This window comes from Chamaea fasciata, unplaced genomic scaffold (genome assembly GCF_029207755.1).
Source record: "Chamaea fasciata isolate MVZ Bird 193981 ecotype frontalis unplaced genomic scaffold, bChaFas1.0.hap1 SCAF_682, whole genome shotgun sequence".
NCBI lineage: Eukaryota > Metazoa > Chordata > Aves > Passeriformes > Sylviidae > Chamaea > Chamaea fasciata.
This window is the reverse complement of record NW_027094767.1, coordinates 1-56,124: the sequence shown is the minus strand read 5'-3', so window position 1 is coordinate 56,124 and position 56,124 is coordinate 1. Positions and strand designations below refer to the sequence as shown.

The window sequence follows — 56,124 nt, the reverse complement described above, 5'->3', positions numbered from 1 at the left end:
GTGTGGGGCTGGGGGACAGGTGTGGGGCAGAGCTCTGCCCCATAGATCCACGAAAATCCCAAAAAACGGGGAAAAAAATGGGAATTTTTGGTCGTTTTTTAGTCAATTTTGGGGGTTTTTGCCCCAAATTTGGGGTTTCTGTGGGGTTGGGGGACAGGTGTGGGGCTGGGACAGGTGTGGGGGCAGAGCTCTGCCCCATAGATCCACGAAAATCCCAAAAAACGGGGAAAAAATGGGAATTTTTGGTCATTTTTTTGGTCAATTTTGGGTTTTTTTTGCCCCCAAATTTGGGGTTTCTGTGGGGCAGGGACAGGTGTGGGGCAGGGACAGGTGTGGGGCGGTTTCTGCCCCCATAGATCCCCGAAAATCCCAAAAAACGGGGAAAAAATGGGAATTTTTGTTCATTTTTGAGCCAATTTTGAGCCGATTTTTGGGGGTTTTTTGCCCCAAATTTGGGGTTTCTGTGGGGCTGGGGACAGGTGTGGGGCTGGGGGACAGGTGTGGGGGCAGAGCTCTGCCCCATAGATCCACGAAAATCCCAAAAAACGGTGAAAAAATGGGAATTTTTGGTCGTTTTTTAGTCAATTTTGGGGGTTTTTGCCCCCAAATTTGGGGTTTCTGTGGGGTTGGGGGACAGGTGTGGGGCTGGGGGGCAGGTGTGGGGCTGGGACAGGTGTGGGGCTGGGACAGGTGTGGGGCAGAGCTCTGCCCCATAGATCCACGAAAATCCCAAAAAACGGGGAAAAAATGGGAATTTTTGGTCATTTTTTGGTGAATTTTGGGTTTTTTTGCCCCAAATTTGGGGTTTCTGTGGGGCAGGGACAGGTGTGGGGCAGGGACAGGTGTGGGGCTGGGACAGGTGTGGGGCTGGGGGGACAGGTGTGGGGCTGGGGCTGGTGTGGGGCAGAGCTCTGCCCCATAGATTCCCAAAAAACGGGAAAAAATGGGAATTTTGGTCGTTTTTTGGTCAATTTTGGGTTTTTTTGCCCCAAATTTGGGGTTTCTATGGGGCTGGGACAGGTGTGGGGCTGGCACAGGTGTGGGGCTGGGACAGGTGTGGGGCTGGGGCTGGTGTGGGGCAGAGCTCTGCCCCATAGATCCACAAAAATCCCAAAAAAACGGGGAAAAAATGGGAATTTTTGGTCATTTTTGAGCCAATTTTGAGCCGATTTTTGGGGTTTTTTGCCCCAAATTTGGGGTTTCTGTGGGGCAGAGACAGGTGTGGGGCTGGGGGACAGGTGTGGGGCAGAGCTCTGCCCCATAGATCCACGAAAATCCCAAAAAACGGGGAAAAAATGGGAATTTTTGGTCATTTTTTGGTGAATTTTGGGGTTTTTTTGCCCCAAATTTGGGGTTTCTGTGGGGCAGGGACAGGTGTGGGGCTGGGACAGGTGTGGGGCTGGGACAGGTGTGGGGCTGGGGGGACAGGTGTGGGGCTGGGACAGGTGTGGGGCAGAGCTCTGCCCCATAGATCCACAAAAATCCCAAAAAAAGGGGAAAAAAATGGGAATTTTTGGTCATTTTTGAGCCAATTTTGAGCCGATTTTTGGGGGTTTTTTGCCCCAAATTTGGGGTTTCTGTGGGGCTGGGGCAGGTGTGGGGCAGGGACAGGTGTGGGGCTGGGGGGCAGGTGTGGGGCTGGGGGACAGGTGTGGGGCTGGGACAGGTGTGGGGCAGAGCTCTGCCCCATAGATCCACGAAAATCCCAAAAAAACGGGGAAAAAAATGGGAATTTTTGGTCATTTTTTGGTCAATTTTGGGGATTTTTTACTCAAATTTGGGGTTTCTATGGGGCTGAGACAGGTGTGGGGCTGGGGGACAGGTGTGGGGCTGGGACAGGTGTGGGGCTGGGACAGGTGTGGGGCGGGTTCTGCCCCATAGATCCCCGAAAATCCCAAAAAAACGGGGAAAAAATGGGAATTTTTGTTCATTTTTGAGCCAATTTTGAGCCGATTTTTGGGGGTTTTTTGCCCCAAATTTGGGGTTTCTGTGGGGCTGGGACAGGTGTGGGGCTGGGACAGGTGTGGGGCAGAGCTCTGCCCCATAGATCCACGAAAATCCCAAAAAACGGGGAAAAAATGGGAATTTTTGGTCGTTTTTTAGTCAATTTTGGGGGTTTTTGCCCCAAATTTGGGGTTTCTGTGGGGTTGGGGGACAGGTGTGGGGCTGGGACAGGTGTGGGGCTGGGACAGGTGTGGGGCAGAGCTCTGCCCCATAGATCCACGAAAATCCCAAAAAACGGGGAAAAAATGGGAATTTTTGGTCATTTTTTGGTGAATTTTGGGTTTTTTTGCCCCAAATTTGGGGTTTCTGTGGGGCTGGGACAGGTGTGGGGCTGGGGGGCAGGTGTGGGGCTGGGACAGGTGTGGGGCGGGTTCTGCCCCATAGATCCACGAAAATCCCAAAAAAACGGGGAAAAAAATGGGAATTTTTGGTCATTTTTTGGTCAATTTTGGGGATTTTTTACTCAAATTTGGGGTTTCTATGGGGCTGAGACAGGTGTGGGGCTGGGGGACAGGTGTGGGGCTGGGACAGGTGTGGGGCTGGGACAGGTGTGGGGCGGGTTCTGCCCCATAGATCCCCGAAAATCCCAAAAAAACGGGGAAAAAATGGGAATTTTTGTTCATTTTTGAGCCAATTTTGAGCCGATTTTTGGGGTTTTTTGCCCCAAATTTGGGGTTTCTGTGGGGCTGGGACAGGTGTGGGGCTGGGACAGGTGTGGGGCAGAGCTCTGCCCCATAGATCCACGAAAATCCCAAAAAACGGGGAAAAAATGGGAATTTTTGGTCGTTTTTTTAGTCAATTTTGGGGGTTTTTGCCCCAAATTTGGGGTTTCTGTGGGGTTGGGGGACAGGTGTGGGGCTGGGACAGGTGTGGGGCTGGGACAGGTGTGGGGCAGAGCTCTGCCCCATAGATCCACGAAAATCCCAAAAAACGGGGAAAAAATGGGAATTTTTGGTCATTTTTTGGTGAATTTTGGGTTTTTTTGCCCCAAATTTGGGGTTTCTGTGGGGCAGGGACAGGTGTGGGGCAGGGACAGGTGTGGGGCAGGGACAGGTGTGGGGCTGGGACAGGTGTGGGGCAGAGCTCTGCCCCATAGATCCACAAAAATCCCAAAAAAAGGGGAAAAAATGGGAATTTTTGGTCATTTTTGAGCCAATTTTGAGCCGATTTTTGGGGTTTTTTTGCCCCAAATTTGGGGTTTCTGTGGGGCAGGGACAGGTGTGGGGCTGGGACAGGTGTGGGGCTGGGGGACAGGTGTGGGGCAGAGCTCTGCCCCATAGATTCCCAAAAAACGGGAAAAAAAATGGGAATTTTTGGTCGTTTTTTTGGCCGATTTTGGGGTTTTTTGCCCCAATTTCGGACGTTCCCTGACGCTCAGGTGAGTCCTGAAGGTCCCGGAGCCTCACCTGGGGCTCACCTGGGCGGATTCTCTCGGGGTTTTGATGAGCTCAGGTGTGCTCAGGTGAGCTCCAGGTAACTCAGGTGTGTCCATAGAACATCTGAACCGTGTCAATGACCAAAACCTTGACTTGGGACTCACCTGGGACTCACCTGGGTGGATTTTCCCAGGGTTTTTTTTGGGCCTCACCTGTCCACCAGGTGAGCTCCAGGTAACTCAGGTGTGACCTTAAAACACCTGAACCGTGTCAATGACCGGAACCTCGACTCGGGACTCACCTGGGGCTCACCTGGGCAGATTTTCCCGGGGTTTTGATGAGCTCAGGTGTGCTCAGGTGAGCTCCAGGTAACTCAGGTGTGACCTTGAAACACCTGGATCAAACTATTGACCAAAACCTTGACTTGGGATTCACCTGGGTGGATTTTCCCGGGGTTTTTTTTGGGCCTCACCTGTCCGCCAGGTGAGCTCCAGGTGAGTTCCTCAGGTAACTCCGGTGTGACCTTGAAACACCTGGATCAAACTATTGACTGAAATCTCCAACTGGGGCTCACCTGAGGCTCACCTGGGGCTCACCTGGGCAGATTTTCCCGGGGTTTTGATGAGCTCAGGTGTGCCCAGGTGAGCTCCAGGTAACTCAGGTGTGACCTTGAAACACCTGGATCAAACTATTGACCAAAACCTTGACTTGGGACTCACCTGGGTGGATTTTCCCGGGGTTTTTTTTTGGGCCTCACCTGTCCGCCAGGTGAGCTCCAGGTGACTCAGGTGTGTCCATAGAACACCTGAACCGTGTCAATGACCGGAACCTCGAGTCGGGACTCACCTGGGACTCACCTGGGGCTCACCTGGGCGGATTCTCTTGGGGTTTTTATGAGGACAAGTGTGCCCAGGTGAGTTCCAGGTAACTCAGGTGTGACCTTAAAACACCTGAACCGTGTCAATGACTGAAACCTCGACTTGGGACTCACCTGAGGCTCACCTGAGGCTCACCTGGGCGGATTCTCTCAGGGTTTTGATGAGCTCAGGTGTGCCCAGGTGAGCTCCAGGTAACTCAGGTGTGACCTTAAAACACCTGGATCAAACTATTGACCGAAATCTCCCAACTGGGGCTCACCTGAGGCTCACCTGGGACTCACCTGGGACTCACCTGGGCGGATTTTCCCGGGGGTTTTTTTAGGCTCACCTGTCCGCCAGGTGACCCCAGGTGAGCTCCAGGTAACTCAGGTGTGTCCATGGAACACCTGGATCATGTCAACAACCCAGACCTTGACTTAGGACTCACCTGGGACTCACCTGGGCGGATTTTCCCGGGGGTTTTTTTAGGCTCACCTGTCCGCCAGGTGACCCTAGGTGAGCTCCAGGTAACTCAGGTGTGTCCATGGAACACCTGGATCATGTCAACAACCCAGACCTTGACTTAGGACTCACCTGGGGCTCACCTGGGGCTCACCTGGGGCTCACCTGGGCGGATTTTCCCGGGTTTTTTTTTTTTTTTTTGCGCCTCACCTGCCCGCCAGGTGAGCTCCAGCTATAACCCCAGGTGCGCGTTTCCCCCCCTCCCCCCCCCCCCCCCCCCCCGCCCCCGCGCAGAGTACGTGGAGCACCTGAAGGACGAGGCGCGCGTGTGCGCCATCATCGCCCGGCTGCAGCGTTACCTGCAGGGCAAGGGCAGCCCCGAGGAGCTGTGCCGCGTCTACCTGCGCCGCGTCCTCCACACCTACTACAAGTTCGACTACGGCGCCGCCCGCAGGAGGGGCGGGGCCGGCCAGGTGAAGGCGGAGGAGGAGGAGGAGGAGGAAGGGCAGGTGAAGGCGGAGGAGGAGGAGGAGGAGGGGAAGGAGCGGCAGGTGCGGGAGGAGGAGGAGGAGGAGGAGGAAGACTCGGAGGCGCTGATGGAGCGGCTGTGCAGGTGAGCCGGGGGGGGGGGGCGGGGCTGCGGTTGGGTGGGGGCGGGGCAGGCCTGGGCACACCTGGGTGGGGGCGGGGGGACACCTGGGGGACACTTGGACACACCTGGAAGGGGCGTGGACACACCTGGGGTCACCTGGACACACCTGGCTGGGGTTGGGACACACGTGGGGGACACTTGGACACACCTGGGGGACACTTGGACACACCTGGGGTCACCTGGACACACCTGGCTGGGGTTGGGACACACCTGGGGGACACTTGGACACACCTGGGGGACACTTGGACACACCTGGGGTCACCTGGACACACCTGGCTGGGGTTGGGACACACCTGGGGGACACTTGGACACACCTGGGGGACACTTGGACACACCTGGGGTCACCTGGACACACCTGGAAGGGGTGGGGACACACCTGGATGAGGTCAGGACACACCTGGAAGGGGCGTGGACACACTTGGGGTCACCTGGACACACCTGGAGGGAGTGGGGACACACCTGGGTGAGGTTGGGGACACACCTGGAGGACACCTGGACACAGCTGGGTGGGGTTGGGACACACCTGGGGACACCTGGGTGGGGTTGGGACACACCTGGATGAGGTCAGGACACACCTGGAAGGGACGTGGACACACCTGGGGTCACCTGGACACACCTGGAAGGGGTGGGGACACACGTGGAGGGGGTGGGGCACACCTGGGGTCACCTGGACACACCTGGGTGGGGTTGGGGCACACCTGGGGGACACTTGGACACACCTGGGGACACCTGGGTTGGGGCGGGGGCACACCTGGGGGGCACCTGGATGGGGTTGGGACACACCTGGGTGAGGTCAGGACACACCTGGTGGGGTGGGGACACACCTGGGGACACCTGGACACACCTGGAGGGAGTGGGGACACACCTGGCTGAGGTTGGGACACCTGGACACACCTGGAAGGGGCGGGGCTGCACCTGGGTGGGGTTGGACACACCTGGGTGGAGTTGGGGCACACCTGGGGAACACCTGGACACACCTGGAAGGGGTGGGGACACACGTGGAGGGGGTGGGGCACACCTGGGGAACACCTGGACACACCTGGGTGGGGTTGGGACACACCTGGATGAGGTCAGGACACACCTGGAAGGGGCGTGGACACACCTGGGGTCACCTGGACACACCTGGGTGGGGTGGGGACACACCTGGATGAGGTCAGAACACACCTGGAAGGGGCGTGGACACACCTGGGGTCACCTGGACACACCTGGAGGGAGTGGGGACACACCTGGGTGGAGTTGGGGCACACCTGGGGAACACCTGGACACACCTGGGTGGGGTTGGGACACACCTGGAACGGGCGTGGACACACCTGGGGTCACCTGGACACACCTGGGTGGGGTGGGGACACACCTGGGCACACCTGGGTTGGGGCGGGGGAACACCTGGGACACACCTGGACACACCTGGGGGGAGTGGGGACACACCTGGAAGGGGTGGGGGCACACCTGGATGAGGTCAGAACACACCTGGAAGGGGCGTGGACACACCTGGGGTCACCTGGACACACCTGGAGGGGTGGGGGGACACCTGGGACACACTTGGAGGGGGTGGGGACACACCTGGGTGAGGTCGGGGCACACCTGGGTGGGGCGGGGGAACACCTGGGACACACCTGGACACACCTGGAGGGGTGGGGACACACATGGAGGGGGTGGGGGCACACCTGGGTGGGGTGGGGTCACACCTGGGAACACCTGGATGGAGAAATGAGGACGGGGGAACACTTGGAGGGAGTGGGGACACACCTGGGAACACCTGGACACACCTGGAGGGGGCGGGGACACACCTGGGTGGGGTTGGGCCACACCTGGGCACACCTGGGGGACACCTGGGCACAGCTGGCCCTGAAATCCGGGATTTTTTGGGGTAGAGATCCCCGGTTTTTTCAGGTTTCAGGTTGTTTTTTTTTCTTCTCACCTGTCCCAGGTGTGTTTTACCTGCCCCAGGTGTGTCTCACTTGTGCCTCACCTGTCCCTAAAATTTTCAAAATCTGGACAGAAAATTCCAAAATTTTGGGGTTTTTTCGGGTTTTTTCGCACCTGTCTCACCTGCCCAGGTGTGTTTTACCTGCCCCAGGTGTGTTTTACCTGTCCCAGGTGTGTTTTACCTGTCCCAGGTGTGTCTCACCTGCGCCTCACCCGTCCCTAAAACCTCCAAATTTTGGGCTGAAAATTCCAACATTTTGGGCCAAAATCCCGGATTTTTTGGGGGATTTTTTTTTCCCCCGCACCCGTCTCACCTGCCCCAGGTGTGTCTCACCTGCCCGGGTGTGTCTCACCTGCCCCAGGTTCGTGTACGCCAAGGACCGCACGGACCGGATCCGCACCTGCGCCATCCTGTGCCACATCTACCACCACGCCCTGCACAGCCGCTGGTACCGCGCCCGCGACCTGATGCTGATGTCGCACCTGCAGGACAACATCCAGCACGCCGACCCACCTGTGCAGGTAAATCGCGCACCTGGGCAGGTAAAACACACACCTGGAGAGGTTGAACACACCTGGGCAGGTAAATCCGGTACCTGGGCAGGTAAATCCGATACCTGGGCAGGTAAATCCGATACCTGGGCAGGTAAATCGCTTACCTGAGAGGGTTAAACACACCTAGGCAGGGGAATGACACACCTGGGCAGGTAAATCGCACACCTGGGGGGGGTCAAACACACACCTGGGCAGGTAAAACACACACCTGGAGGGGTTAAACACACCTGTGCAGGTAAATCCGGTACCTGAGGGCGTCAAACACACACCTGGGCAGGTGAATCGTGCACCTGGGCAGGTAAATCACACACCTGAGGGGATTAAACACACACCTGGAGGGGTTAAACACACCTGGGCAGGTAATGCACCTGCAGGACAACATCCAGCACGCCGACCCACCTGTGCAGGTAAATCCCATACCTGGGCAGGTAAATCGCTTACCTGAGAGGGTTAAACACACCTAGGCAGGGGAATGACACACCTGGGCAGGTAAATCACACACCTGAGGGGATTAAACACACACCTGGAGGGGTTAAACACTCACCTGGGCAGGTAATGCACCTGCAGGACAACATCCAGCACGTTGACCCACCTGTGCAGGTAAATTGCGCACCTGGGGGGGTCAAACACACACCTGGGCAGGTGAATCGCGCACCTGGGGGGGTAAAACACACACCTGGGCGGGTAAAACACACACCTGGAGGGGTTAAACACACCTGGGCAGGTAATGCACCTGCAGGACAACATCCAGCACGCCGATCCACCTGTGCAGGTAAATCGCGCACCTGGGGGGGGTCAAACACACACCTGGGCAGGTAAATCACACACCTGAGGGGATTAAACACACACCTGGAGGGGTTAAACACACCTGGGCAGGTAATGCACCTGCAGGACAACATCCAGCACGTTGACCCACCTGTGCAGGTAAATCCGGTACCTGGGGGGGGGAATGACACACCTGGGCAGATAAATCACACACCTGAGAGGGTTAAACACACCTGTGCAGGTAAATCCCGTACCTGGACAGGTAAATCCGATACCTGTGCAGGTAAATCGCGCACCTGGGGGGGTAAAAGACACACCTGGGCAGGTAAATCGCACACCTGGGCGGGGGAATGACACACCTGGGTAGGTAAATCACACCTTTCTGTCTCATTTATTCGCGCTCACCTGTCTCACCTGTCTCACCTGTCGGTTTCAGATCCTCTATAACTGGACCATGGTGCAGCTGGGCATCTGTCTCACCTGTCTCACCTGTGCTCACCTGTGCTCACTTGTCTCACCTGTGCTCACCTGTCTCACCTGTCTCACCTGTCGGTTTCAGATCCTCTATAACCGGACCATGGCGCAGCCGGGGATCTGTCTCACCTGTCTCACCTGTCTCACCTGTCTCACCTGTGCTCACCTGTCCGTTTCAGATCCTCTATAACCGGACCATGGTGCAGCTGGGGATCTGTCTCACCTGTGCTCACCTGTCTCACCTGTCTCACCTGTCTCACCTGTCTCACCTGTGCTCACCTGTCTCACCTGTCCTCACCTGTCCTCACCTGTGCTCACCTGTGCTCACCTGTCTCACCTGTCTCACCTGTCTCTCACCTGTCTCACCTGTGCTCACCTGTCTCACCTGTCCTCACCTGTCCTCACCTGTGCTCACCTGTGCTCACCTGTGCTCACCTGTCTCACCTGTGCTCACCTGTGTCTCATCTGTCTCACCTGTCTCACCTCTCACCTGTGCTCACTTGTCTCACCTGTGCTCACCTGTGCTCACCTGTCTCACTCTCACCTGTCTCACCTGTCTCACCTGTCTCACCTGTGCTCACCTGTGCTCACCTGTCTCACCTGTGCTCACCTGTCTCACCTGTCTCACCTGTGCTCACCTGTCTCACCTGTCTCACCTGTCTCACCTGTGCTCACCTGTCTCACCTGTCTTACCTGTCTCACCTGTCTCACCTGTCGGTTTCAGATCCTCTATAACCGGACCATGGTGCAGCTGGGCATCTGTCTCACCTGTGCTCACCTGTCTCACCTGTCTCACCTGTCTCACCTGTCTCACCTGAGCTCACCTGTCGGTTTCAGATCCTCTATAACCGGACCATGGTGCAGCTAAGGATCTGTCTCACCTGTGCTCACCTGTCTCACCTGTCTCACCTGTCTCACCTGTGCTCACCTGTCTCACCTGTCTCACCTGTCCCCACAGATCCTCTATAACCGGACCATGGTGCAGCTGGGCATCTGCGCCTTCCGGCAGGGGCTGATCAAGGACGCGCACAACGCTCTGCTGGACATCCAGTCCTCGGGCCGCGCCAAGGAGCTGCTGGGCCAGGGGCTGCTCCTCAGGAGCCTGCAGGTGAGCCCGGAAACCGCCCCAGCCCCCATTATTAGCGGTATTAATAATTATTAATAAGGGGATGGGATGGGTTTGAATAATTGGTTATCGAGGTTCGGGATTAAAAGATAATTGGGGGAAAATCGCATTGGAAAGTCGCTCAGGAAATGGGAGTTCACCGGGACAGGTGAGCCTGAAAATCCCCCAAATCTCAAAATAATTAATATTATTAATAGATACTATTAGTATGACATAATGGGTTAGAATGCCTGATTAATAAGATTCGGAATTAGAAGTAATTTATGGAAAATCCCCTTGGAAAGTCGCTCAGGAAATGGGAGATCACCGGGACAGGTGAGAAAATAAATCCCCCCAAATCCCGAATTATTAATATTATTAATAGATATTATTAGTATAGCGTAATGGGTTAGAATATTTGGTTAATGATGTTCGGAATTAAAAGTTAATTGAGGAAAATCCCCTTGGAAAGTCGCTCAGGAAATGGGAGATCACTGGGACAGGTGAGCCCGAAACACCCCCCAATCCCCGATTATTAGCGGTATTAATAATTATTAATTATGGGATGGGATGGGTTTGAATAATTGGTTAATGAGGTTCGGGATTAGAAGTTAATTGAGGAAAATCCCATTGGAAAGTCGCTCAGGAAATGGGAGATCACTGGGACAGGTGAGCCTGGAACACCCCCCAATCCCCAATTATTAGTAATATTAATAATTATTAATTATGGGATGGGATGGGCTTGAAGAATTGGTTAATGAGGTTCGGGATTAAAAGTTAATTGAGGAAAATCCCATTGGAAAGTCGCTCAGGAAATGGGAGATCACCGGGACAGGTGAGCCCGAAAATCACCCAAAATCCAAAATTATTAATATTATTAATAATTATTAGTAATGTGATGTGATAGGTTAGAATAATTGGTTAATGAGATTCGGGATTAAAAGTTAATTGAGGAAAATCCCATTGGAAAGTCGCTCAGGAAATGGGAGATCACTGGGACAGGTGAGCCCGGAAACCGCCCCATCGCCGATTATTAGCGGTATTAATAGTTATTAATGATGGGATGGGATGGCTTTGAATAATTGGTTAATGAGATTCGGGATTAAGAGTTAATTGGGGAAAATCCCATTGGAAAGTCGCTCAGGAAATGGGAGATCACCGGGACAGGTGAGAAAATAAATCCCCCCAAATCCCAAATTATTAATATTATTAATAGATATTATTAGTATAGCGTAATGGGTTGGAATATTTGGTTAATGAGGTTCGGAATTAAAAGTTAATTGGGGAAAATCCCCTTGGAAAGTCGCTCAGGAAATGGGAGATCACCGGGACAGGTGAGCCCGAAAATCCCCCAAGATCCAAAATTATTAATATTATTAATAATTATTAGTAATGTGATGTGATGGGTTTGAATAATTGGTTAATGAGGTTCGGGATTAAAAGGTAATTGTGGGAAAATCCCATTGGAAAGTCGCTCAGGAAATGGGAGTTGTTAGGACAGGTGAGCCCGGAAACCGCCCCCATCCCTGATTATTAGTGGTATTAATAATTATTAATGATGGGATGGGATGGGTTTGAATAATTGGTTATCGAGGTTCGGGGTTAAAAGATAATTGGGGGAAAATCCCATTGGAAAGTCGCTCAGGAAATGGGAGATCACTGGGACAGGTGAGGAAAAAAATCCCCCAAAATCCCGGATTATTAATATTATTAATAATTATTAATAATATAATATGATAGCTTAGAATAATTGGTTAATAAGGTTCGGAATTAAAAATTAATTGGGGAAAATCGCATTGGAAAGTCGCTCAGGAAATGGGAGATCACCGGGACAGGTGAGGAAAAAAATCCGAAAAAAATTTCCGAAATTTATTATTTTTAATAATTGTTATTAATATAATGTAATGTATTATAAAATTGATTAATAAAATTAAGGAATTGGAAGGTAATTGTGGAGAATTACTTGTTGACGCTTTGAGCAATTAACAGTTTAATTAATCGATCCGGATCGTTTGGAATTAAATACCAAAATAAAATTAATAAAATAAACTAATAAATCAGTATCGAGTGATTAAGTAGTTGATAATGAGGCAAACGAAACAAAGTGAGCGAATAGAGAAGTAAATAAAAGAATTAATAATTAATAATTAAAAGAGAAAAATTAAGTAATTGAAGTCGCGTCGTAAATGAATAACGTAATAAAATTAAATTTAATGAATTAAATAACTGAATAAAATAATAATTATTTTTTTGTAATAAATTATGATTTTACAAAAATAATTGTACGTGAATAATAATTAACAGCTTTTATTAAATTATTTTTAATGATAAAGAAATAATATTATTAGATTAATATTAACAAATAGAAATAATATTAATTAATAATTTAATACAATTCATCAGTTGTCCTATTAAGTGGCTTTAATAATAAATAGCATCGTAATATTAAATTAATAACAATACATAAAATTAGCCTTCTTCAAATTATTAATTTGTAATTTATCAGATGTTTGCTATTAATTAGCTGTTAATAATTATTTTTATTAACAGCTGAATTAATAAATAAATACGAACGTTCATTAAAACACGAAGCCCAGTTATTAATTAATGAACGTCGAGTCCAACTGGTGACAAATCGAAACCAATTAAATGACGAGAAAACATTTCAATTAAAGAGGGAATAATTAATAGACCGGCCGGGTAATTTCTGTATTTTTAATATTATTGATATTTCTTAATATTTTATGTATTTTTATATTTTGCATTTTTTATGTATTTTATATTTTTTATATTTTGTAATATTTTAAATTATTGTATTAGTTTAATGTTTAATAATGACTATATTATTTCTATTATTAAATTAATTACAGTTTTACCTATAAAATCATTTTTAAATGTATTTTATTCGTTTCAATTTCGACACGAAAAACACCCGACTGACGTTTTTATTTTTTCCTTTAAACAAGTAAATCCCAATTTTTTTAAAAAAATCCAATATTTTTATTCCAATTAATTAATTAATGTTTAATTTTTTTTCTATAAAAACATTTTTAAATCTTTTCCACTCTCTTCAATTTCGACACCAAAAACACTCGGCTGACTTCATTTATTTATTTATTTTTTCCTTTTAAAAAAATCCAAATTTTTTTTTTTTAAAAATCATAAATTTTTATTCCAATTAATTAAATTATGATTAATTTTTCGTATAAAAACATTTTTAAATCTCTTCCACTCTCTTCAATTTCGACACGAAAAACACCTTTAAATGACTTCATTCATTTAATTTTTTTCCTTTTAAAAAAATCCAAATTTTTTTTTTTTAAAATCATAAATTTTTATCCCAATTCATTAATTAACGATTAATTTTCTCGTATAAAAACATTTTTAAATCTCTTTTATCCTCTTCAATTTCGACACGAAAAACACCCGACTGACTTCATCTATTTATTTATTTATTTATTTACTTCATTTCCCTTAAAAAAACAAATCCCAAATTTTTTAAAAGAAAAATCTTTATTTTTTATTAGAATTCATTAATTAACGATTAATTTTCTCATATAAAAACATTTCTAAATCTCTTCCACTCCCTTCAATTTCGACACGAAAAACACCTTTAAATGACTTCATTTATTTATTTTTTCCCTTTAAAAAAATCCAAATTTTTTTTTAAAAAAAGTCATAAATTTTTTATCCCAATTCATTAATTAACAATTAATTTTCTCATATAAAAACATTTTTACGTTTCTTTTATCCTCTTCAATTTCGACACGACCACAAAACACCCGGCTGACTTCATTCATTTAATTTTTTCCCTTTAAAAAAATCCAAATTTTTCTTTTAAAAAAATCATAAATCTTTATTCCAATTAATTAAATTATGCTTAATTTTTTCGTATAAAAACATTTTTAAATCTCTTCCACTCGCTTCAATTTCGACACGACCGCAAAACACCCGGCTGACCTTATTTATTTATTCATTTACTTATTTATTTAATTTCCTTTAAATAAACAAATCCCAAATTTTTTTTAAAAAAATCCAAAATTTTTATCCCAGTTAATTAAATTATGATTAATTTTTTCGTATAAAAACATTTCTAAACCTCTTTTATCCTCTTCAATTTTGACACGACGAAAAACACCCGGATGACTTTATCTATTTATTTACTTATTTACTTATTTAATTTCCTTTAAATAAACCCAATTTTTTTAAAAAAAATCATTATTTTTTATTCCAACTAATTAATTAACGATTAATTTTTTCGTATAAAAACATTTTTACATCTCTTTCATTCTCTTCAATTTCGACACGACGAAAAACACTCGGCTGACTTCATTCATTTAATTTTTTCCCTTTTAAAAAAATCCAAATTTTTTTTTTAAAAAAATCATAAATTTTTATTCCAATTCATTAATTAACGATTAATTTTTTCGTATAAAAACATTTTTCAATGTTTTTCACTCACCTTAATTTCGACACGACCGAAAAACACCCGGCTGACCTTATTTATTTATTTATTTACTTATTTATTTAATTTCCTTTAAATAAACAAATCCCAAATTTTTTTAAAAAAAATCCAAAATTTTTATTCCAATTCATTAATTAACAATTAATTTTTTCGTATAAAAACATTTCTAAACCTCTTTTATCCTCTTCAATTTCGACACCAAAAACACCCGGCTGACTTCATTCATTCAATTTTTTTTCCTTTTAAAAAAATCCAAATTTCTTTTTTAAAAAAAGTCATAAATTTTTTATCCCAATTCATTAATTAACAATTAATTTTCTCACATAAAAACATTTTTACGTTTCTTTCATTCCCTTCAATTTCGACACCAAAAACACCCGGCTGACTTCATTCATTTAATTTTTTTTCCCTTTAAAAAAATCCAAATTTTTCTTTTAAAAAAATCATAAATCGTTATTCCAATTAATTAAATTATGCTTAATTTTTTCATATAAAAACATTTTTAAATCTCTTTCACTCTCTTCAATTTCGACACGACCGAAAAACACCCGGCTGACCTTATTTATTTATTCATTTACTTATTTATTTAATTTCCTTTAAATAAACAAATCCCGAATTTTTTAAAAGAAAAATCTTTATTTTTTATTCCAATTCCTTAATTAACAATTAATTTTCTCATATAAAAACATTTTTAAATCTCTTCCACTCCCTTCAATTTCGACACCAAAAACACCCGGCTGACTTCATTCATTTAATTTTTTCCCTTTAAAAAAATCCAAATTTTTTTTTCTTTAAAAATCAGAAATTTTTATTCCAATTAATTAATAATTAATTAATTCTTTTCTGGCTCCCTGCCAGGAGCGCAACGCCGAGCAGGAGAAGGTGGAGAAGCGCCGGCAGGTTCCCTTCCACATGCACGTCAACCTGGAGCTCCTCGAGTGCGTCTACCTGGTGGCCGCCATGTTGCTGGAGATCCCCTACATGGCCGCCCACGAGTTCGACGCCAGGAGGAGGATGATCAGCAAACAGTTCCACCACCAGCTGCGCGTCGGCGAGAGGCAGCCGCTCCTGGGTCAGGGGCCGGCCCCCACCTCCGGCTTTTCGCTCCCCCAAAACCAAAAAAAATCCCAAAATTTTACGCCGAAATTCGGAGGGTTTTGAGCACGGGGGGAGGGGGGTGGGAATTTGGAAGTTCGGGGGGGGATTTTGGCGACGAATTTTGGGGCGTTTCAAGGTCGAATATCGGGTTTGGAGGTCCAAAATTAGCTCGGTTCGGTCTTGGTTCCGTCACTTTATCTTTCAAAATGGCGGTTTTGGACCTTCTCGAGGTTCCTCAACTGAAAATCGGTTCTTTTGCCCAAAATTGAGGTTTTTTCACAGAAATTTGGAGTTTTGAGGTCGAAATTTGGAGTTTGAGGTCCAAAATTAGCTCGGTTCGGTCTTGGTTCCGTCTTTTTATCTTTCAAAATGGCGGTTCTAGACCTTCTCGAGGTTCCTCCGATCAAAAATGGAGTTTTTTGACCAAAGTTGAGGAGTTTTGACCAAAATTTGGAGTTTTGAGGTCAAAATTTGGCTTTTGAGGTCCATAATTATCTCGGTTCGGTCTTGGTTCGGTTGTTTTAGGTCCTAAAATGGCGGTTCTAGATCTTCTTGAGGTTCCTCAACTGAAAATCGGTTCTTTTGTCCAAAATTGAGGTTTTTCACAGAAATTTGGAGTTTTGAGGTCAAAATTTGGCTTTTGAGGTCCGTAATTATCTCGGTTCGGTCTTGGTTCCGTCTTTTTATCTTTCAAAATGGCGGCTCTGGAGCTTCTCGATGTTCCTCCGATCAAAAATGGAGTTTTTTGACTAAAATTTGGAGTTTTGACCAAAATTTGGAGTTTTGAGGTCGAAATTTGGCTTTTGAGGTCCATAATTATCTCGGTTCGGTCTTGGTTCGGTTGTTTTAGGTCTTAAAATGGCGGTTCTAGATCTTCTTGAGGTTCTTCAGCAGAAAATCGGTTCTTTTGCCCAAAATTGAGGGTTTTTCCCAGAAATTTGGAGTTTTGAGGTCGAAATTTGGGTTTTGAGATCCATAATTATCTCGGTTCAGTCTTGGTTCCGTCTTTTTATCTTTCAAAATGGCGGTTTTGGACCTTCTTGAGGTTCCTCAGCTTAAAATCAGTTCTTTTGCCCAAAATTGAGGTTTTTCCACAGAAATTTGGAGTTTTGAGGTCAAAATTTGGGTTTTGAGGTCCAAAATTATCTCGGTTCGGTCTTGGTTCCGTCTTTTTATCTTTCAAAATGGCGGTTCTGGACCTTCTTGAGGTTCTTCAGCAGAAAATCGGTTCTTTTGCCCAAAACTGAGGTTTTTTCACAGAAATTTGGAGTTTTGAGGTCGAAATTTGGAGTTTGAGGTCCAAAATTAGCTCGGTTCGGTCTTGGTTCCGTCTTTTTATCTTTCAAAATGGCGGTTCTAGACCTTCTCGAGGTTCCTCCGATCAAAAATGGAGTTTTTTGACCAAAGTTGAGGAGTTTTGACCAAAATTTGGAGTTTTGAGGTCAAAATTTGGCTTTTGAGGTCCATAATTATCTTGGTTCGGTCTTGGTTCGGTTGTTTTAGGTCTTAAAATGGCGGTTCTAGATCTTCTTGAGGTTCTTCAGCAGAAAATCGGTTCTTTTGCCCAAAATTGAGGTTTTTCCACAGAAATTTGGAGTTTTGAGGTCGAAATTTGGGTTTTGAGGTCCAAAATTAGCTCGGTTCGGTCTTGGTTCCGTCTTTTTATCTTTCAAAATGGCGGTTCTGGACCTTCTTGAGGTTCTTCAGCAGAAAATCGGTTCTTTTGCCCAAAACTGAGGTTTTTTCACAGAAATTTGGAGTTTTGAGGTCGAAATTTGGAGTTTGAGGTCCAAAATTATCTCGGTTCGGTCTTGGTTCCGTCTTTTTATCTTTCAAAATGGCGGTTCTAGACCTTCTCGAGGTTCCTCCGATCAAAAATGGAGTTTTTTGACCAAAGTTGAGGAGTTTTGACCAAAATTTGGAGTTTTGAGGTCAAAATTTGGCTTTTGAGGTCCATAATTATCTCGGTTCGGTCTTGGTTCGGTTGTTTTAGGTCTTAAAATGGCGGTTCTAGATCTTCTTGAGGTTCTTCAGCAGAAAATCGGTTCTTTTGCCCAAAATTGAGGGTTTTTCCCAGAAATTTGGAATTTTGAGGTCGAAATTTGGGTTTTGAGATCCATAATTATCTCGGTTCAGTCTTGGTTCCATCTTTTTATCTTTCAAAATGGCGGTTCTGGACCTTCTTGAGGTTCCTCAGCTTAAAATCAGTTCTTTTGCCCAAAATTGAGGTTTTTCCACAGAAATTTGGAGTTTTTTGAGGTCGAAATTTGGAGTTTGAGGTCCAAAATTAGCTCGGTTCAGTCTTGGTTCCGTCTTTTTATCTTTCAAAATGGCGGCTCTGGAGCTTCTCGAGGTTCCTCCGATCAAAAATGGAGTTTTTTGACTAAAATTTGGAGTTTTGACCAAAATTTGGAGTTTGGAGGTCGAAATTTGGAGTTTGAGGTCCATAATTATCTCGGTTCAGTCTTGGTTCGGTTGTTTTAGGTCTTAAAATGGCGGTTCTAGATCTTCTTGAGGTTCCTCAGCTAAAAATCAGTTCTTTTGCCCAAAATTGAGGTTTTTCCACAGAAATTTGGAGTTTTGAGGTCGAAATTTGGGTTTTGAGGTCCATAATTATCTCGGTTCAGTCTTGGTTCCGTCACTTTATCTTTCAAAATGGCGGTTCTGGAGCTTCTTGAGGTTCCTCAGCTGAAAATCGCTTTTTTTGCCCAAAATCGCCTTTTTTCGACCCAAATTTTTTGAATTTTGACCCAAAATTTTAGTTTTGACCTTTAAAAAATGACAATTTTCACTTAACCAGGGTTTTTTCCCCAAAAATTTGGAATTTTTTTCCCCAAAATCGCCGCTTTTCACCCCAAATTTTTGTTCCTTTTGTCCCAGGTGTCTCACTTGTCCCAAGTCCTCTCCTGACCTCGTTGTGCCGCCATTTTTTGCCCAAAAATCTCCATTTTTACCTCAAAAAATCGCAATTTTCACCTAAAAAAATCAGGATTTTTTCCCCAAAAATTTGGGGTTTTTTTACCAAAATCGCCGCTTTTCTCCCCAAATTTCTCTCACTTTTGTCCCAGGTGTCTCACCTGTTCTAAGTCCTCTCCTGACCTCCTTGTGCCGCCATTTTGTGCCCCAAAAATTCGATTTTTTTCCCCAAAAAACTGTAAATTTCACCCAAAAAAAGGGAATTTTTCCCCAGAAATTGAAATTTTTTTCCCAAAATCGCCGTTTTTCAGCCCAAATTTTTGTCCTTTTTGTCCCAGGTGTCTCTCCTGTTCTAGATCCTCTCCTGACCTCCTCGTGCCGCCATTTTGTGACCCCAAAAAACTCCATTTTTAGGTCATAAAAACGACATTTTTCACCCAAAAAAACCGGGATTTTTCCCCAAAAAACTGGGAATTTTTTCCCAAAATCGCCGCTTTTCACCCCAAATTTTTGTCGCTTCTCTTCCTTTGTCTCACCCGTTCTAGATCCTCTCCTGACCTCGTTGTGCCGCCATTTTGTGACCCCAAAAATCCGATTTTCCCCCCAAAAAACCGCAAATTTCACCCAAAAACTCGGGATTTTTTTCCCCCAAAAACTTGGAATTTTTTCCCGAAATCGCCGTTTTTCACCCCAAATTTTTGTCACCTTTCTCTCAGGTGTCTCACCTGTCCCAAGTCCTCTCCTGACCTCCTCGTGCCGCCATTTTGCGACCCCAAAAAACTCCATTTTTAGGTCATAAAAATGACATTTTTCACCCCAAAAAACTGGGTTTTTTTCCCCAAAAAACCAGGAATTTTTTGCCAAAATCGCCGCTTTTCACCCCAAATTTTTGTCGCTTCTCTTCCTTTGTCTCACCCGTTCTAGATCCTCTCCTGACCTCGTTGTGCCGCCATTTTGTGCCCCAAAAATTCGAATTTTTTTCCCAAAAAACCGCAAATTTCACCCAAAAACTTGGGATTTTTTCCCAAAAAATTGGGAATTTTTTCCCGAAATCGCCGTTTCTCACCCCAAACCCCCCGTCCTCCCCCGCAGGCCCCCCGGAGTCCATGCGGGAGCACGTGGTGGCCGCCTCCAAGGCCATGAAGACGGGCGACTGGCGCCGCTGCCATCGCTTCGTGGTCAACGAGAAGATGAACGGCAAAGTGTGGGACCTGTTCCCCGAGGCCGACCAGGTGCGCGCCATGCTCGTCAGGTGAGCCGCGCCTGGGCGCAGGGGAAGAGGTTTTGGGGTGAATTCCGGAGATTTTGGGAAAAATTCGGGAAAAATTCGGCGAATTTTGGGCAAATTTTGGGCGAATTTTGAGGATTTGGGGGTGAATTTTGGGTGAATTTTTAGGGAGTTTTCGGGAGGGATTTGGGGCGAGCAGGTGAGTCCCACCTGGGCACAGGTAAGGCGGGAGGATTTTGGGGAAAATTCGGGAGATTTTGGGCAAATTTTGAGCAAATTTTGAGCAAATTTGGGGCATTTTTAGGTGAATTTTGGGTGAATTTTGGGGGATTTTTGGGTGGGTTTTGGGAGGGATTTGGGGTGACCAGGTGCGCGCCACGCTCGTCAGGTGAGCCGCGCCTGGGGGCAGGTGAGGGGGTTTTGGGGTGAATTCCGGAGATTTTGGGAAAATTTGGGAAAAATTCGGCAAATTTTGGGCGAATTTTGGAGATTTTTAGGTGAATTTTGGGGATTTTTGGGGATTTTCAGGTGAGTTTTTGAGGGATTTGGGGCGAGCAGGTGAGTCCCACCTGGGCACAGGTAAGGCGGGAGGATTTTGGGGAAAATTCGGGGGATTTTGGACAAATTTTGGGCGAATTTTGGGCATTTTTAGATGAATTTTGAAGGAATTTTGGGTGATTTTTGGGTGGGTTTTAGGAGGGATTTGGGGTGACCAGGTGCGCGCCACGCTCGTCAGGTGAGCCGCGCCTGGGGGCAGGTGAGGGGGTTTTGGGGTGAATTCTGGAGATTTTGGGAAAATTTGGGAAAATTCGGCGAATTTTGGGCGAATTTTGGGCGAATTTTGGGCGAATTTTGAGGATTTGGGGGCGAATTTTGGGTGAATTTTTAGGGAGTTTTCGGGAGGGATTTGGGGCGAGCAGGTGAGTCCTACCTGGGCACAGGTAAGGCGGGAGGATTTTGGGGAAAATTCGGGAGATTTTGGGCAAATTTTGAGCAAATTTTGAGCAAATTTTGGGCATTTTTAGGTGAATTTTGAAGGAATTTTGGGGGATTTTTGGGTGGCTTTTGGGAGGGATTTGGGGTGACCAGGTGCGCGTCATGCTCGTCAGGTGAGCCGCGCCTGGGGGCAGGTGAAGGGGTTTTGGGGTGAATTCCGGAGATTTTGGGAAAATTTGGGAAAAATTCGGCGAATTTTGGGCGAATTTTGGGCGAATTTTGAGGATTTGGGGGTGAATTTTGGGTGAATTTTTAGGGAGTTTTCGGGAGGGATTTGGGGCGAGCAGGTGAGTCCCACCTGGGCACAGGTAAGGCGGGAGGATTTTGGGGAAAATTCGGGAGATTTTGGGCAAATTTTGAGCAAATTTTGAGCAAATTTGGGGCATTTTTAGGTGAATTTTGAAGGAATTTTGGGGGATTTTTGGGTGGGTTTTGGGAGGGATTTGGGGTGACCAGGTGCGCGCCATGCTCGTCAGGTGAGCCGCGCCTGGGCGCAGGGGAAGAGGTTTTGGGGTGAATTCCGGAGATTTTGGGAAAATTTGGGAAAAATTCGGCGAATTTTGGGCGAATTTTGGGCGAATTTTGGGCGAATTTTGGAGATTTTTAGGTGAATTTTGGGGATTTTGGGGATTTTTTGGTGAGTTTTTGAGGGATTTGGGGCGAGCAGGTGAGTCCCACCTGGGCACAGGTAAGGCGGGAGGATTTTGGGGAAAATTCGGGAGATTTTGGGCAAATTTTGGGGGATTTTTTGAGGGATTTCAGGTGCCCAGGTGAGTCTCGGGTGGGCCGGGGGAAGGATTTTGCGGCGAATTCCGGGGATTTTGGGTGATTTTGGGGCCAAAATTCGGGATTTTTTGGCGATGTGGGCGTGGCCAGGTGTGCCCAGGTGTGCCCAGGTGTGTCCAGGTAAGGTTTGAGAACGAATTTGGGGCATTTTGGGTAATTTTGAGTTATTTTGCTGCCAAAATTTGGGATTTTTTGGGGTTGTGGGCGTGGCCAGGTGAGTCCAGGTGTGCCCAGGTGCGCCCAGGTGAGTCCAGGTGCGCCCAGGTGTGTCCAGGTAAGATTTGAGCACGAATTTGGGGCATTTTGGGTAATTTTTAGTTATTTTGGGGCAGAAATTTGGGATTTTTTGGGGTTGTGGGCGTGGCCAGGTGCGCCCAGGTGAGTCCAGGTAAGATTTGAGAACGAATTTGCGGCATTTTGGGTAATTTTGAGTTATTTTGGGGCAGAAAATTGGGATTTTTGGGGTTGTGGGCGTGGCCAGGTGCGCCCAGGTGTGTCCAGGTGTGTCCAGGTGTGCCCAGGTGTGCTCAGGTAAGATTTGACAATGAATTCGGGGCATTTTGGATGATTTTGAGTTATTTTGTTGCCACTTTGGGGTCAAAATTTGGGATTTTTTGGGGTTGTGGGCGTGGCCAGGTGTGCCCAGGTGTGTCCAGGTGTGTCCAGGTGTGACCCCCCCGTCCTTCCGCCCCGCAGGAAGATCCAGGAGGAGTCTCTGCGCACTTACCTGTTCACCTACAGCAGCGTCTACGACTCCATCAGGTGGGGGAGGAGCTTTTGGGGGGAAAAACGGCGATTTTGGGGTCGGGGAAAAAAGAACGGGGAGATTTGGGGGAAATTTTGGGAATTAGGGGGGAAAAATGGGGAAATTTGGGTGAAATTGGGGAAATTTGGGAGAAAATTGGGGAAATTTGGGGGGAAATTGGGGAAATTTGGGGGGAAATTGGGGAAATTTGGGGGGAAATTGGGGAAATTTGGGGAAATTTGGGGGAAAATGGGAAATCAGAGTGAAAATTGGGAAATTTTGGGGAAAATTGGGGAAATTTGGGGGGGAAATGGGGAAATTGGGGGAGATTTGGGGAAATTTGGGGGGAAAATGGGGAAATTTGGGGGAAATTTGGGGGAAATTTGGGGGGGAAACGGGGAAATTTGGGGGAAATTTGGGGGGAAATGGGGAAATTTGGGGGAAATTTGGGGGAAATTTGGGGGGGAAATGGGGAAATTGGGGGGAAAATGGGGAAATTTGGGGGGAAATTGGGAAATTTGGGGAAATTTGGGGGAAAATGGGAAATCAGAGTGAAAATTGGGAAATTTTGGGGAAAATTGGGGAAATTTGGGGGGGAAATGGGGAAATTGGGGGAGATTTGGGGAAATTTGGGGGAAAATTGGGGAAATTTGGGGGGAAGTTGGGGAAATTTGGGGGAAAATGGGGAAATTTGGGTGAAAATTGGGAAATTTGGGGGGAAATGGGGAAATTTGGGGGAAAATGGGGAAATTTGGGAGGAAATGGGGAAATTTGGGGAAAATGGGGAAACTTTGGGGGAAATTTGGGGGGAAATGGGGAAATTTGGAGAAAAAAATGGGGAAATTTGGGGGAAATGGGGAAATTTGGGGAAATTGGAGAAAAAAATGGAGAAATTTGGGGGAAATGGGGAAATTTGGGGAAATTTGGGGGAAAATGGGGAAATTTGGGGGAAAATGGGGAAATTTGGAGAAAAATTGGGAAATTTAGGCTGAAAAAACGGGGAAATCGGAAATTTTTAAAAAGTGAATTTTAAGCAGAAAAAAAAGAGTTTTGAGGTTAAAAATTAAGGATTTTCAGGTTAAAAAAATTTAAAAGTTTGGGATAGAAAAGGAAAATTTGGGGTAAAAAAATGAGAATTTTGAGGATAAAAACGGTGAGTTTTGATGTTTAAAAATTGCGAATTTCAGTGTTAAAAATGGGGAGTTTTGAGATAAAAAAAGGGAATTTTGAGGGAAAAAAAGCTGAATTCTGAGGGAGAAAAATGGCGAATTTTGCGGTAAAAATTGTGAGTTATGACTGTAAAAAATGGGAAAATTTGGGGTAAAAAAAATGGAAAAATTTGGAACTAAAAAGGAGGAAATTTGAAGTAAAAAATGATGAATTTTAATGTAAAAAAATGGGGATTTTTGAGGATAAAAACGGGGATTTTTGAGGGTAAAAATGGGGATTTTTGAGGGTAAAAATGGCGATTTTTTGAGGGTAAAAATGGGGATTTTTGAGGATAAAAACAGCGATTTTTGAAGTTAAAAATCGCGAATTCGGAGAAGAAAGAAACGCCGCGAGTTTTGGCCGCGGAACCGCCGAATTTTTCCGCGAAACTTCGTGAACTTTGACGCCAAAATTCGTCGGTTTCGCGGCGAAAAAAAAAAAGCTAAATTTTGGCGGGAAAAAAAAGTATTTTAGGGTTAAAAAAGCTGAATTTCGGTTTTTTCAAAAACCCACCTGTTTAGGCGTAAAAAAAAAATTTGAGTTTCAGGGGTTTTTTTTAAAGGAAACGCAAATTTCCGAGCTGAAAAACCAACGATTCGGGGATTTTTTTAAAAAAAAACGTGAATTTCGATCGGAAAAAACGACGAAATTCGGGTTGAAAACGATCGGAATTCCGATTTTTTTTTTTTGGGGGGGATAGCATGGAGACGCTGGCGGCCATGTTCGAGCTGGACCTGCCCACGGTGCACGGCATCATCAGCAAGATGATCATCAACGAGGAGCTGATGGTGAGCGGCTCACCTGGGGCCAGGTGTGGCCTCACCTGGGGCCAGGTGTGACCTCACCTGTGAGGGCCGAGACACCCGGATGGGATTTTGGGCCGATTTCGGTCAATTTTGGGTCATTTTGGGGCAATTTTGGGTCATTTTTGGGTGATTTTGGAGCCATTTTTGGTTGGTTTTGGGTCAGTTTTGGGGTTACCTGTGCAGACAGGTGTGGGGAGCTCACCTGGGGACAGGTGTGACCTCACCTGTGAGGAGCGAGACACCCGGAAGTGATTTTGGGTCGATTTGGGGCAATTTTGGGTCAATTTTGGGGCCATTTTTGATCAGTTTTGGGTCAGTTTTGGGGTTACCTGTGCGGACAGGTGAGGTGGGCTCACCTGGGGACAGGTGTGACCTCACCTGTGGGGGGAGACACCCGGATGAGATTTTGGGTCATTTTGGGGCAATTTTGGGTCAATTTTGGGTGATTTTGGGGCCATTTTTGATCAGTTTCGGGTCAGTTTTAGGGTTACCTGTGGGAAACAGGTGTGAGCTCACCTGGGGACAGGTGTGACCTCACCTGTGGGGGGAGACACCCGGATGAGATTTTGGGTCATTTTGGGGCAATTTTGGGTCAATTTTGGGTGATTTTGGGGCCATTTTTGATCAGTTTCGGGTCAGTTTTAGGGTTACCTGTGGGAAACAGGTGCGAGCTCACCTGGGGACAGGTGTGACCTCACCTGTGAGGCCCGAGACACCTGGATGGGATTTTGGGTCGATTTGGGGCAATTTTGGGTCAATTTTGGGTGATTTTGGAGCCATTTTTGATCAGTTTTGGGTCAGTTTCAGGGTTACCTGTGCAAACAGGTGAGGGGAGCTCACCTGGGGACAGGTGTGACCTCGCCTGTGGGGAGAGACACCTGGATGTGATTTTGGGTCGATTTGGGGCAATTTTGGGTCAATTTTGGGTGATTTTGGCGCCATTTTGGTTGGTTTTGGGTCAGTTTTGGGGTTACCTGTGCAGACAGGTGAGGGGAGCTCACCTGGGGACAGGTGTGAGCTCACGTGTTGGGAGAGACACCTGGATGGGATTTTGGGTCGATTTGGGGCAATTTTAGGTCAATTTTGGGTGATTTTGGAGCCATTTTGGAGCCTTTTTTGGTTGGTTTTGGTCAGTTTCAGGGTTACCTGTGCGGACAGGTGAGGTGAGCTCACCTGGGGACAGGTGTGACCTCACCTGTGAGGGGCGAGACACCCGGATGGGATTTTGGGTCGATTTGGGGCAATTTTGGGTCAATTTTGGGTGATTTTGGTGCCGTTTTTGATCAGTTTTGGGTCAGTTTTGGGGTTACCTGTGGGAAACAGGTGTGATTTCACCTGTGAGGAAAAGACACTTGGATGTGATTTTGGGTCGATTTGGGGCAATTTTAGGTCAATTTTGGGTGATTTTGGAGCCATTTTGGAGCCATTTTTGGTTGGTTTGGGTCAGTTTTAGGGTTACCTGTGGGAAACAGGTGCGAGCTCACCTGGGGACAGGTGTGACCTCACCTGGGGACAGGTGTGACCTCACCTGTGAGGGCCAAGACACCCGGATGAGATTTTAGGTCGATTTGGGTCAATTTTGGGTCAATTTTAGGTGATTTTGGCGCCATTTTTGATCAGTTTTGGGTCAGTTTTGGGGTTACGTGTGCAGACAGGTGAGGTGGACTCACCTGGGGACAGGTGTCACCTCACCTGGGGACAGGTGTGAGCTCACCCCTGAAGGCCAAGACACTTGGCTGTAATTCCGGGTCGATTTCGGGTCAATTTGGCGCCATTCCGGTCGGGTTTTTTTTCGGGGAGGGGGGCCGGGGGCGGGGCTCACCTGTGGCTCAGGTGAGCCTCACCTGCGCGCACCGGCCAGGCCTCCCTGGACCAGCCGACGGCCACGGTGATGATGCACCGGACGGAGCCGACGGCCACGCAGAACCTGGCGCTGCAGCTGGCCGAGAAGTTGGGCAACCTGGTGGAGAACAACGAGCGCGTGCTGGACCAGCGGCAGGGCGCCTACGGCGGCTACTTCCGAGGTGCCCGGGACACCTGGGACACCTGGGCGCACCTGGACACACCTGGGACACACCTGGGGACACACCTGGGGACACACCTGGGACACACCTGGGGACACCTGGGCGCACCTGGGACAGCTGGGGGCAGCTGGGACACCTGGGACACACCTGGGCGCACCTCGGTGCACCTGGGGGCAGCTGGGGACACCTGGGGACAGCTGGGACACCTGGGGACAGCTGGGGACACACCTGGGACACACCTGGGAACACCTGGGCGCACCTGGGGACACCTGGGCACACCTGGGGACACCTGGGCACACCTGGGGACACCTGGGCGCAGCTGGGGACACCTGGGGACACCTGGGGACACCTGGGGGCACCTGGGGATACCTGGGACACACCTGGGGATACCTGGGGACACCTGGGGGCAGCTGGGACACACCTGGGGACACCTGGACACACCTGGGCGCACCTGGGACACCTGGGGACACCTGGGACACACCTGGGGACACACCTGGGGGCAGCTGGGCACACCTAGGGACACCTGGGACACACCTGGGGGCACCTGGGGACACAGCTGGGGGCACCTGGGGATACCTGGGGACACCTGGGGACACACCTGGGGACACCTGGGCACACCTGGGGGCAGCTGGGGGCACCTGGGACACACCTGGGGACACCTGGGGACAGCTGGGACACACCTGGGACACACCTGGGGACACCTGGGGACAGCTGGGGACACCTGGGGGCAGCTGGGGACACCTGGGGACACCTGGGGACACCTGGGGGCAGGTGGATGTACCTGTGTGCACCTGGGACACACTTGGGGACACACCTGGGCACACATGGATATACCTGAGGGTAGCTGAGATACACCTGGGGGACACCTTTGATACACCTGGGCACACCTGGGGATACCTGGGCACACCTGGGCACACCTGGGACACACCTGGGCACACCTGGGGACACCTGGGCCCCGCCCCGCCCTCACCTGTGCCGTCCCCTTCCCCCGCAGACCAGAAAGATGGCGGCTACCGCAAAGGCGACGGCTACCTGCGGCGGGGCGGCTTCCGGCAGGAGCGCGGCAACTACTGAGGCCTCACCTGCCCCACGGCGGGGCCCTCACCTGCCCCACGGATCCCTCACCTGCCCCACGGAGCCCTCACCTGCCCCATAGATCCCTCACCTGCCCCATAGATCCCTCACCTGCCCCATGGATCCCTCACCTGCCCCATAGATCCCTCACCTGCCCCATAGATCCCTCACCTGCCCCACGGATCCCTCACCTGCCCCATGGATCCCTCACCTGCCCCATGGATCCCTCACCTGCCCCATAGATCCCTCACCTGCCCCATGGATCCCTCACCTGCCCCATAGATCCCTCACCTGCCCCATAGATCCCTCACCTGCCCCACGGATCCCTCACCTGCCCCATGGATCCCTCACCTGCCCCATAGATCCCTCACCTGCCCCATAGATCCCTCACCTGCCCCATAGATCCCTCACCTGCCCCACGGATCCCTCACCTGCCCCACGGATCCCTCACCTGCCCCATAGATCCCTCACCTGCCCCACGGATCCCTCACCTGCCCCATGGATCCCTCACCTGCCCCATGGATCCCTCACCTGCCCCACGGATCCCTCACCTGCCCCACGGATCCCTCACCTGCCCCATAGATCCCTCACCTGCCCCATAGATCCCTCACCTGCCCCACGGATCCCTCACCTGCCCCACGGATCCCTCACCTGCCCCATAGATCCCTCACCTGCCCCACGGATCCCTCACCTGCCCCATGGATCCCTCACCTGCCCCATGGATCCCTCACCTGCCCCATAGATCCCTCACCTGCCCCACGGATCCCTCACCTGCCCCATGGATCCCTCACCTGCTCCATAGATCCCTCACCTGCCCCATAGATCCCTCACCTGCCCCATAGATCCCTCACCTGCCCCACGGATCCCTCACCTGCTCCATAGATCCCTCACCTGCCCCATAGATCCCTCACCTGCCCCATAGATCCCTCACCTGCCCCATGGATCCCTCACCTGCCCCATGGATCCCTCACCTGCCCCATAGATCCCTCACCTGCCCCACAGATCCCTCACCTGCCCCACGGATCCCCCACCTGCTCCGTGCAGGGCCCGGCCGCTCCAGGTTAATAAACGGATTGCTAACGAGGGCGGGAACGAGGCGTTAATTGACGCGTCGACGAGGGGCGGGGCCGCCGCACGGACCCGCCCTCCGCCCCGCGTGATCTCTCCCCTCGCCGTTTCCCGCCTTTTTTCCTTCCCTGACGTTTTCCTGCCATTTTTTTTCGCGTTTTCCCGCCATTTTTTCTCACGTTTTCCCAGCTTTTTTCCCTTCTCCTCACGTTTTCCCGCCGTTTTTTTCTCACATTTTCCCGCCATTTTTTCCTCACGTTTTCCCGCCTTTTTTCCTTTCTCCTCACGTTTTCCCGCCATTTTTTTCTCGCATTTTCCCGCTTTTTTCCCCCCTCATATTTTCCCACCTTTTTTCTTTCCCTGACATTTTCCTGCCATTTTTTCTCACGTTTTCCCGCCTTTTTTCCCTTCTCCTCACGTTTTCCCGCCATTTTTTCTCGTGTTTTCCCGCCTTTTTTCTTTCTCTCTCACGTTTTCCCGCCATTTTTTTCTCGTGTTTTCGCGCCATTTTCTGCTCACGTTTTCCCGCCATTTTTTTTCTCCCTCGTATTTTCCCACCTTTTTTCTTTCCCTGACATTTTCCCGCCATTTTTTTCTCACGTTTTCCCGCCGTTTTTTTCTCGCGTTTTCCCGCCCTTTTTTTCCCATATTTTCCCGCCTTTTTTCCTTCCCTGACGTTTTCCCGCCATTTTTTTCTCATATTTTCCCGCCTTTTTTTCTTTCTCTCTCACGTTTTCCCGCCGTTTTTTTCTCACATTTTCCCGCCATTTTTTTTCTCGCATTTTCCCGCCTTTTTCCCCTCCCCCTCACCTTTCCCGCCCTTCCCCCCCCCCCCCCATTTCTCCCTCTTTAACGCCTTGATTAAACCGCCCGTTAATTACCTCAAATCCCTCATTAATTAGCGGTTTATTAATTGGGCAGCCGGGGGGGGGGGAGGGGCGTCCCCTGCCCCATAACTTCCCCCCCTCCCCCCTCCAAACGAATCTCGTTCGTTCCGTCGCGAGGGGAATTAATTGAGCGACGAAGACCTTCGCTAATTAATTAATGAATGAGCCACGCCCCTCGTTAACGAGCGACGAGGAGACGCCCCTCCCCCAAGGGTTCTCCCGCGGTTTTTCCCCAGAACTCCCTCGGTCATTAATCACTCATTAAAAACCTCCCTCGTTAATGAGTGACCGGGCTGGGGGAGGGGCTGGGGGAGGGGCTGGGGGAGGGGCTCCTCCCCTCCCCCCTCATTAATCCCTCACTAATTAACCCCGTTAATGATAAATTCCAAACCTCTCCTCCCCCCGCCCCCCCCGGCTCGCTGCCGCTGCCGCCATGGGGCAATGGGGCGCCCTGAGGGGACTTGTGGGGCTGGGGGGGTCTGGGGGGAGATCTGTGGGGCAGAGAGGATCCGGGGGGAAATCTATGGGGCAATGGGGGTTCCTGGGGCGATCTGTGGGGCTGGGAGGGTCTGGGGGTCAATCTGTGGGGCAGGGAGGGTCCGGGAGTCGATTTATGGGGCAGGGAAGCTCTGAGTGTCAATCTGTGGGGCAGAGAGGATCTGGGGGTCAATCTGTGGGGCAGGGAGGGTCTGGGGGTCAATCTGTGGGGCAGGGAGGATCTGGGGGTCGATCTGTGGGGCAGGGAGGATCCGGGGGTCGATCTGTGGGGCAGGGAAGCTCCGAGTGTCAATCCATGGGGCAGGGAAGCTCTGAGTGTCAATCTGTGGGGCAGAGAGGATCTGGGGGTCAATCTGTGGGGCAGGGAAGCTCTGAGTGTCAATCTGTGGGGCAGGGAAGCTCTGAGTGTCAATCTGTGGGGCAGGGAGGATCCGGGGGTCGATTTATGGGGCAGGGAGGGTCTGGGGGTCGATCTGTGGGGCAGGGAGGATCTGGGGGTCGATCTGTGGGGCAGGGAGGATCCGGGGGTCGATCTGTGGGGCAGGGAAGCTCCGAGTGTCAATCCATGGGGCAGGGAAGCTCTGAGTGTCAATCTGTGGGGCAGAGAGGATCTGGGGGTCAATCTGTGGGGCAGGGAAGCTCTGAGTGTCAATCTGTGGGGCAGGGAAGCTCTGAGTGTCAATCTGTGGGGCAGGGAGGATCCGGGGGTCGATTTATGGGGCAGGGAGGGTCTGGGGGTCGATCTGTGGGGCAATGGGGGTCCCTGGGGCGATCTGTGGGGCAGGGAGCGTCCCTGATGAGATCTATGGGGCAGAGAGTGTCCCTGTGGGGGTTTATGGGTCAATCTGTGGGGCAGGGAGGATCCGGGGGTCAATCTGTGGGGCAGGGAGGGTCCGGGGGTCGATCTATGGGGCAGGGAGGGTCTGGGGGTCGATCTGTGGGGCAATGGGGGTCCCTGGGGCGATCTGTGGGGCAGGGAGCGTCCCTGATGAGATCTATGGGGCAGAGAGTGTCCCTGTGGGGGTTTATGGGTCGATCTGTGGGGCAGGGAGGATCCGGGGGTCAATCTGTGGGGCAGGGAGGGTCCGGGGGTCGATCTGTGGGGCAGGGAAGCTCCGAGTGTCAATCTGTGGGGCAGGGAGGATCCGGGGGTCGATCTATGGGGCAGGGAGGGTCTGGGGGTCGATCTGTGGGGCAATGGGGGTCCCTGGGGCGATCTGTGGGGCAGGGAGCGTCCCTGATGAGATCTATGGGGCAGAGAGTGTCCCTGTGGGGGTTTATGGGTCGATCTGTGGGGCAGGGAGGCTCCGGGAGCCGATCTATGGGGCAATGGGGGTCCCTGGGGAAATCTATGGGGCAGGGAGGGTCTGGGAACCGATCTGTGGGGCAGGGACGGACCAAAGCTTGGAGCGGCCCCCCGTGGGGATCTATGGGGCAGGGGAGAGCCCTGATGAGATCTATGGGGCAGGGGAGCTCCCTGAGCGGGTTCATGGGGAGATCTGTGGGGCAGGGACGGACCAAAGCTTGGAGCGGCCCCTTGTGGGGTTCTGTGGGGCAGGGGCGATCCGTGGGGGGGTCCGTGGGGCAGGGGGGGTCCGTGGGGCGATCCGTGGGGCAGGGGGGGTCCGTGGGGCGATCCGTGGGGCAGGTGCAGGCGCAGGTGAGGGCGGGCGCGGCGCTGGCGGCGCTGGGGCCGTGGGAGCTGCTGCGGGGGCTGCTGGTGCTGGGCCTGTGCGGCCACCCCCGGCTGCAGCGGGACCCCGAGGCGGTGAGAGCGCGACCCACAGCGCGACCCATAGAGAGAGCCCGGACCCATAGAGAGAGCCCGGCCCCATAGCGCGACCCACAGAGAGAACGCGACTCATAGCGAGACCCAGAGAGAGAGCCCGGCCCCATAGAGAGAGCGCGACCCACAGCGCGACCCATAGCGAGAGCCCGGCCCCATAGAGAGAGCGCGACCCACAGCGAGAGTGCGACCCATAGCGAGAGCCATAGAGAGAGCCCGGCCCCATAGAGAGAGCGCGACCCACAGCGAGAGTGCGACCCATAGCGAGAGCCACAGCGCGACCCATAGAGAGAGCCATAGAGAGAGCCCGGCCCCATAGAGAGAGCGCGACCCACAGCGCGACCCATAGCGAGAGCCCGGCCCCATAGAGAGAGCGCGACCCACAGCGAGAGTGCGACCCATAGCGAGAGCCATAGAGAGAGCACGGCCCCATAGAGAGAGCCCGGCCCCACAGCGCGACCCACAGAGAGAACGCGACCCATAGCGAGACCCATAGAGAGAGCCCGGCCCCATAGAGAGAGCCCGGCCCCATAGCGAGACCCATAGAGAGAGCGAGACCCATAGCGCGACCCATAGCGAGACCCATAGAGAGAGCGCGACCCATAGAGAGAGCGCGACCCACAGAGAGAGCGCGACCCACAGCGCGACCCATAGAGAGACCCACAGCGAGAGTGCGACCCATAGTGAGAGCCACAGCGCGACCCATAGAGAGAGCGAGACCCATAGAGAGAGCGCGACCCATAGACAGAGCCATAGAGAGAGCCCGGCCCCATAGCGAGAGCGCAACCCACAGAGAGACCCATAGAGAGACCCATAGCGAGACCCATAGCGAGAGCCCGGCCCCACAGCGCGACCCACAGCGAAACCCATAGCGAGACCCATAGAGAGAGCCCGGCCCCATAGAGAGAGCCCGGCCCCACAGCGCGACCCATAGCGAGAGCCATAGCGAGAGTGCGACCCATAGCGAGACCCATAGAGAGAGCCATAGAGAGACCCATAGCGAGAGCCCGGCCCCACAGCGCGACCCACAGCGCGACCCATAGAGAGAGCGAGACCCATAGCGAGAGCCCGGCCCCACAGCGCGACCCACAGCGCGACCCATAGAGAGAGCGAGACCCATAGCGAGAGCCATAGAGAGAGCGCGACCCATAGAGAGAGCGCGACCCACAGCGAGACCCACAGCGCGACCCATAGCGAGAGTCATAGAGAGAGCGCGACCCATAGAGAGAGCGAGACCCATAGCGAGAGCCATAGAGAGACCCATAGAGAGAGCCATAGAGAGAGCGCGACCCATAGAGAGAGCGCGACCCACAGCGAGACCCACAGCGCGACCCATAGCGAGAGCCATAGAGAGAGCGCGACCCATAGAGAGAGCGCGACCCACAGCGAGACCCATAGAGAGACCCATAGAGAGAGCCTGGACCCACCGCGCGACCCACAGCGCGACCCATAGAGAGAGCGTGACCCATAGCGAGACCCATAGCGAGACCCATAGCGAGACCCATAGAGAGACCCATAGAGAGAGCCTGGACCCACCGCGCGACCCATAGCGCGACCCATAGAGAGAGCGTGACCCATAGCGAGACCCACAGCGCGACCCATAGCGAGACCCATAGCGAGACCCATAGCGAGATCCCGGCCCCACAGCGCGACCCACAGCGCGACCCATAGCGAGACCCACAGAGAGAGCGCGACCCATAGAGAGAGCCATAGCGAGACCCACAGCGCGACCCATAGCGAGACCCATAGCGAGAGCCATAGCGAGAGCCCGGCCCCACAGCGAGACCCCGAGACCCAAAATGCGACCTCTGCCCCTTTTCTTCCCCTCACCCTTTCCGCCATTTTCCCCCCTCACCCTCCGCCGCCATTTTCCCCCCTCACCCTTTTCCGCCATTTTCCCCCCTCACCCTTTCCCGCCATTTTCCCCCCTCACCCTTTCCGCCATTTTCCCCCCTCACCCTCCGCCGCCATTTTCCCCCCTCACCCTTTCCGCCATTTTCCCCCCTCACCCTTTCCGCCATTTTCCCCATCCCTCCCCACACCTTTCCCCCTCTCTCCCCCCAGTTCCTGCGGGCGTCGCGGCGGATTTTGGGCGCGCACGTGTGGCGGGCTCTGCTCTCCGTCACCCTGTGGGGCCATTTTGCCGTGGGCCGGAGCCCCGAGGCCGTGCGGGGCCTGGCCCGGCGCCTGCGGGCTCGGGGTCTGCGCCTCATGCTGGCGCTGCCCATCGAGGGAGAGGGGCCCGAGGGCCAGGGGTGAGTGCGGGGCGCCTGGGGGGCGGCCTTGGGGTCACTTGTGGGGCGGCTTTGGGGTCACTTGTGGGGCGGCCTTGGGGTCACTTGTGGGGCGGCTTTGGGGTCACTTGTGGGGCGGCCTTGGGGTCACTTGTGGGGCGGTTTTGGGGTCAGTTATGGGGCAGTTTTGGGGTCATCTATGGGGCAGCTTTGGGGTCACTTGTGGGGCAGCTTTGGGGTCACCTATAGGGCGGCTTTGGGGTCACTTATGGGGCAGTTTTGGGGGCGGCTTTGGAGTCACTTATGGGGTGGCTTTGGGGTCACCTATGGGGCAGCTTTGGAGGTCACTTATGGGGCAGTTTTGGGGTCACTTGTGGGGCGGCTTTGGGGTCACTTGTGGGGCGGCTTTGGGGTCACTTGTGGGGCAGTTTTGGGGTCACTTGTGGGGCAGTTTTGGGGTCACTTGTGGGGCGGCTTTGGGGTCACTTATGGGGCGGCTTTGGGGTCACTTGTGGGGCGGCTTTGGGGTCACTTGTGGGGCAGCTTTGGGGTCACTTGTGGGGCAGCTTTGGGGTCACTTATGGGGCGGCTTTGGGGTCACTTGTGGGGCGGCTTTGGGGTCACTTGTGGGGCGGCTTTGGGGTCACTTGTGGGGCAGCCTTGGGGTCACCTATGGGGCAGTTTTGGGGTCACTTGTGGGGCGGCTTTGGGGTCACCTATGGGGCAGTTTTGGGGGCGGCTTTGGGGTCACTTGTGGGGCGGCTTTGGGGTCAGTTATGGGGCGGCTTTGGGGTCACTTATGGGGTGAGTGGGGGCGCCTGGGGGGCGGCTTTGGGGTCACTTATGGGGCGGCTTTGGGGTCACTTGTGGGGCAGTTTTGGGGTCACTTGTGGGGCGGCTTTGGGGTCGCTTATGGGGCGGCTTTGGGGTCACCTGTGGGGCGGCTTTGGGGTCACTTATGGGGCGGCTTTGGGGTCACTTATGGGGCAGTTTTGGGGTCACTTGTGGGGCGGCTTTGGGGTCACCTATGGGGCAGTTTTGGGGTCACCTATGGGGTGAGCGCGGGGGGCCCTACCGGGGTTTAGAGCTCACCTGTGGGTCACGGCGGGGCCGTGGGGCGCGCCGTGGGGCAGCGAGGCGTGGTTCGAGCGGAACCGTGGGGCGGCGCTGGAATGTGTGGGGCTGGCGGCCGCCTCGGGCCCCCGACCCGCCATGCAGCTCAAGGTGACGGCGCTGCTGAGCCACGCCCTCTGCGTGAGTGGGGCGGGATCTGTGGGGCGGGATCTGTGGGGTGGGGATGGAGGACAAGATCTATGGGGCAGGTGAGGGATCCGTGGGGCGGGATGGATCTGTGGGGCAGGATCTATGGGGCGGGGATGGAGGACAAGATCTATGGGGCACTGAGGGATCAATGGGGCAGGTGAGGGATCCATGGGGCAGGTGAGGGATCCGTGGGGCAGGTGAGGGATCTGTGGGGCAGGTGAGGGATCTATGGGGCAGGTGAGGGATCCGTGGGGCAGGTGAGGGATCTGTGGGGCAGGTGAGGGATCTGTGGGGCAGGTGAGGGATCCGTGGGGCAGGTGAGGCCTCAGTGGGGCAGGTGAGGGATCTATGGGGCAGGTGAGGGATCTGTGGGGCAGGTGAGGGATCTATGGGGCAGGTGAGGGATCTATGGGGCAGGTGAGGGATCTGTGGGGCAGGTGAGGGATCCGTGGGGCAGGTGAGGGATCTATGGGGCAGGTGAGCCCTCAGGTGAGTTCTCTCTCTGGCCACGCCCCCCCCCCCCCAGGAGAAAATCTCGCAGCGATTGGCCGAGCCGGAAGGGGCGGGGCTTAACCCGGACGAAGTGGCGGCCATGTTGGGAGGCCAGGTAAGCCGCATTGACCACGCCCCTTTTATTTGAGCCACGCCTCTTTTACCTGTGCCACGCCCCTTTTACCTGTGTCCCCGCCCCCTCCCGCAGGTGCCGGCGCTCACCTGGCTCAGCCCGGCCGAGAACGAACACCTGGGGAGGGGCCTGGGGAGGCTGGAGGAGGTGGTGCAGGTGAGGGACACACCTGGACACACCTGGGCACACCTGGGGACACCTGGGGACACCTGGGGACACCTGGAGACACCTGGGACACACCTGGGGACACCTGGGACACACCTGGGGACACCTGGGGACACCTGGGACACACCTGGGCACACCTGGGCACACCTGGGGACACCTGGGGACAGCTGGGGACACCTGGGACACACCTGGGGACACCTGGGCACACCTGGGGACACCTGGAGACAGCTGGACACACCTGGGACACACCTGGGGACACCTGGGGACACCTGGAGACAGCTGGACACACCTGGGGACACCTGGGACACACCTGGGGACACCTGGGACACACCTGGGGACACCTGGGGACACCTGGACACACCTGGGGACACCTGGGGACACCTGGGGACACCTGGACACACCTGGGACACACCTGGACACACCTGGGGACACCTGGGACACACCTGGCGCTCACCTGGACACACCTGGGCTCACCTGTGGTTACCTGGGACACACCTGGCGCTCACCTGTCGCCGCAGGCGGCCGTGGCCGGGGGCGTGCAGCTGCTGGTGGACGCGGAGATGTCGCACCTGAACGCCGCCCTCACCTGCCTCACCTGGGGGCTCATGTGGCGGCACAACCGGGCGGGGCCGCGCGCCTGGGTCTGGAGCACCTGGCAGGCTTACCTGAGGGTGAGCGCACCTGGGGACACCTGGGGGGGGGATAGAACACACCTGGGGACACACCTGGGACAGGTGAGACACACCTGGGCACACCTGGGGGGGATAGAACACACCTGGGGACACACCTGGGACAGGTGAGACACACCTGGGCACACCTGGGGGGGATAGAACACACCTGGGGACACACCTGGGACAGGTGAGACACACCTGGGGACACCTGGGACACACCTGGAGGTACCTGAGCACACCTGAGACACACCTGGGACACACCTGGAGGTACCTGAGCACACCTGAGACACACCTGGGACACACCTGGAGGGTCCCTGAGCCTCATTCTGGGGTACCTGGGACACACCTGGGGACACCTGGGACACACCTGGAGGTACCTGGGACACACCTGGGCACACCTGGACACACCTGGGACACACCTGGACACACCTGGACACACCTGGGACACACCTGGACACACCTGGGCACACCTGGGCTCACCTGGGCTCACCTGGGCTCACCTGGGCTCACCTGCGTCCCCTCCCCCAGGCCACCGAGGCTCACCTGAGCGCTCACCTGGCCCAGGTGGGCGTGGCCGGGCTCAGCTGCGGGGTGAAGTTGGTGCGCGGGGCTTACCTGGCCCAGGAGCAGGGGCGGGCCCGGGCCCGGGGTTGCCCCGCCCCCACCTGGGGCTCACCTGAGGAGACGTCGGCCAGGTGAGGGGGTGGGCTGAATTCCCGGGATTTGGGGGGGGAAATTTGGGGGGAATTTGGGAGAATTTGGGGGAATTTCGGAAAATTTGGGGGATTTTGGGGATTTTTGGTTCATTTTGGGGAATTTTAGGGAATTTTGGGTGAATTTTGGGATGAATTTTGGGATGAATTTTGGGTGGATTTTGGGTGGATTTTGGATGAATTTTGGGATGAATTTTGGGATGAATTTTGGGTGAATTTTGGGTGGATTTTGGATGAATTTTGGGATGAATTTTGGATGAATTTTGGGATGAATTTTGGGTGAATTTTGGGTGAATTTTGGGATGAATTTTGGGTGAATTTGGGATGAATTTTGGGATGAATTTTGGGTGAATTTTGGGGTGAATTTATGATGAATTTTGGGATGATCTTTGGGTGAATTTTGGGATGAATTTTGGGATGAATTTGGGATGAATTTTGGGTGGATTTTGGGTGAATTTTGGGATGAATTTTGGGTGAATTTGGGATGAATTTTGGGATGAATTTGGGATGAATTTGGGATGAATTTTGGGTGAATTTGGGATGAATTTTGGAATGAATTTTGGGATGAATTTTGGGGTAAATTTTGGGATGAATTTTGGGTGAATTTGGGTGAATTTTGGGATGAATTTGGGGTAAATTTTGGGATGAATTTGGGATGAATTTTGGGTAAATTTTGGGTGAATTTTGGGTGAATTTGGGATGAATTTTGGGATGAATTTGGGATGAATTTTGGGTGAATTTTGGGGTGAATTTTGGGTGAATTTTGGGTGAATTTTGGGTGGATTTGGGATGAATTTGGGATGAATTTTGGGTGAATTTTGGGGTGAATTTTGGGATGAATTTGGGGTGAATTTTGGGATGAATTTTGGGATGAATTTTGGGTGAATTTTGGGATGAATTTGGGATGAATTTTGGGATGAATTTTGGGGTAAATTTTGGGATGAATTTTGGGTGAATTTGGGATGAATTTTGGGATGAATTTGGGATGAATTTTGGGTGAAATTTGGGATGAATTTGGGATGAATTTGGGGTGAATTTTGGGATGAATTTTGGGATGAATTTGGGGTGAATTTTGGGTGAATTTTGGGTGAATTTGGGATGAATTTTTGGGTGAATTTTGGGTGAATTTGGGATGAATTTGGGATGAATTTTGGGTGGATTTGGGGTGAATTTTGGGATGAATTTTGGATGAATTTTGGGTGAATTTTGGATGAATTTGGGATGAATTTTGGGTGAATTTTGGGGTGAATTTTGGGTGAATTTTGGGATGAATTTTGGATGAATTTGGGATGAATTTTGGGTGAATTTTGGGTGAATTTTGGGATGAATTTTGGGTGAATTTTGGGTGAATTTTGGGGTGAATTTTGGGGTGAATTTTGGGGTGAATTTTGGGTGAATTTTGGGATGAATTTGGGATGAATTTTGGGGTGAATTTTGGGATGAATTTTGGGTGAATTTTGGGTGAATTTTGGGTGAATTTTGGGTGTATTTGGGTGATTTTTGGGGTGAATTTTGGGTGAATTTTGGGATGAATTTTGGGATGAATTTTGGGATGAATTTTGGGATGAATTTTCAGTGGATTTTGGGATGAATTTTGGGTGAATTTTGGGATGAATTTTGGGTGGATTTGGGTGAATTTTGGGTGAATTTTGGGATGAATTTTGGGGTAAATTTTGGGATGAATTTTGGGATGAATTTTGGGATGAATTTGGGATGAATTTGGGATGAATTTTGGGTGGATTTGGGTGAATTTTGGGATGAATTTGGGATGAATTTTGGGTGAAATTTGGGATGAATTTGGGATGAATTTTGGGTGAAATTTGGGATGAATTTTGGGATGAATTTTTGGATGAATTTTGGGATGAATTTGGGATGAATTTGGGGTAAATTTTGGGATGAATTTTGGGTGGATTTGGGGTAAATTTTGGGATGAATTTTGGGTGAATTTTGGGATGAATTTTGGGTAAATTTTGTGTGAATTTGGGATAAATTTGGGATGAATTTTGGGTGGATTTTGGGATGAATTTTGGGTGGATTTTCGGTGGATTTTGGTGGATTTTGGGTGGATTTCGGTGATTTTTGGGTCTCTCCCAGCTACCATCGCTGCCTGGAGCTGCTCCTGGCCGCCGCGGCCCGGCCGGGCTCGCGCCTCTCGCTCATGGTGGCCACGCACAACGAGGGCTCGGCTCTGGCTGCTCTGGAGCGGTAAATTTGGGGAGAATTCCGGGGATTTTGGGGCAAAAAGGTTTCGGGAATTTTGGGAGATTTTTTTGGGAATTTTTTGGGAATTTTTGGGAATTTTTTGGGATTTTTTGGGGAATTTTTGGGGGACTTTAAAAGGGAATTTTAAATTAGTTTTGGGTTAAATTTTTGGGTTCATTTTTGGGAATTTTGGGGTTAGTTTTTTTGGTTAATTTTTGGGAATTTTGGATTCATTTTTGGGTTCATTTTTGGCAATTTTTGGGTTCATTTTTGGGAGTTTATGGGTTAATTTTTGGGAATTTTGAGATTATTTTTGGGGACTTTTTTGGGAATTTTAAGGTTAATTTTTGGGTTAATTTTCGGGAATTTTGGGGTCAATTTTGGGGACTTTTTTGGTGAATTTTGGGGTTAATTTTCGGGAATTTTGGGTTAATTTTGGGGTTCCTTTTTGGCAATTTTTGGTCAATTTCTGGGTTAATTTTGGGGTAATTTTTGGGAATTCTGGGTTAATTTTTGGTTAATTTTTGGCAATTTTGGGGTTAATTTTTATGTTTATTTTGGGTTCATTTTTGGGATTTTTGAGTTAATCTTGGGTTCATTTTTGGCAATTTTTGGGTTCATTTTTGGGAATTTTACGGTTAATTCGCGGGAATTTTGGGGTCAATTTTTGGGTTAATTTTCGGGAATTTTTGGTTTAATTTTGGCAATTTTGGGGTTCATTTTCAGGTTAATTTTCGTGAATTTTGGGGTCAATTTCGGGTTCATTTTCGGGAATTTTGGGGTCAATTTCGGGGCCGTTTTTTGGGAATTTTTGGGTGAATTTTTGGGTTAATTTTCTGGAACTTTGTGTTAATTTTTGGGAATTTCGGGGGTAATTTTCTGGTTCATTTTTGGCAATTTTTGGGTTCTTTTTTAGGTTTATTTTGGGTCCATTTTGGGGTCAATTTCGCGGCCGTTTTTTGATCTTTTTTTTGGGCGATTTCGGTTGGTTTTTTTTTTTTATTTCCTGATTTTTTTGGGGGTGAAATTCGGGAATTTTGGGCCCAGCCCCCCCAAAAAAATCCCAAAAAGTCCCAAATTAACCCCAAAATCCCCCCCCGAGGCTGCCGGGGCTGCCGCCGGGCTCCGTGGGCTTCGCTCAACTCCAGGGGATGGGAGATCACCTGAGCCTGGCCCTGGGTGAGTGACCGACTGACCGCTGAGTGACCCCTGAGTGACCCCTGAGTGACCCCTGAGTGACCTTTGACCCCAAATTCCCCCCCAAAATCAGTGAAAAAATCCCCCAAAATTAAAAAAATAAAAACTCCTCCCCGCAAAAAAATTCCAAAAAACCCAAAAAAATCCCCAAAAATCCAAAAAAAAACCCCACCCGAAAAAAATTTAAAAAAAAAATTAAGAATCCCCCCAAAATTACCAAAAAAACCCCACAAAAAATCCCCCAAAAATTAAGAACAAATTTTATGTAATTTTCTCTAATTTTTCCAATGATCCCCGAGTGACCCCAAATGACCTTTGAGTGACCCCAAATCTCTCCAAAAAAACCCCAAAATTCCCTCCAAAATAATAAAAAAAAAATCCAGAAAAAAAATCCAAAAAATGAAAAAAAAAAACAAACTTAACAAAAAGTAATTTTAAAAAATTTCCCAAAAATCCCCAAATTTTTCCAATGACCCCAAGTGACCCCAGGTGATTCCAAATGACCCCTGAGTGACCCCAAATCTCCCCAAAAATCCCCCGAAAAAAATCTCCAAAACCCCCCGAAAAATTATAAAGAAAAACCCCGCGAAAAAAATTCCCGAAAAATTCCGAAAAGTTCTGAAAATAATCCAAGAAAAAATCCGAAATCCCAAAAATTTCAAAAAAAAAATCCGAAAAAAATAATCTGAAAAAATTTAAAGAAAAATCCCCAAAAAATCCAGAAAAAATCTGAAAAAAAAATCTTTAAAAATCCGGAAAAAAATTCTGAAAAAAATCCTCAAAAAATCCCAAAACATTCCGGAAAAAAATCGAAAAAAATCCCAAAAAATTCCGAAAAAATATCGAAGAAAATCCCCAAAAAATCCGAAAGAAATCCCAAAAAATTCCAAAAAAAGTCCGAACAAATTTTGAAAAAAGTCCCAAAAAAATTTTGAAAAAAATCCCAAAAAAATTTTTGAAAAAAATCCCCAAAAAATCCCAAAACATTCCGAAAAAAATTCGAAAAAAATTAAAAAAAAAAAAAAAAAATCCAAAAAAAATCAAAAAAAAAATCCAAAAAAAATCCAAAAAAAAATCCGAAAAAAATCTGAAAAAAATCCCCAAAAAAATTTTGAAAAAAATCCCCAAAAACTCTTAAAAAATTCCAAAAAAAATTCCAAAAAAATTCCAAAAAAAAATCCAAAAAAATCTGAAAAAAATCCCCAAAAAATCCCCCAAAATTAAAAAAAAAAAAGTCCGAAAACATTTTCCAAAAAAAAATCCCAAAAAAATTCGGAAAAAAATCTGAAAAAAAATCCCCAAAAAACCAAAAAAAAAAAATCCGAAAAAAATCCGAAAAAATCCCCAAAAAAATCCGTAAAAAATCCGAAAAAAATCCGAAAAAAATCCGTAAAAAATCCGAAAAAAATCCGAAAAATCCCCAAAAAATCCCCAAAAAAAATCCATAAAAAATCCGAAAAAAATCCGAAAAAATCCCCAAAAAAATCCGTAAAAAATCCGAAAAAAATCCGAAAAAATCCCAAAAAAATCCGTAAAAAATCCGAAAAAAATCAAAAAAAATCCCTAAAAAATCCGTAAAAAATCCGAAAAAATCCCAAAAAAATCCGTAAAAAATCTGAAAAAAATCCGAAAAAATCCCCAAAAAATCCGTAAAAAATCCGAAAAAAATCCGAAAAAATCCCAAAAAATCCGTAAAAAATCCGAAAAAAATCCGAAAAAATCCCCAAAAAAATCCGAAAAAAATCCGAAAAAATCCCCAAAAAAATCCGTAAAAAATCCGAAAAAAATCCGAAAAAATCCCCAGAAACTCTCCCCCAACTGCCGCCTTTTTCCCCGCCGCCCCCGAGTGACCCCGGCCGTGTCCGCAGGGGCGGGCGGCTTCCCCGTCTACAAATCCGTCCCCCTGGGCCCCCCCGAGGTGACCGTCCCCTACCTGGCCCGGAGAGCGGCCGAGAACCGCGGGGCCCTGGGCGGGGCCCGCCGCGAGAAGGAGCTGCTGTGGGCGGAGCTTTGGCGCAGGCTCCGCCCCTGGGCGTGACCCTGAAAAATTCCCGCGATTCTTGAAGATTCCTGGGAAAAAAATCCCGAAATTTCTACAGAGAAATCAAAAAATTTCATCTAAAAATCTCTTTGGGGATCGTCAGTGGGCGGGGCTTCGGTGCAGGCTCCGCCCCCTGGGCGTGACCCCGGAAAATCCATGAAATTCCAGAAGATTCCCGGGAAAAAATCCCGAAATTTCTACAGAGAAATCAAAAAATTTCGTCTAAAAATCTCTTTGGGGATCGTCAGTGGGCGGAGCTTTGGCGCAGGCTCCGCCCCTGGGCGTGACCCCAGAAAATTCCCGGAGTTCCTGAAGATTCCTGGGAAAAAATCCCGAAATTTCTACAGAGAAATCAAAAAATTTCGTCTAAAAATCTCTTTGGGGATCGTCAGTGGGCGGGGCTTCGGTGCAGGCTCCGCCCCCTGGGCGTGACCCCGGAAAATCCATGAAATTCCAGAAGATTCCCGGGAAAAAATCCCGAAATTTCTACAGAGAAATCAAAAAATTTCGTCTAAAAATTCTCCTTGGGGATCGCCAGTGGGCGGAGCTTCGGCGCAGGCTCCGCCCCTGGGCGTGACCCTGAAAAATTCCCGCGATTCCAGAAGATTCCCGGGAAAAAAATTCTCGAAATTTCTGCATGAAAATTAAAAAAATTCACCTAAAAATGGTTAAAAAAATTGTTTTGGGAGGGGCTGGGGGCGGAGCTTTGGGGCAGGCTCCGCCCCCTGGGCGTGGCCATGGAGAAATTATGGAATTCCGGAAGATTCCTGGGGGAAAAAAAACCCGGAATTTGTGGGGAAAAAATCTCAAAATTTGAATGCAAAAATATTTTTAAAATTAATTTTAAAAAAACTTCATGGGCAGGTTTGGAATTCCTGAAAAATCCCGAAAATTCCCCCCAAAAATTCCCAAAAATTCCAAAAAAGATTCCCAAAAAAATTTCCCCAAAAAAACCCCCAAAAATTCCCAAAAAATGTGCAAAAAAAAATCCCGCAAAAATTCCAAAAAATTCCAAAAAAATTCCCGAAAATATCTCCCCCGAAAAATCAGAAAAAACTTTCAAAACAAAATCCCAAAAAATTTCAAAAAAATCCAAAAAAATCCAAAAAAATTCTCAAAAAAAAACTTCCAAAAAAATCAAAAAAATTCCAAAAAAACTTCCAAAATTTCAAAAAAATCCAAAAAAATTTCCAAAAAAATTTCCCAAAATTCTCCTCAAATTTCCCCCAAAATTCCCCCAAAAAATGACAAAAATTTTCCCCAAATTCCCCAAAAATCCCCTAAAAATCTTTCCAATAAATCCCCTCCCCCCGCCTGGAGGATTTTGAGTGAAAAAATCGGAATTTTTGGGAAAAATAAAAAGTGATTTCGGGGCGGAAAAAAGGTGAAATTTTGGTCAAAAACCCGAAATTTTTTTTTGGGGGGGGAAAAAAAGAATTTTGGGATGATTCGGGGAATTTTGGGAGGAACGGAAATTTTAGGGGGAAAAAGAATTTCGGGAGGGAAAAAGGGGAAAATTTTTTTGTGTGGAAAAAAATGTGAATTTTTAGGGAGGAAAAAAATGTGAATTTTGGGTGAAAAAACGGCGGATTTTGGGGACAAAAGGGACGGGTTTGGGGGGCGCCGCGGAGGATTCTGGGTAATTCCGGGGGAATTTTGGGGGAATTTTGGGCGATTTCGGCGCCGTCCGGGGGAGGGGGGAGGGGCTCAAAATGGCGGCGGCTCCTGAGGGGGAGGGGGGGGGGGGGAGAAAAAAGGCGGGAAAACGGCGGGAGAGGGCGTGGCCACGGAGGGGGCGTGGCCGCGCAATGGGCGCGTCTCCGCAGGGCGTGGCCGCAACACCGCGGAGGGGGGCGTGGCATTACTAATCAATAATGAATAATTCATGAAGCGACGGGGCGTGGTTTTATTGCCGAGGGGGCGTGGCCGCGCTGTCCTCCCCTCCCCCCCCCCTTTCAGGTCTCGGCGAATCAACGCCCGCCCGCGGTTGCCATGACAACGCTCTCCCAACATGGCGCCGCCGCCTCGCCGGCTCCTGATTGGTCAGTCCCGCCTGGTGGGCGCGGCTCGACCAATCAGCGCCGGTGTTTTGTGAGGGGGGGGGGGGTTGTGGGCGTGGCCGCCTCCATTTTGTGGCGGCGCGCGGCGGCGGCGAGGGCGGGAAAGCCGCGGTGGGCGTGGCTTCTCCCCCCCCCCCCCGAGGCGAGGGGGCGTGGCGGGCGTCGCCCCTCCCAATCAGCGCCCGCCGCCGGCGCGCCGCGCCCAATCGGCGCCTTGCCGGAGGCCACGCCCACCCTCCAAGCCACGCCCGCCTCTCCCCTCACGCCGCTCTCCCTCCCCCCCCCCCCCTTTCCCCTCCCCCCCCCTCAGCGGAGCCCCCCGCCCCCTCCCCCACCCTCTCCCCCCACCCCCCTCCCCCCCACCCCTCCCCCTCCTCCTCCCCGGGCCGCGATTCGGTCGCGATTCGGTCGCGACTGTCGCGAGATGGATCCCGCCAACTGGAGCAGCTTCATCTTCCAGGTGGGGGGGGAGGGGCGGCGCCGCCGCGGGGGGGGGGGGGAGGGGAGGGTGGGGGAGGGGTGGGGGATGGGGGGGGGAGGGGAACGGGCCGGGAGCGCTGGAGAGGGGGAGGGGGGAGGGGGGAGGGGCTGGGGGGGGAGGGAGGCTCGGACTGGGGGGACTGGGAGGGACTGGGAGGGACTGGGAGGGACTGGGAGGGATTGGGGGGGTGGGGACGCCGGTGACACTGTACTGGGAGCGCTGGGAGCTCTTACTGGGAGAACTGGGAATGATGGGGACACTGGTGACATTGTACCAGGAGCACTGGGAGCTGTTACTGGGAGAACTGGGAGCACTGGGAATGATGGGGACACTGGTGACACTGTACTGGGAGCACTGGGCGCACTGGGGACACTGTACTGGGAGCACTGGGAGCTGTTACTGGGAGAACTGGGAGCGATGGGAGCTGTTACTGGGAGAACTGGGAATGATGGGGACGCCGGTGTCACTGTACTGGGAGCGCTGGGAGCTCTTACTGGGAGCACTGGGAACGATGGGAGCTCTTACTGGGAGCGCTGGGAGCTGTTACTGGGAGCACTGGGAGCACTGGGAATGATGGGGACACTGGTGACACTGTACTGGGAGCACTGGGAATGATGGGAGCTGTTACTGGGAGCACTGGGAGCTGTTACTGGGAGAACTGGGAGCACTGGGAATGATGGGGACACTGGTGACAGTGTACTGGGAGCACTGGGAATGATGGGAGCTGTTACTGGGAGCACTGGGAGCTGTTACTGGGAGCACTGGGAATGATGGGGACACTGGTGACACTGTACTGGGAGCACTGGGAGCTGTTACTGGGAGCACTGGGAGCACTGGGAATGATGGGGACACTGGTGTCACTGTACTGGGAGCGCTGGGAGCTCTTACTGGGAGCACTGGGAGCATTGGGAGCTGTTACTGGGAGAACCGGGAATGATGGGGACGCCGGTGTCACTGTACTGGGAGCACTGGGAGCTGTTACTGGGAGCACTGGGAGCGATGGGAGCTCTTACTGGGAGCGCTGGGAATGATGGGGACACTGGTGACATTGTACTGGGAGCACTGGGAGCTCTTACTGGGAGCACTGGGAGCATTGGGAGCTGTTACTGGGAGAACCGGGAATGATGGGGACACTGGTGTCACTGTACTGGGAGCACTGGGAGCTGTTACTGGGAGCACTGGGAGCGATGAGAGCTGTTACTGGGAGCACTGGGAATGATGGGGACGCCGGTGTCACTGTACTGGGAGCACTGGGCGCACTGGGGACACTGTACTGGGAGCACTGGGAGCTGTTACCAGTGACACTGGTGGCACTGGGAGTGATGGGGACGTTGGTGTCACTGTACTGGGAGCACTGGGAGCACTGGGGACACTGGTGACACTACTGGGAGAACTGGGAGCACTGGGATCTCTTACTGGTGTTACTGGGAATGATGGGGACACCGGTGTCACTGTACTGGGAGCACTGGGAGCTGTTACTGGTGGTACTGGGAATGATGGGGACACCGGTGTCATTGTACTGGGAGTGCTGGGAGCTCTTACTGGTGTCACTGGGAGCACTGGTGTCACTGGACCACCACTGGTTTGTCACTGGTCTGTTACTGGTGTTTACTGGTCCATACTGGTGTCACTGGTGTCCCTGCCCTGTGACTGGTGTTACTGGTCTGTCACTGGTTTCTCTGCTCTCTTACTGGTCTGAACTGGTCCGGACTGGTCTAAACTGGTCCATACTGGTGTATACTGGTCTGTTATCAGTCTAGACCGGTCGAAACTGGTCCAAACTGGTCCATACTGGTCCATACTGGTGTATACTGGTCTGTTATCAGTCTGGACTGGTCTAAACCGGTCCGGACTGGTCCATACTGGTGTATACTGGTCTGTTATCAGTCTGGGCTGGTCCAAACTGGTCCATACTGGTGTATACTGGTCTGTTATCAGTCTGGACTGGTCTGAACCGGTCCAGACTGGTCCAAACTGGTCCATACTGGTGTATACTGGTCTGTTATCAGTCTGGACTGGTCCAAAGTGGTCCGTACTGGTGTATACTGGTCTGTTATCAGTCTGGACTGGTCCAAACTGGTCCATACTGGTGTATATTGGTCTGTTATCAGTCTGGACTGGTCCAAACTGGTCCATACTGGTGTATACTGGTCTGTTATCAGTCTGGACTGGTCCAAACTGGTCCATACTGGTGTATACTGGTCTGTTATCAGTCTGGACTGGTCCAAAGTGGTCCGTACTGGTGTATACTGGTCTGTTATCAGTCTGGACTGGTCCAAACTGGTCCATACTGGTGTATACTGGTCTGTTATCAGTCTGGACTGGTCTAAACTGGTCCGAACTGTTCTAAACTGGTCCGGACTGGTCCAAACTGGTCCGGACTGGTCCAAACTGGTCCCTCCCCCTTTTCTCTCTCTCTCTCTCTCCCCTCCCCCTATCCAGGCCGCCGCCGCCCCTCCCCCTCCCCCCCCTCCCCCTCCCCCCCCTCCCCGTGGACCTGCTGCCCCTCCCCCCTCCCCCTCCCACCCCCGACCCTCCCCCGCCCACCATCGACCCCTCCCCCCTCAAACCCGTGACCTCCCCGGAAACCCCGCCCACGGCCACGCCCCCGGCCATGACGTCACCTCCTCCTCCTCCTCCTCCTCCTCCTCCTCCTCCGGCCGCGCCGCCCCGGAAGCCCAAGGGCGCCCCCTACGTCTGCGGCCTGTGCGCCAAGGAGTTCAAGAACGGCTACAACCTGCGGCGCCACCAGGCCACCCACGGCGGCGGCGGCGGCGGCGACCAGAAACGCCCCCAGAAAACCTCGCCCACCCTGCTGCCCCTCCCCCAGGAGCTCCTGGAGGCCGCCAGCGCCGCCCAAGGCGACAGCGAGGGCGGCGGCGAGGCCAAAAGGGCGGCGGCGGCGGCGGCGTCGCGGAAGAGCCACGCGTGCGACACGTGCGGCAAGGCCTTCCGGGACGTTTACCACCTGAAGCGGCACCGGCTGTCGCACACGGACGAGAGGCCCTTCCAGTGCCCCGTGTGCCAGCAGCGCTTCAAGCGCAAGGACAGGATGGCGTCGCACGTGCGCTCGCACCAGGGCCACGTGCACAAGCCGTACGCCTGCGGCCACTGCGGGAAGAGCTTCTCCAGGTGGGCGGGGCAGGGGTTTGGGGGGGGGGAGGGGGTCGTGGTTGGGTCATCGGGGGGTCACGGGCAAGGGTGGGTCTTGGTTATTGGGTCAGGGTGGTCATTGGGGTCATGGTTGGGTCATGGTGGTCATTGGGGTCATGGTTGGGTCATTGGGGTCATCGTTGGGTCATGGTCTTGGTGGGTCATGGTCATGGTGGTCGTTGGGGTCATGGTTGGGTCATGGTGGTCATTGGGGTCACGGTTGGGTCATGGTTGGGTCATGGTGGTCGTTGGGGTCATGGTTGGGTCACGGTGGTCATTGGGGTCATGGTTGGGTCATGGTGGTCATTGGGGTCATGGTTGGGTCATGGTTGGGTCATTGGGGTCATCGTTGGGTCATTGGGGTCATCAGTGGGTCATGGTGGTCATTGGGGTCATGGTTGGGTCATGGTGGTCATTGGGGTCATCGTTGGGTCATCGTTGGGTCATTGGGGTCATCAGTGGGTCATGGTGGTCATTGGGGTCATGGTTGGGTCATGGTGGTCATTGGGGTCATCGTTGGGTCATCGTTGGGTCATTGGGGTCATCAGTGGGTCATGGTGATCATTGGGGTCATGGTTGGGTCATGGTGGTCATTGGGGTCATCGTTGGGTCATGGTTGGGTCATGGTTGGGTCATAGTGGTCATTGGGGTCATCGTTGGGGTCATGGTGGTCGTTGGGGTCATGGTTGGGTCATGGTGGTCGTTGGGGTCATGGTTGGGTCATGGTGGTCGTTGGGGTCATGGTTGGGTCATGGAGGGTTTTGGGGTCATCGTTGGGTCATTGGGGTCATGGTTAGGTCATGGTCATGGTGGTCATTGGGGTCACGGTGGTCATTGGGGTCATCGTTGGGTCACGGTGGTCATTGGGGTCGTCATTGGGTCGTGGTGGGTCTTGGGGTCATGGTTGGGTCATTGGGGTCATCGTTGGGTCACGGTGGTCATTGGGGTCATGGTTGGGTCATGGTTGGGTCATGGTGGTCATTGGGGTCGTCATTGGGTCGTGATGGGTCTTGGGGTCATGGTTGGGTCATTGGGGTCATCGTTGGGTCACGGTCAATGGTGGATCATGGTCACGGTGGTCATTGGGGTCATGGTTGGGTCATGGTGGTCATTGGGGTCATGGTTGGGTCATCGTTGGGTCATTGGGGTCATCGTTGGGTCATGGTTGTGTCATGGTGGTCATTGGGGTCATGGTTGGGTCATCGTTTGGTCATTGGGGTCATCATTGGGTCATCGGGGTCATCGTTGGGTCATCGTTGGGTCATCGGGGTCATCGTTGGGTCATCGGGGTCACCGTCGGGTCACGCTGGGGTTGGTGGGACATGAGGACACCGTCGTGGTCACCGGCCTCACCGGTCACTCCGCCGGTCAGTGCGGGGCAGTGGTCACTCAGTGGTCACTCAGTGGTCCCTCAGTGGTCACTCAGTGGTCACTCAGTGGTCCCTCAGTGGTCACTCAGTGGTCACTCAGTGGTCCCTCAGTGGTCACTCAGTGGTCCCTCAGTGGTCACTCAGTGGTCACTCAGTGGTCCCTCAGTGGTCCCTCAGTGGTCACTCAGCGGTCACTCAGTGGTCACTCAGTGGTCCCTCAGTGGTCCCTCAGTGGTCACTCAGTGGTCACTCACCGGTCACTCAGTGGTCACTCAGTGGTCACTCAGTGGTCACTCAGTGGTCACTCAGTGGTCACTCACCGGTCACTCAGTGGTCACTCAGTGGTCACTCACCGGTCACTCAGTGGTCCCTCAGTGGTCACTCAGTGGTCACTCAGCGGTCCCTCAGTGGTCACTCAGCGGTCACTCAGTGGTCACTCAGTGGTCCCTCAGTGGTCACTCACCGGTCACTCAGTGGTCACTCACCGGTCACTCCCCAGGCCGGATCACCTGAACAGCCACGTCCGGCAGGTGCACTCCACCGAGCGCCCCTTCAAGTGCCAGGTGAGGGACACGCCCACCGCGGCCACGCCCACACCACTGACCGCACCCACACCTGACCCCGAGCGACCCCTTGACCCCGCGACTTTCCCTGACCCCCGAATGACCCTGGAGTGACCCCTGGGTGACCCCCTGACCCTTAGCCGACCCCTTGACCCATGGGTGACCCCTTGACCCCTGAGTGACCCTTTAACCCTTCCATGACCCCTTAAGCCTTGAGTGACCCCTTGACCCCCGAATAACCCCCTGACCCCTGAGTGACCCCTTCAACCCTTGAGTGACCGCTTGACTCCCCGAACAACCCGAGTGACCCCTTGACCCCCGTGTGACCCCGGATGACCCCGGGGTGACCTCTTGACCTCCAGCTGACCCCCTTGATCCCGAGTTGCCCTTTTTAACCCTTGAGTGACCCCTGGACTCCCAAGTGACCCCTTGACCCCTGAACAACCCGAGTGACCCCCTGACCCTCGGGTGACCCCAGATGACCCCAGGGTGACCTCTCGATCTCCAACTGACCCCTTGATCCCCAGTCGCCCTTTTTAACCCTTGAGTGACCCCTGGACTCCCGAGTAACCCCTGACCTCCCAAACACCCCGAGTGCCCCCTTGATCCCATGACACCCCTTGACCCCCGTGTGACCCCGGATGACCCCAGGGTGACCTCTCGACCTCCAACTGACCCCTTTGATCCCCAGTCGCCCTTTTTAACCCTTGAGTGACCCCTGGACTCCCAAGTGACCTCTTGACCCCCGAACACCCCGAGTGACCCCTTGACCCCCCGCCTCCCCGCTGACCCCCGTGTGACCCCGGATGACCCCAGGGTGACCTCTTGACCTCCAACTGACCCCCTTGATCCCCAGTCGCCCTTTTTAACCCTTGAGCGACCCCTGGACTCCCAAGTGACCCCTTGACCTCCGAACACCCCGAGTGACCCCCTGACCTCTGAGTGACCCCGGATGACCCCGGGGTGACCTCTCGACCCCCAGCTGACCCCATCGATCCTGAGTCGCCCTTTTTAACCCCTGGGTGACCCCCAAACACCCCAAGTGACCCCTTGACCCCCCAAACACCTCAAGTGACCCCTTGACCCCACGTCACCCCGTGAGCCCTGGGTGACCCCGGATGACCCCAGGGTGACCTCTTGACCTCCAACTGACCCCCTTGATCCCCAGTCATCCTTTTTAACCCCTGAGCGACCCCTGGACTCCCAAGTGACCCCTTGACCCCTGAACAACCCGAGGGACCCCCTGACCTCTGAGTGACCCCGGATGACCCCGGGGTGACCTCATGACCTCCAACTGACCCCCTTGATCCCCAGTCATCCTTTTTAACCCTTGAGCGACCCCTGGACTCCCAAGTGACCCCTTGACCCCCGAACACCCCGAGTGACCCCTTGACCCCCGTGTGACCCCGAATGACCCCGGGGTGACCTCATGACCTCCAACTGACCCCTTGATCCCCAGTCGCCCTTTTTAACCCTTGAGCAACCCCTGGACTCCCAAGTGACCCCTTGACCCCTGAACAACCCGAGGGACCCCCTGACCTCTGAGTGACCCCGGATGACCCCAGGGTGACCTCTCGACCTCCAACTGACCCCCTTGATCCTGAGTCGCCCTTTTTAACCCTTGAGTGACCCCTATACTCCTGAGTAACCCCTTGACCCCCGAACACCCCGAGTGCCCCCTTGACCCCCCCGCCTCCCCCGTGACCCCCGTGTGACCCCGGATGACCCCGGGGCGACCCCCCCGTCCCCCCGTCCCCCGTCCGGCAGCGGTGCGAGGCGGCGTTCGCCACCCGGGACCGGCTGCGGGCGCACGCGGTGCGGCACGAGGACAAGGTGCCGTGCCACGTCTGCGGCAAGCTGCTGAGCGCCGCCTACGTCGGCGACCACCTGCGGGTGCACGGCCCCGCCCCCGCCCGCCAGGGCCAGCAGGGGGCGCCAGGTGGGCGGGGCGAGCGGGGCGGGGCTTGAGGGGGGGTGGGGAGGGGGTGGTGGAGAGCGTGAGGGGGTGTGGCCTGAGTGGGTGTGGGCGGTGGGGAGGAGGGAGTGGGTGGGGTCAATGGGGAGGAGTGGGTGTGGTCAATGGGTGTGGTTAGTGGGGAGGAGTGGGTGTGGTTAGTGGGTGTGGTCAATGGGGAGGAGAGAGTGGGTGGGGTCAGTGGGGAGGAGAGAGTGGGTGCGGTCAGTGGGTGTGGTCGATGAGGAGGAGAGAGTGGGTGTGGGTGGTGGGTGTGGCCAATGGGGAGGAGAGAGTGGGTGAGGTCAGTGGGTGTGGCCAATGGGGAGGAGAGAGTGGGTGAGGTCAGTGGGTGTGGTCAATGAGGAGGAGAGAGTGGGTGTGGTTAATGGGTGTGGTCAGTGGGGAGGAGTGGGTGTGGTCGGTGGGTGTGGCCAATGGGGAGGAGAGAGTGGGTGTGGTCAATGGGTGTGGTCAGTGGGGAGGAGTGGGTGTGGGTGGTGGGTGTGGCCAATGGAAAGGAGAGAGTGTGGTCAGTGGGTGTGGCCAATGGAGAGGAGAGAGTGGGTGTGGTCGGTGGGTGTGGCCAATGGGGAGGAGAGAGTGGGTGGGGTCAAGGGTGGGTGGAGTCAGAGGGATGGGAAAAGGGGGAGGGGTTTGTGGCCAGTGGGGGGGGGGGCGGTAAAGAATATTTGGGGGTGTGGCCTGAGTGGGTGTGGGCAGTGGGTGCGGTCTGTCGTCAGTGGGTGTGGTTTCCGGGCAAGTGGGCGTGGCCTGTGGTCAGTGCCAATGGGCGGAGTTGGGGAGCGGTTTCCGATGGAGAACAAGGGGGGTGTGGCCCGAAGTGGGCGTGGTCATTTGGGTGGGGAAATATGGCGGCCAGCAGGGGGCAGCACTGCAAAACAGGGCGTGGCCAAGGGGAGGGGGCGGGGATTCATCCTCAGAGTGGGGGAGGGGCAGCTCTTTAACCCCTCCCCCTTTTCTCTCTCTCTCCCCTCCCCCCCCAGCAGGTTCCGGCTGCCCCGCCCCCAGCCCCGCCCCCGCCCCTCCCCCACCCCTAGACGGGACCCCCGGGGGCAGCCAGGGCTGGTGAGGGGGGAGGGGCTTCCCGAGCTCCACCCCCACCCCGAGCCCCGCCCTCAGCCCAAACCCCGCCCACTTCCCTCCTCCCTTCAAGCCCCGCCCCCCACACAGGGGAGGAGGGGCGGTGGGGGAGGGGGCGTGGCCACCCAATAAAAGAAAATTGGCGCCAAAGATGAGGCTCCGCCTTTTCCTGGCACGGGATTGGCTGGGGAGGGAGGGGGCGGGGCATTGAGGCGATGACGTCACGGCCACGCCCAGGTAAAATTTTTTTTCGGTTCAATTTTGAACTTTTTGGGGCAAAAATTTGAAGATTTTTTTCAGCCCAAAATCGGAATTTTTCACCTCGAAAATAAAAAGTTTCGATCCCAATATTAAAAATCGAAATTTTCGCCCCAAAATCGACGTTTTCTCCCCAAAATTAATTTTTTTTCCCCCCAATTCTCAAACCCACAAAATTTCCACAAAAATCCCCAAAATTTCTCCAAATCTTTTTTATTTCCGGCCTAAAATCCAATTTTTTTTTCCTTTAAAATCCCTTTTTTTTTTCCTCCCAAAATTCCCGTTTTTTCCCCCCCAAAATCCCGTTTTTCCCAAAACCCGCCGGATTTTCCCCAAAATTTCCTCCTTTTTTTCCTCCTCCAAAATCCCGGAATTTTTTCCCGAAATTCCGAATTTTTTCCCCCAAATTTTTTTTTTTTCCTTCCAAAATTTCCGGTTTTTTTTCCTCAAAATCTTTTGTTGTTTCGTCCTCGAGCTGCGGTCACTCAGTGGTCACTCGGTGGTCACTCAGTGGTCACTCGGTGGTCACTCGGTGGTCACTCGGTGGTCACTCGGTCACTCGGTGGTCACTCAGTGGTCAGTCGGTCACTCCGGGAGGTTGATAATCACTCAGTGGTCACTCAGCGGTCACTCAGCGGTCAGTTGGTCAGTCGGGTCACTCGGGTAGGTTGATGACCGGCGGTCACTCAGCGGTCATTCAGGCAGGTCGATGGTCACCCAGGGGTCATTCAGCGGTCAGTCGGTGGTCAGTGGTCACTCGGTCACTCCGGCAGGTCGATGGTCACTCAGCGGTCACTCAGCGGTCAGTGGTCACTCAGCGGTCAGCGGTCACTCAGCGGTCACTCGGTCAGGTCGATGGTCACTCAGCGGTCACTCAGCGGTCACTCAGCGGTCACTCGGGCAGGTCAATGGTCACTCAGGGGTCACTCAGCGGTCAGTTGGTCACTCGGGCAGGTCGATGGTCACTCAGCGGTCACTCAGCGGTCACTCAAGGGTCACTCAGCGGTCACTCGGCGGTCACTCAGCGGTCACTCGGGCAGGTCGATGGTCACTCAGGGGTCACTCAGCGGTCACTCAGCGGTCACTCGGGCAGGTCGATGGTCACTCAGCGGTCACTCAGCGGTCACTCAGGGGTCACTCAGCGGTCACTCAGCGGTCACTCAGCGGTCAGTGTTCACTCGGGCAGGTCGATGGTCACTCAGCGGTCACTCAGCGGTCACTCGGGCAGGTCGATGGTCACTCAGCGGTCACTCAGCGGTCACTCAGCGGTCAGTTGGTCACTCGGGCAGGTCGATGGTCACTCAGCGGTCACTCAGGGGTCACTCGGCGGTCACTCAGCGGTCACTCAGCGGTCACTCGGGCGGGTCGATGGTCACTCAGGGGTCACTCAGCGATCAGCGGTCAGTTGGTCACTCGGTCAGGTCGATGGTCACTCAGCGGTCACTCGGCGGTCACTCAGGGGTCACTCAGCGGTCACTCAGCGGTCAGTGGTCACTCAGCGGTCACTCAGCGGTCACTCAGCGGTCAGTTGGTCACTCGGCGGTCACTCAGCGGTCAGCGGTCACTCAGCGGTCACTCGGGCAGGTCGATGACCAGCTCGTCGTCGCCGTCCAGGGGGTCGTCGCTCCCCTCCCCCTCCCCGTCCCCGGGGTCGCTCAGGAGGCGCCGGGGGAGGGTGGGCGGCACCGGGGGCGGGGCCGGGGGCGGGGCCAGCGCCGGCGGGGGGAGGGGCGAGCCCGGGCCACGCCCCCCGGTCAGCCCCGCCCCGGCCCCGCCCCCTCCGAAGGGCAGCGGGGGAGGGGCCGAGGGGGGGAGCTGGGGGGGGAGGGGAGAGAAAAGGGGAGGGGTCAGTGAGGAGTGACCCCGGAGTGACCCCTGACCCCTGAGTGACCCTGGAGTGGCCCCAGAGTGACCCCTGACCCCCAAACTGACCCCAGAGTGACCCCAGACCCTGGAGTGACCACAGAGTGACCCCTGACCCCAGAGTGACCCCAGAGTGACCCCTGACCCCAGGGTGATCCCAGAGTGACCCCTGACCCCAGAGTGACCCCTGAGTGACCCTCGACCCAAAACTGACCCCAGAGTGACCCCTGACCACGGAGTGATCCCAGAGTGACCCCTGACCCCAGAGGGACCCCAGTGACCCCCAACCCCAAACTGACCCCAGAGTGACCCCAGAGTGACCCCTGACCCCGGAGTGATTCCAGAGTGACCCCTGACCCCAGAGTGACCCCAGGCCCTGGAGTGACCACAGAGTGACCCCTGACCCCAGAGTGACCCCAGAGTGGCCCTCGACCCAAAACTGACC

The 56,124-nt window shown here is 52.1% G+C and overlaps 3 protein-coding genes across 3 annotated transcripts; all 3 read left to right on the top strand.

The window, feature by feature from the left end:
- Nucleotides 1-4,343: 4,343 nt before the first annotated feature.
- LOC136305826 (eukaryotic translation initiation factor 3 subunit C-like) lies at nucleotides 4,344-28,606 on the top strand. The gene is made up of 10 exons (XM_066209135.1): nucleotides 4,344-4,428; nucleotides 4,994-5,312; nucleotides 7,640-7,799; nucleotides 10,030-10,179; nucleotides 15,500-15,713; nucleotides 19,748-19,907; nucleotides 22,362-22,427; nucleotides 24,320-24,407; nucleotides 26,287-26,449; nucleotides 27,444-28,606. Exons 1-10 carry the CDS (start codon nucleotides 4,344-4,346, stop codon nucleotides 27,521-27,523), a joined length of 1,485 nt encoding a protein of 494 aa, XP_066065232.1. The 3' UTR covers nucleotides 27,524-28,606.
- A 2,699-nt stretch (nucleotides 28,607-31,305) lies between these two features.
- PRODH2 (proline dehydrogenase 2) lies at nucleotides 31,306-44,517 on the top strand. Its single transcript, XM_066209134.1, has 11 exons — nucleotides 31,306-31,515; nucleotides 31,625-31,744; nucleotides 33,827-34,017; nucleotides 35,130-35,250; nucleotides 35,786-35,866; nucleotides 35,960-36,040; nucleotides 36,568-36,720; nucleotides 37,249-37,415; nucleotides 39,528-39,638; nucleotides 40,738-40,814; nucleotides 42,701-44,517. Exons 1-11 carry the CDS (start codon nucleotides 31,306-31,308, stop codon nucleotides 42,868-42,870), a joined length of 1,482 nt encoding a protein of 493 aa, XP_066065231.1. The 3' UTR covers nucleotides 42,871-44,517.
- Nucleotides 44,518-47,903: 3,386 nt separating this feature from the next.
- On the top strand, nucleotides 47,904-53,708 carry MAZ (MYC associated zinc finger protein). The gene is made up of 4 exons (XM_066209133.1): nucleotides 47,904-48,546; nucleotides 50,437-50,500; nucleotides 52,268-52,439; nucleotides 53,462-53,708. Exons 1-4 carry the CDS (start codon nucleotides 48,029-48,031, stop codon nucleotides 53,545-53,547), a joined length of 840 nt encoding a protein of 279 aa, XP_066065230.1. The 5' UTR covers nucleotides 47,904-48,028; the 3' UTR covers nucleotides 53,548-53,708.
- The last annotated feature ends 2,416 nt before the right edge of the window (nucleotides 53,709-56,124 follow it).

Excerpts from the sequence above, each read along its gene's own strand:
- LOC136305826 (XM_066209135.1), top strand. The coding sequence starts at position 4,344 with ATGACTGAAACCTCGACTTGGGACTCACCTGAGGCTCACCTGAGGCTC. Across the intron at positions 15,714-19,747 it reads CGAGAGGCAGCCGCTCCTGG|GCCCCCCGGAGTCCATGCGG; the intron begins GTCAGGGGCCGG and ends CCTCCCCCGCAG. Across the intron at positions 24,408-26,286 it reads TCATCAACGAGGAGCTGATG|GCCTCCCTGGACCAGCCGAC; the intron begins GTGAGCGGCTCA and ends CGCACCGGCCAG.
- MAZ (XM_066209133.1), top strand. The coding sequence starts at position 48,029 with ATGACGTCACCTCCTCCTCCTCCTCCTCCTCCTCCTCCTCCTCCGGCC. Across the intron at positions 50,501-52,267 it reads AGCGCCCCTTCAAGTGCCAG|CGGTGCGAGGCGGCGTTCGC; the intron begins GTGAGGGACACG and ends CCCGTCCGGCAG. Across the intron at positions 52,440-53,461 it reads GGGCCAGCAGGGGGCGCCAG|CAGGTTCCGGCTGCCCCGCC; the intron begins GTGGGCGGGGCG and ends CTCCCCCCCCAG.
- PRODH2 (XM_066209134.1), top strand. The coding sequence starts at position 31,306 with ATGGGGGTCCCTGGGGAAATCTATGGGGCAGGGAGGGTCTGGGAACCG. Across the intron at positions 31,745-33,826 it reads TGCAGCGGGACCCCGAGGCG|TTCCTGCGGGCGTCGCGGCG; the intron begins GTGAGAGCGCGA and ends CTCTCCCCCCAG. Across the intron at positions 35,251-35,785 it reads TGCTGAGCCACGCCCTCTGC|GAGAAAATCTCGCAGCGATT; the intron begins GTGAGTGGGGCG and ends CCCCCCCCCCAG.